The 72,089-nt window shown below is 38.9% G+C and overlaps 1 protein-coding gene across 1 annotated transcript; it reads right to left on the bottom strand.

Moving 5' to 3' along the window:
- Positions 1-12,100: 12,100 nt before the first annotated feature.
- Positions 12,101-28,653, bottom strand: LOC129872425 (uncharacterized). Its single transcript, XM_055947418.1, has 3 exons — positions 28,459-28,653; positions 28,039-28,182; positions 12,101-12,229 (listed from the first exon to the last, which is right to left on the bottom strand). The coding sequence occupies exons 1-3, from the start codon at positions 28,651-28,653 to the stop codon at positions 12,101-12,103; spliced, it is 468 nt and encodes a 155-aa protein (XP_055803393.1).
- Positions 28,654-72,089: the final 43,436 nt, after the last annotated feature.

Genomic DNA, 72,089 nt, shown 5'->3' with positions numbered 1-72,089 from the left:
TTAGTCACATTTACCAATTACTATTCATAAGACTTTAAGAATTCAATTTTTCCAATACTTGTCTACAAAAATTTCGACAGCATCTCCCCTATATATATGACACCCCGAGATTATCACTCGACCACAATATTAACAACCAAGCCAACAACAACAACACCAATTCCATCGATAATCAATTTAACACACCATAATATAAATTGGTGTAATTTTCCAATTAGTGCAACAACTTTCAACCAAACTTTGCATTTCCAAATAAATTTGAATATCTCATATCCATAATTAATTTCAACTCATTCCAACATAAATGAAAAATATTCCAAGTAAGCTATCCAATTTTTATCAATTCCATATTTCACTCAAAAATTCCATAAATACAACAAAAATATTATAATTCATTTTCTTCCTTAAACTTCATAATCAAATTCATTTCCTTCTTTCAACTTTACAACCAACAACAACACTCCATACTTTTAATAATTTACCTCCATATTCTTATAATATCATACTCAAATTACATAATTCCTACAAACTAGTTTAATACCAACTTACACCATTTAAGTTTCCTTATATTCCAAGAATTACAACAACAACTAACAAGCTATGCAACCTTAATTTTTTTCCATCTCATCACCTAACTCATATTTCCAACTTCAATTAATTTCATCCAACTTTCATTTTCAACATCAAATAATTAACATAACTACCATTCAAATACTACACAAAGATACTACAAAAAAATACTACACAAAAATTGAATCATCTTACTCATAGAAGAACATGTATACATGGCACCATATTACCATATAAACTTTCATATTTCCATAAATTCCACACACCTCCACCTACTACAACATCAAAAACTTCATAACACAAAGAAAATAGATTAATTCTTACCTTTTCCTTCACTTCTCCAACTCTCCAAACCAACTAAACAAGTCTCCAAACTTCCAAAACAATTACACCATGTTGTAGAGCACTCTTGTTTTTCCTTAAGTTTTTCTTGCTTCCAACTCTCTCAAAATGTCTAGAAATCTCTAGGAGTTAGATGACTTAAAGGCTCCCATGTGAAATTACCATTTTGCCCCTCACCTTTTCTAATATTTCTAAGTTGAAATTCCACCTTTGCCCTTAACCTTTTATAGTATTTCCATATGTAAAATTCCAATTTTACCCCTAACCTTTTATGGTATTTCCACATGTGAAATTCCAATTTTACCCCTAACCTTTTATGGTATTTCCACATGAGTAATTCCAATTTTACCCTTTAACTTTTCCAATAATTTCACCTCCCAACTTAATCAATAGAAACTTGTATATAACAAGACCAAGCATAGTCTTACCCTTGACTTGTTACAAGTATCCCCAACATGTCCTTAGGTGCAAAGTGCGGGTTATAACATTCTTTCCCCCTTTTTGAAGATTCGTCCTCGAATGTTAAATTGATCTTATAGGTTTATAAATACAGTTGTTTCACATAATTTATTATCTAACCAATATAGGTAATAAGGAACTTAAGTTACCTGTGGGTGCAGAAAACAACTGAGGATACTTTTTATTCATTTCTTCCTCAGCCTCCCAAGTCATTTCTTCTCGGTTGTTGTTGCGCCATAATACTTTGACAGATGCCACATCTTTGGTGCGTAACCTCCTTACTTGACGATCTAAAATAGCCACCGGCTGTTCCTCATAGGATAGCTCCTCAGTCACCTGAATGTCCTACACAGGAAACACTCTGGAAGGATCGCCAATGAATTTACGAAGCATAGACACGTGAAACACCAGATGTACTGCTTCTAAATCAGTTGGTAGGTCCAACTCATAAGCAACCTTGCCCACCTTACGGACAATCTGGTAAGGTCCGATGTATCTCAGACTAAGCTTCTCTTTTCTGCCGAATCTCATGATGCCCTTCATAGGTGACACTTTCAAGAATACCCAATCATCCATTTGGAACTCCAAAGGTCAACGCCGTTTGTCTGCATTTGCTTTTTGTCGACTTTGAGCTGCCAATAATTGTTCTTGAATAAGCTTCACCTTCTCAACTGCCTGCTGAACCAGATCTGGGCCAATTAACTTAGTTTCACCCACATCGAACCAGCCTATAGGTGACTTGCATTTTCTGCCATACAGTGCCTCATACGGTGCCATCTGAATACTAGAGTGATAATTATTATTATAAGCAAATTCAACAAGTGGTAGATGGTCATCCCAGCTACCCTTGAAGTCAATAACATAGGCCCGCAGTATATCTTCCAACGTCTGGATAGTGCGCTCGGCTTACCCATCGGTCTGAGGATGGAATGCTGTACTAAGGCTCACCTAGGTCCCCAATCCCGCCTAAAAAGATATCTAAAAATTTGCTGTAAACTAGGCACCTCTGTCAGTGATAATGGACACAGGAACTCCGTGGAGCTTTACTATCTCCTTAATATATAACCTGGCATAATCCTCAGCTGAATATGTGATCCGAACCGAAAGGAAATGGGCTGACTTAGTCAACCTATCAACAACAACCCATATCGAATCGTACTTCCGTAGAGTGCGAGGTAAACCTGTAATAAAATCCATATTAATCATCTCCCACTTCCACGTTGGAATTTCCATCTCCTGTAATAAACCACCTGGTTTCTGGTGTTCAATCTTGACCTGCTGACAGTTTGGACATTGGGCCACGAACTCAGCAACATCTCTTTTCATACCATCCCACCAGAATAAACATCTAAGGTCATGGTACATTTTTGTTGTACCCGGATGAATAGAATATCGGGCATGATGTGCCTCACCCATAACCTGTTGCCGTATCCCAGCAACATCAGGTACACACAACCTGTCCCTGTATAATAATACTCCATCAGATGTAATACCAAAAGGGGTCTTCTCTTTGTCCATACCTATATCTCGATACTGTGCCAAAATAGGGTCTTCATATTGATGTCGCTTTATTTCTTCTATAATGGAAGATTCAGCAACCTCTCGAACTGAAATCCTATTATCTCTCGATTCAGCCAATCGAACTCCAAGACTGTCCAATTGACCAATTTTACGAACTATTTCCTTCTTTTCTGCTGGAACATCTGTCAAGCTACCCAAGGACTTACGGCTGAGTGCATCTGCTACGACGTTGGCCTTTCCTGGATGATATAGAATATCAACATCATAGTCTTTTAAGAACTCCAGCCATCTCCTCTACCGCAAATTCAAGTCTTTCTGTTTAAAAATATACTGAAGACTCTTGTGATTTGTATAGATATCAACATGAACTCCATATAGATAGTGTCTCCATATCCTCAGAGCATGAATCACTGCTGCTAGTTCTAGATCATGAGTAGGATAATTTCTTTCATGCTTTTTAAGCTGTCGGGAAGCGTAAGCTATAACTTTCCCATATTGCATCAATACACAACCTATTCCCACACCTGAAGCATCACAATAAATAACATACCCATCTGGTCCTTCTGGAAGAGTTAGAACAGGAGTTGTAGTCAACTTCTCTTTCAATAACTGAAAGCTTCGTTCACAGGCCTCAGTCCACTGGAATTTGGCTCCCTTCTGAGTTAATCTTGTCAGTGGTGCTGACATAGAAGCAAATTTCTCTACAAATCTCCTGTAATAACCTGCTAATCCTAGGAAACTATGTACCTTAGTAGGTGTCGTCGGCCTAGGACAGTTCTTTACAGCCTCGATCTTCTGTGTATCTACCCGAATACCTTCAGCGCCGACAATATGTCCCAAAAATGCTACAGAAGTCAACCAAAATTCACATTTAGAAAATTTAGCATATAATTTCTGGTGTCGGAGTACTGTAAGTACTGCTCTCAGATGATCTGCATGCTCTTCTTTTGATCGGGAATAAATTAGAATATCATCAATAAACACAATCACGAACATATCCAGGAATGGTCTGAATACCCGATTCATCAGGTCCATAAATACCGCTGGAGCATTCGTCAACCCAAAATACATCACTCTGAACTCGTAATGGCCATATCGAGTTCGGAATGCTGTCTTTAGAATATCAAATTCTCTTACCCGTACCTGATGATAACCCGATCGCAAGTCTATTTTTGAAAACCACTTGGCACCCTGCAACTGATCAAACAAATTATCAATCCTGGGGAGGGGGTATTTATTCTTTATAGTTACCTTATTCAGCTGCCTGTAATCAATACACATCCGTAGTGACCCATCTTTCTTCTTCACAAATAATACCGGAGCTCCCCAAGGTGAAGTACTGGGTCTGATGAAGCCTTTTTCTAGCAAGTCTTTCAATTGCTCCTTCAGTTCTTTTAATTCTGCAGGTGCCATTCTGTATGGGGGAATAGATATCGGATGGATATCTGGCAGCACATCTATGGTAAAGTCTATCTCTCATTCGGGAGGAAGGCTTGGAAGATCATCTGGGAATACATCTGTAAATTCATTAACAACTGGAACTAACTGAATAGTTGGCGCTTCAGCCTGCAAATTCTGTACGCGAACCAGGTGATAAATACAGCCTTTTCTGATCATCTTCCTCGCCTTAAGGTAGGAAATAAACTTCCCTCTCGAAGATGCTGTATTACCTGCCCATTCTATCACTGGTTCTCCTGGAAATTAAAAATAAACTACCTTCCGTTGATAGTCAACATTAGCATAACAAGAAGATAGCCAATCCATTCCCATAATCACATCAAATTCAGTCATCTCCAATTCTATTAGGTCTGCTGTGGTGCAACGATCACATATAATTACTGAGCAACTTTTATATACTCGCCTTGCTATAATAAAATCTCCTACAGGAGTAACTACTTCAAATGGTTCTATCGGTTTGGGATTTACACCAATCTTATCAGCAATCATTGGGGTAATATATGATAATATAGAGCCTGGATCTATTAATGCATATACAATCTGGGAAAAGATCAATAATGTACCTGTGATCACATCTGGAGACGCCTCTTGATCCTGTCGGGTGGCCAAGGCATAGGTGCGGTTCGAAGGACCGCTAGAACAAGAAATTCCACCCCAGCCTCTACCACGGCCTGCTGGTGTAGACACACCCTGCCCTGTGGGGCGCATAGCTATCGAAGAAGATGATGACCCAGCAAATGATCCTGTAGTCCGAGCTGCTCCACCTGAATCACCCTTATTCGGGCAATCCTTCATCATATGGCCTTGACGACCACAAACAAAACAAGCTTTTGTAGCACGATAACACTCTCCCAGATGGTACCTACCACAATAAGAACACGGGGGCCTGGGTGGCCGCATCTGACCAGAACCTCTGTCTAACTGCGAACCGGAAGCCCTAGAGCTCAAACCAGCTCCCGAATATCCTGTACCACCTGATCTTCGGCCGGAGGATAGTAAAGGCATACTCCGTGCTGGCTGGGTGGGCTGTCTGCTACCCTGCTGCTGGAATGGCCTGCTTCGGAACTCTCCAAAATATCCAGCTGACCTGGCCCTCTTGGGCTGACTTCTGCCAAAATCTCGGTCGGGCTAGCGTCCTCTATGTCTGTCCTCCATGCCCTGAGCATATGCCTGAATACGGGCGATGTCCATCACTGGCTGAGAAGCCATCACTAAACAACTATCCACCAGGTAACGATCTAGGCCCATTACATATTTATGCATCCTGTCCGTCATATCAACTACCAGAGCAGGTGCATGTCGAGCCAACGAGTCGAACTCCAAACTATACTCGCAAAGACTGCGGCCTCGCTGCCTTAACTGTAAAAATCTGTCCGCTCTGGCTCTACGCATCTCAGGAGGAAGGAAATGACTGATAAATACCTCTGTAAACTCGTCCCATACCGCTGGAGAAGCTAGTCTACCCCTAGACAACTCCCAGGACTCAAACCAGTTAGCAGCTACCTCGTGCAATCTATACGAAGCCAGCTCAACTGACTCGGTTGCAGAAGCTTTAATCAGACGTAAAGTGCGCTGCATCTCCCTAACAAACTCCTGGGGGTCTTCTTCGGGCTTTGTCCCAAAGAACTTTGGAGGGTTACAAGTCAGAAACTCACGAGCCCTCGAACTATCAGACCTGTGTACCGGATCTCCGCTTAAACCGCGTCTGTGTTCCTGTTCGGCCACCAACCTGGTCAATAGCTGCACCGCATCCTGCATAGCCCTGCCTTCCGCTCCTGACTGTGGAGCTAGAGGCTCGGGTGCTGGGGCTCCAAATACTGGTGAATCCGCCCTCTGATCTTCAGCTGGGGCTGCCCTAATTTTTGGCGGTGTCGCAGAACTAGCTGTCGGGGGCATAGTCTCCATCTCAGGTTGAGGTCGGGCCCTGGTAATTCTATGGACCTAACAAACCTCGCCTGGTGCCACTGATTTACCCTTCTTGGCAGTCGTCGCTTTTCTCGGAGGCATTTCTGAAAATCATAATAATCGTTTCGTTAGGAGAGAATCATCCTAATAATATAGCTCTATCGCACGATCTAAGACAAGAAGAAAAAGTAACATCCTAAATGCCCTGTAGCCTCCTACTTTTAGATGTGGTGCACAACACACCGATAAATAAGACTCTACTAGACACAGTCTATAGACATTCTGAGGACCAAACCGCTCTGATACCACTTTTATCACGACCCAACCCCGTAGGCCGTGACCGGTGCCTGAGTTGGGCACCCAAACGTACCCTTATCCCCAAATTAGCATATTAATTGAATAAACATAGATAATGATCAGAAGGAATCTCTAAATAGATCACAAAAATAGATATAACGCACGAAGGCCAATAGGCCATCACGAAACACACCAAGCCCAAACCATATATACAACATAATTCTGTCTATAGACCTCTACAGATGATAGCACAGTCATAAGACGGGACAGGGCCCCGTCGTATACCTGACCAACATATCCAAACATACAGAGATAAAGTAAATACCGAAATACAAGCCCCGAACAAGGGAGCACTGTCAACAACGCAGTAGATGTCCTAAATAGGTGGCTCAGCAAAACGAACGTCGGTACCTGCGGGCATGTAATGCAGCCCCCGAAGAAAGGGGGTCAGTACGAAAAATATACCGAATATGTAAAACATGCACTGTAATATATAAAATCATAATCTGAATAGTATGTGCAAAACATAAAATCAACGTTTAGAATTTCAAAATGCTTATCAAAATCTCAAACCATATATGCACAGACATATGCCATATCCGGCCCCATTATGGACTCGGTGAACAAAGTGTGGTCGCCCTCCCATCATCGGCACCACGGCACAGAATAACACCAGAGTAGGGAATATCTCCGTAACAAATCATATCATATCAGATGGCCATATCAAATCATATCATATCATATCATATCATATCAAAAACATATATGTACATGGCACAGCATAACTCCGTGGCATAACATTTACCACCCCATGTACATGTCATACCTGCCCCCTCACGTCGGGACACGGCGAACAATGCAGAGAAATACGCACGAAAACATATCCTGGCCCAGGCTCAGTGAAAGAGTGGTTACCGTATACACGAATAGAGTAGTGAGAAACTAAATGCAATTTAAATTACAAAACATTTATACAGACTCGATGGCATAATTTCAATAACAAATCATAAAAGGAAACTTGAATAATAATAATAGTACAAGTACTTCCAATATCACAATAGTCTATGTAAAAATAGTATTTTCCTAATCATCTCCGTACTTCCAAATATATTATGGGAATTAATGGAATAACTATTCATATAATATTAAGAAGCATAGCAAAGAGTTTCAAGGTATTCGGAATTCATTTGTGCAAAATATAGAAGTTTAGACAATTTTTCCAAAACTATTCATAATTAACTAATTCAATTCTATTGAATAGAAAAGGGAAAATTTCTAGCGTCGATTCCGGAGAGTAGAGTGATCCCCGAGGTCCGTATTCACTCCTATTACATCTAGGACATGCCAAGAGAAGAAAATGTAAAGCTTTACATACCTTTTTGGCCTTTTACAGTTGTCCAAGTTCAATTCCCGTTTCCTCCAAAATCTACAATTAGTCACATTTACCAATTACTATTCATAAGACTTTAAGAATTCAATTTTTCCAATACTTGTCTACAAAAATTTCGGCAGCATCTCCCCTATATATATGACACCCCGAGATTATAACTCGTCCACAATATTAACAACCAAGCCAACAACAACAACACCAATTCCATCGATAATCAATTTAACACACCATAATATAAATTGGTGTAATTTTCCAATTAGTACAACAACTTTCAACCAAACTTTGCATTTCCAAATAAATATGAATATCTCATATCCATAATTAATTTCAACTCATTCCAACATAAATGAAAAATATTCCAAGTAAGCTATCCAATTTTTATCAATTCCATATTTCACTCAAAAATTCCATAAATACAACAAAAATATTATAATTCATTTTCTTCCTTCAACTTCATAATCAAATCCATTTCCTTCTTTCAACTTTACAACCAACAACAACACTCCATACTTTTAATAATTTACCTCCATATTCTTATAATAGCATACTCAAATTACATAATTCCTACAAACTAGTTTAATACCAACTTACACCATTTAAGTTTCCTTATATTTCAAGAATTACAACAACAACTAACAAGCTATGCAACCTTAATTTTTTTCCATCTCATCACCTAACTCATATTTCCAACTTCAATTAATTTCATCCAACTTTCATTTTCAACATCAAATAATTAACATTACTACCATTCAAATACTACACAAAGATACTACAAAAAAATACTACACAAAAATTGAATCAGCTTACTCATAGAAGAACATGTATACATGGCACCATATTACCATATAAACTTTTATATTTCCATAAATTCCACACACCTCCACCTACTACAATATCAAAAACTTCATAACACAAAGAAAATAGATTAATTCTTACCTTTTCCTTCACTTCTCCAACTCTCCAAATCAACTAAACAAGTCTCCAAACTTCCAAAACAATTACACCATGTTGTAGAGCACCCTTGACTTAGTAGGAATACTAGGAAATTATAATTTTTGGGATGAAATTTGAAGGGTTAATTTACTCCCTCTCTTGGACGAACTTGTCTCTTGTTTTTCCTTAAGTTTTTCTTGCTTCCAACTCTTTCAAAATGTCTAGAAATCTCTAGGAGTTAGACGACTTAAAGGCTCCCATGTGAAATTACCATTTTGCCCCTCACCTTTTCTAATATTTCTAAGTTGAAATTCCACCTTTGCCCTTAACCTTTTATAGTATTTCCATATGTAAAATTCCAATTTTACCCCTAACCTTTTATGGTATTTCCACATGTGAAATTCCAATTTTACCCCTAACCTTTTATGGTATTTCCACATGAGTAATTCCAATTTTTCCCTTTAACTTTTCCAATAATTCCACCTCCCAACTTAATCAATAGAAACTTGTATATAACAAGACCAAGCATAGTCTTACCCTTGACTTGTTACAAGTATCCCCAACATGTCCTTAGGTGCAAAGTGCGGGTTATAACAACCCGAATGTTCAAAGTGGCCAAGGCCGGGACTGGGTACCCGGATGCTTGCTATAATACATAAGGGCGGTCAAGGCCAGGACGGGATACCCGAATGCTCATCGTAATACATCAGTATGATCGAGGTCGAGATTGGGTACCCGGATGCTCGTCATACGAGCAAGTCAGTAGAGGCCAGAACTGAGTACCCGGATGCTCTCCAATAATTCAAAACGGAGGCCGAGACTTGATACTCGGATGCTCACAGATAATTTATCCCATTATGTCAAACATTCTACACCCCAAATATAATACAATAGTATAAAAAAGTCTTTTCCCAAATAAGTCAACCGATATGCCGCCAAAACTAGAACCAGAGCCAAAGTCAATGATCACGAAATCTAATATTATCGACGCATCATGAAAGTCACGATTATATCAATTTATGGATAAAGATAATTTTAAGAGCAAGGGTAACGCCTAACTAAGGCCAAACTATCAGGCACTAGCCCGCTACACCATTCTACAAGGATCTAAGTCCACCGGAGCGACGCCAGGATATCTAAAGCAAGTTTACATTACTAACGACAACATACCCCACAGTATCAACAACATGCTCATTCAACTCTTCTTATAATACTGACAAATAACGACAAGATACACATGCTTCTAAAGTATGATGTCTAACACCTAAGATATACAATCAAACTACCTAACCCAAATTCCAACTATTTCAACATATTTTCACACATTCCAACTCAATCTAAAGAAAGGTAAAACCGTAGCCTACCTGTAGGCTAAATATGCGGGGCTTTAAATCACTATGCCGGAGCTTTTTCCTTTCAAACTACCTCAGAATGTTTCCACACTGTCAAAACCAGAACCACGACGTCAATACGGTTGTTTAGACACTAATTTCATAATTTTTGGAGACGGACCAATTTTGGAGTCTAAAATGGAAAATGTGGGACCCATATACGGAATTCTGTATTTGACCTCCAAAACAGGTTCTAAATATCACCCTAAGCTCATAAATCATATTTATGATACAATTTAGGGTGGAAAAATAATGCAAGATGATCCAAAAATCAATTTTCACATTTTCAACTAAGAAAACAAACAAGGCAACCTCTTTAAAATGCATTTGATTCTGAAAATTCAACCAAATTTGATTCTGAAAAATACTAAATAAGTAAATAAAAATACATTTTTACCTCAAATGAATCTTCCCCTTGCATTTCTGAGACTGCCACGAGATTTTTCACGAAATTCTCATGAATTTAGACCTTGATTCACCCAAATCGGGTTTATATAGGCCAAGAAATAATTTCTCAAAGTTCTATAAAAACTCAATCCAAAAATGGACACTGCTGTAAATAAAATCACGATTTTTACCTTAATCGAATGCTCAAAATCAGTTTTCAATCTCTCCAATGCATTCTCCACAAAAAATCTCACAAGTTTGCCTTTTTAATCACACAATTTGGAGCCCTAATGCTCAAGTTATGGGGTTTTAAAGTTGGAGAAATCCCCTCAAAAAAAGAAATAAAAGGGCAGCATTGCTGCACTGCTGCAATTTTTGGGAAAAAAATAATTAAAATCTCCGACGAGATGCTTGAGATTCGTTCGGAATCCGATAAAAATACACCAGATATGCTACCCTAGTAAATTCGACGTTTTGGACTCAATGGCGCATTCATAATCAGATATGAGATTATTTTAATAAAAAGTGGGTCTCATACCCAAGAGCCATTTTAAGCCTCATTCCACAATGGGCCTCGATATTAGTCCAAAAGCCTCGAAAAGTGAAGGAAAGGTCGTTCTAGACCCAAATCAATATTCCGTAACTAACCGCACAGACAGAATTTTTATTCGAGCATATTTTCCAAGAATGTTGACCAAAGTCAACCATAGGCTAAGTTTCAAAGTCAAAAGCGCCAAATAGCCCCAAACTCGTATTGATTGCCTCAATAGTCATTCCAATAGTGCTACTAACATAATTTGGTCATTTTGGAGCTGATGGAACCATCAGAATTTGAATTCGAGATCTCATTGACCCAAAACTCAAAAAGTCGCAACTAAACCAACTTAGGCCTTCAAAATATCAAAACAGACTCGGGACCTCTAAAAATTCAACCAACACTTCTTCTAGACCAAAAATCATCTCCCGAATCCAACGGAGTCATCAGAATTCCATTTCGAGCATCAGAATTCCACAAGTTGATGAAAGTCAAACCTTGACTTAAAGTTCCTCAAATTCTCAACTCAAGGCCTCGAATCTTCGTTACAACTCCAAAACTGATTCTATAAATTCTCCTAGGCCAATTTCGACATTTCAGAGCTGCTAGAATCGACAGAATTCTATTTTGAGACTCATAGCTCCAGTTGATCCCAAATACCACTTTCTAGTACTTAAAGCTTATGAAAACTCAAAATTTTCAAAGACTTAACTTTTCATAGGATTTTCTAAAAATCAACACTCGATACAATTCAAAAATAACTTAGGGCAACTAAAGGGAGGGGTAAAATGGTTATTTTACAAAAATTCCAATAATAACCTTGAGGGTCATTACAATATCCACTATGAAAAGAACTTTCGTCCGCGAAAGTAGGGACAAGAGTATACCTGGATGGCCAAATAAGCTGGGGAACTACTCTTGCATCTCCTTCTCGGTCTCCAATGTAGCCTCCTCGATTGGACGATTGCGCCACTGGACCTTAATCACAAGGATGGACTTAGAATGAAGCTGGCGAACATCTTTGGCTAAAATAGCAATCGGCTCCTCAACAAAAGTCAAACGATTATCCAACTCAACAGATTCATACTGAAGCACATGAGACTCATCTGGAATGTACCATCACAGAATAGAAACATGAAAAACAGGTTGTGCAGCTGAAAATGCTGGTAGCAAAGCCAACTCATAAGCAACCTCTCCAACTCTCCTCAGAATCTCAAAGGGCCCAATATACCTGGGGCTAAGCTTACCCCGCCTGCCGAATCTTATCACGCCATTCAAGGGCAACACCCATAAGAACACCTGATCTCCTACCTCAAAGTGCAAGGGCCGACGCCTGCGATCAGCGTAACTTTGGTGCCTACTCTGAGTTGTCCTCAACCTATCCTAAATAACCTAAACTCTGGTTATGGCATCTTGAAGTAAATCGGTACTATGAGGCCTAGGCCCCTGAAGACTCAAACCAACCAATTAGAGTGCGACAACGTCTACCATATAAGGCCTCAAACAGGGCCATCTGAATACTAGAGTGGTAGTTGTTGTTGTATGCAAACTCTGCCAAAGCTAAGTACTGCTCCCAATGACCCTTGAACTCTAATACACAAGCTCGCAGCATATCCTCTAGAACCTGAATAGTACGCTGTGACTGACCATTAGTTTGTGGATGAAATGTCGTACTAAGATCAACCCAGGTGCCCAACTCTCTCTGAAAGGACCTCCAGAAACTGGAAGTAAATTGAGACCCCCTATCTAATATAATATATATCGGTACTCGTGCAGACGGACCACCTCCTAAATATAGATTTAAGCTAGAAAATCTGCAGTAAAAGTGGACCATACTGGCAAGAAATGTGCTTACTTGGTCAATCGATCAACGATGACCCAAATACATCATTACTTCTGGATGATCGAGGCAATCCCATCACTAAGTCCATGGTAATTCATTACCATTTCCACTCGGGAATGGGTAATCTCTAAAAGACTCCACTAGGCCTCTGATGCTCCACCTTAACTTGCTGGCAACTTAAACAATGGGATACATACTCAGCTATATCTCTCTTCATACCATTATACCAGTAATACTATCTCCAATCCCAATAAATCTTCGCAGTGCCCGGATGGATAGAATATCTAGAATCGTAGGCCTTGTGAAGGATCAACTAAATAAAGTCTCCAACTCTGGGAACACAAAGGCGACCATCGAACCGTAGTATGCCATCCGAATCTATAGAAGCCTGGCCACCCTCATCTCGCAATACTAACTCTTAAAGCTCTACCAATGCTCCATCCTCAAACTGTCGGCCATAAATATGGTCTAGTAGAGATGATCGAGCTCCCATAAAAGCCAAAATTGGTCCAAAATCTGAGATTTCCGACCTGACCATCTGATTAGCCAAATACTGCATGTCCAAGGCTAGGGGTCGCTCCGCAGTGGACAAGTAAGTAAACTACCCATACTCCCCGTCTTCCAGCTCAAGCCATCCGCTACTACATTCGCCTTGCCTGGGTGGTAGAGGATAGAGATGCCATAATCGGCTAGTAGCTCAATCTAACGCTGTTGTCTAGAATTAAGATCCTTCTGACTCATAATGTACTATAAGCTGCGGTGATCTATATATATTTCGCAATAGACTCCGTATAAGTAGTGCCTCCACATCTTGAGCGCAAAAACTACTGCCGCCAGTTCTAGGTCATGGGTGGGGTAGTTGCGCTCGTGCACTCTTAACTGTCTAGAAGCATAAGCAATAACTCGGCCACACTGCATCAGTACACACCCAAGACCTATACCAGAAGCATCACAATATACCGAAAAGATCTCTCCCTCAACTGGTATAGTCAGAACATGAGCGATGGTAAGCAATTCCTTAAGCTTTCGAAAGCTCAACTCACACTCTTCGGACGACACAAAGGGAATATCTTTGTAGGTCAAATAGGTCAATGGGGCTACAATGGTAGAGAAACCCTCTATGAATCATCTATAATACCAAGCCTATCTAATGAAACTCCGAATCTCTGTAATAGATATGGGCCTAGCCCAACCACGAATAGACTCAATCTTCGCCGGATCCACTCTGATACCCTCTCTGGACACCACATATCCCAGAAATGCCACAGACTCCAACTAAAACTCACACTTTAAGAATTTAGCATAAAGCTGTTGATCCCTCAAAGTCTGAAGCACAACCCTCAAGTATTGCGCGTGCTCCTCCCTACTCTATGAGTATACCAATATGTCATCGATGAATACAATCATGAAGGAGTCAAGATAAGGCCTGAATACTCGAGTCATAAGGTCCATAAAAGTTGTGAGGGCATTGGTAAGCCCAAAAGACATCACAAGGAACTCATAGTAGCTATAGAGAGTCCGAAAAGCAGTCTTAGGAATGTCGGCTACTCTAATCCGCAACTGATGGTAGCCAAACCTCAATTCAATCTTAGAAAACACGATCCCACCCTAAAGCTGATCGAATAGATCATCGATATGAGGCATGGGGTAATAGTTTTTCACTGTCACCTTGTTCAGAAGTTTGTAATCAGCATACATCCATATAGTCTCATCCTTCTTCTTAATAAACAAGATGGGCGCACCCTATGGTGAAACACTCGGGCGAATAAATCCCTTACCTATAAGATCCTTAAGCTGCACGTTGATCTCCTTGAGCTCTACAGGGTCCATACGATAAGGTGGTATAGAAATAGGCTTAGTTTCCGGCTCCAAATCTATGGCAAAGTCAATATCTCTGTCTGGGGGTAGACCAGGTAGGTTAGTAGGGAAGACATCAGTATACTCCCTAATCACAGGGACTGAATCAATAGTAAGGGCCTCGCTGGACATATCACAGACATATGCTAAGTACGCCAAACACCTAGATGCCACTAGCCGTCAGGCCCACATAAAGGATATGATCCCTGTAGGTAAGCGACTATAAACACCCTGCCACAAGACCAGGAGAATACCAGGCATGGCTAATGTAACAGTTTTGGCATAACAGTCCAAAACTGCATGATGAAGGGACAACCAATCTATGCCCACAATAATATCAAAGTTCAGCATATCAAGTAAAATAAGATCTGCCCGAGTCTTATGCCCCTGAATAGTCATCGCACAGGATCTACAAACCCGATCCACTACTAAAGAATCCCCTACCGAGGCCAAAACATGTAACGGGACCTCAAGTGACTCATAAGGAATACCCAGACAAGGAGAAAAAATATATAGACACATAGGAATACATGGAACCTGGATCAAATAAAGCTGAAGCAGTCTACTGACAAATAAGGATAGTACCGATGATAACATCATCTGATGCCTCAGCCTCTGCCCTCGCCGGAGTAGCATAGAAGTGTCCCTATCAGCATCCCCCATGAGCATTTGCCCTACTACCTGACCTGCCTCCCTGGGAACCTCCCCGAATACCCTACTGACTATCACTATGGCCATGACCCTGATCTATACCTCCTGGTGGAGGTGGTGCTACTACCAATAGTCTAGCCCAGTTGGGACACTTCCTAGCCCAGTGCTCCAGTGAGCTACAATCAAAGCATCCTAAAGTAGAGCAACCCATGATAACTCATCCGCGATAGGAAGGAAGCGGACTTGATCCCCTAGAGCTCTGCCCTATGGTGGAACCCCCCAAATGGTCTGACTACCCTCAACTGCTGGCAGGGCAGCCTGAATCGATCGGCTGGACTGACCCTACTAGTACCTATCCTGCTAGAACCGCTAGAGGGGCCTGTCATAACTAGCATAGCCTCTAGAATGGGACCTAATATAGTTATCCTAATGCCTGGGTCTCTTATCGCTACCCTTTTGGGCCTAGCGATGAATAGTATTGATCGTGCGGGTATGATCCACCACATCTAGAAAAGAGTAGCACGCACAAACAAGGTATTTGGTCCCTAACCTCAGGTAAGGTCTCAATCCGCGCACAAGACATCGTACCCGCTCCTTCTCAGTGGTAGAATCATAGTGGTATGTTGGGAAAGCTGATGAAATCTAGCCTCATACTCTACAATCGTTATGTAGCCCTTCTCCAACTGAGTAAACTGATTCCGAAGTCGGTTCTAAACACTCCGTACTCGGTTGCTCGTCATACTAGCAAGCTAGTAGAGGCCGGGACTGAGTACCCGGATGCTCCTCGATAATTCAAAATAGAGGCCAGGACTTGATACCCGGATGCTCACAGATAATTTATCCCATGATACCAAATATTCTACTCCCCAACTAAAATACAATAGTATAAAAAAAAATCTTTTCCCAAATGAGTCAACCGATATGCCGCCAAAAGTAGAACCGAAGCCAAAGTCAACGATCATAAAATCTAATATTGCTGATGCATCACGAAAGTCACGATTATATCGATTTATGGATGAAGATAATTTTAAGAGCAAGGGTAACGCCTAACTAAGGCCAAAATACCAGGCACTAGCCTGCTACACTATTCTACAAGGATCTAAGTCCACCAGAGCGATGCCGGGACTTCTAAAGCAAGTTTACATTACTAAGGAAAACATACCCCACAGTATCAACAATATGCTTATTCAACTCTCCTTATAATACTAACAAATAACGACAAGATACACATGCTTCTAAATATTCGAAAACCCGATAATAAGCATAAAGCATAATTTCTAACACCTAAGATATATAATCAAACTACCTAACCCAAATTCCAACTATTTCAATATGTTTTCACGTATTCCAACTCAATCTAAAGAAAGGTAAAACCGTAGCCTACGTATAGGCTAAATATGCGGGCTCCAAATCACTATGACAGAGCTTTTCCCTTCCAAACTACCTCAGAATGTTTCCACGCTGTCAAAAACAGAACCATGACATTAATACAATCGTTTGGACACCAATTTCATAATTTTTAGATATGGACGAATTTTAGAGTCTAAAACGGAAAATGTGGGACCCACATATAGAATTCTGGATTTAACCTCCAAAACAGGTTCTAAACGTCACCCCAAGCCCACAAATTAGATTTCTGACACAATTTGGGGTGGAAAAATAATGCAAGATGATCAAATAATCAATTCCCACATTTTCAACTAAGAAAACAAACAAGGCAGCCTCTTTACGCGTCAATTTCTCAAAAATGAAAATCTCCCAATCAAAAAAAATTACACCATGACGTTTCTTGCAAAAAAAAACCACAATCTAGCCTCAAGAATCACTCAAAACGGAGTTATATTGACAAAGATACACTCTTCCAAAATTCAACAAAATTTGATTCCAAAAAATACTAAATCAGTAAATAAAAATGCATTTTTTACTTGAACGAATCTCCCCCTCACATTTCTGAGATTACCACGAGATTCCTCACGAAATTTTCTTGAATTTAGACCCTTGAATCACAAAAATTGGATTTATATAGGCCAAGAAATAATTTTTCAAAGTTCTTCAAAAATTCAATTCGAAAATAAACACTATTGTAAATAAAATCACGATATTTACCTGAATCGAATGCTCAAAATCAGTTTTCAATCTCTCCAATGCATTCTCCATGAAAAATCTCACAAGTTTGCCTTTTTAATCACCCAATTTGGAGCTCTAATGCTCAAGTTTTGAGGTTTTAAAGTTGGAGAAACCCCCCCCCCCCCAAAAAAAAAAGAAATAAAAGGGTTGTTGGCAGCACTGCTGTACTGCTGCAATTTTTGAAAAAAAAATAATCAAAATCTCCGACGGGGTGCTCGGGATTCATTCGAAATCCGATAAAAATAAACTAGATATGCTAACCACTAAATTTGATGTTTCGGACTCAATGGCGCATTCATAATTCCCATACGAGATCATTTTAATAAAAAGTGGGTCCCACATCCAATAGCCATTTTAAGCCTCATTCCACAACAGGCCTCGATATTAGTCTAAAAGCCTCGAAAAGCAAACGAAGGGTTGTTATAGACCAAAATCAATATTTCGAAACTAACAGCACTGTCAGAATTTTCATTCGAGCGCATTTTCCAAGAATGTTGACCAAAGTCAACCATAGGTTAAGTTTCAAAGTCAAAAGCGCCAAATGGCCCCAAACTCGTATCGATTGCCTCGATAGTCATTCCAACAATGCTACTAGCCTAATTTGGTCATTCCGGAGCTGATGGAACAATTAGAATTTGAATTTGAGATCTCGTTGACCCAAAACTCGAAAAGTCGCAATTAAACCAACTTAGGGCTTCAAAATACAAAAATGGACTCGGGACCTCTAAAAACTTAACCAACACTTCTCATAGACCAAAAACTATCTCCTGAATCCAACGGAGTCGTCAAAATTCTATTCCGAGCATCGGAACTCCAAAAGTTGTCCAAAGTCAAACCTTGGCTTAAAGTTCCTCAAATTCTCAACCCAAGGCCTCAAATCTTCGTTACAACTCCAAAACTAATTCTGTATTTCTCCTAGGCCAATTTCAACATTTCGGAGCTGCTGGAATTGGCGGAATTCCATTTCGAGACTCATAGCTCCAGTTGACCCCAAATACCACTTTCTAGTACTTAAAGCTTATGAAAACTCAAAATTTCCAAAGACTTAACTTTTCATAGGATTTTCTAAAAATCAACACCCGGTACCAATCAAAAATAACTCGGGGCAACTAAAGGGAGGGGTATGACCTTAAGGGTCATTACATGTGATTAGGCAGATAGGCCGCGAATGCGAAGGCAAAAACTTATCTACACCAGCTGATGCGTATCAACTGGTTTTTTCAAGACGCAATTCTCCATTGGGGGTGCTCGGATTTGTTTGGATTTTTTTGCGCATAAACAAACTATGCTACCCCACCAAACTTGATTTTCTAGAAGCAACGACGATGTTAAAACTTCCAACAGAGTTTGTGTCAACAAAAAGTAGATCTCACGCCCAAGTACTGTTTTTAACCAATTTCAACAAGAGGCTTGGGATTCGATCGAAAGGCTTAATGTCATGATCCAATATCTCAGGTCATGATAGTGCCTACTACTACCCCCTAGTATGTAAGCTAACCCATATCGTGCAACTGCGAGTAATGGGATGCAGGATAGAAGTCTAGCAATATAATCTAATACAGTAAAGTAATAATAAGAGCATACTTGAACGCGAGAAAACAACTAAATATATACAAACAGAAAGGATTCCTCCCAGAACCTAGAAGTCACATGTACAGAGTTACTCGTAAAAAGAGTACAGGTCCCAAAAATGGACCACGGAAATAGAGTAGTCTCAAAAACCAAAAGATAGGAAAGATGTATATACATAGGGAGATGGGTAAATCTAGGATGCAATATGCTCACCCTCTCCTCCGATCACGACCACAGCTGACTTGAGTCAATGCCTGTGGCTAGTACCCGGACCTACATCACGAAAATAGATATAGAGTGTAATATGAGTACCAAAACAATAGGTACCCAGTAGGCATCATAGGCCGACTAAGCAAGATAAGCAAAAGTAAACTAAAATACGAGTAAAAGATCAAAACCAAAGACAGGGCAAGAAATAAATATAGGTAGGTAGACAAGCGTACTAAAACACAATGAGAAAGAATCTGACCAAATCCGCTGGGCTCCCATAAATCCGACAGGTACCTTCGTGCATAAGTAAAGAGTAACCACCTGCACGGACTCCCATAAGCCCGATAGATGCAAGAATAGCTTGAGGAAAATAAATAGAGCCAAAAGGATTCCAATAATATCGCTATGTCTTGGACTTGAACTGAACCATTCCTAACTCTAAAACCTTAACCCAAAGCTGAGAGTAGATGAAGACATTAAACTGAAGATTCATTGGGGAATCAGGAATTGAACCACGTGTAAACTAGACCACAGACTTCGATCTAGTAATTGTATCTAATAAGTCGACGTGAGTAAGCTAGACCATGGACATCGATCGAGTAACTGTAGCCAAGGATCAAAAACGGGTAAGTTAGACCACAGAGTTCAACTGGGTAATTGTAGATAAGAAGCCTGATCAAAAGTAAGCTAGAACACAGACTTCAACCGTGTAGCAGTAGCTAAGGAGCCGAACACAAGTAAGATGGACAACAAATTTTAACCTAGTAATTATAGCTAGGGGAGTGAGCCAAATTAGAATCAGCGACCAATCGTGCTTCATGAGGAGTACCCCCAAATCGAGTGTCATCAATGCACCACTCCATCCCGAATATAATATAACCTAAATCATCGAGAAGACTCCCAAGAATCAAGAACCAAGTGATACAGGACCGATAGGAGAATAGGACATTATGGAGGTAAGGTCACAAGTTATGTTACTGCCTAGCTAAAGCTTAGACTATTAGACTCAAGTCTGTTATATTAGTCTACAGGGAGCTAACCGTCTGAAACTACGTTGGAGAAGTTCTAAGGCCCAACGACACCAAACTCGCGCAAGTCTAAGGAAATCACTAGTCTAAGCCTAGACTAAGACCCAACATGCTTCCAACATATAACCACAGGAACGATATTCACCACAAGGCATGGATGCTCAGGATTAGCATGAGTCATGCTTACACAGTCCAACAATTTCTCAAAAATAACACCTAGGTCATGGAATCTAGGAAATTAGCATGCTCGGTACCCAAACCCCTCCAAACTCATACAATTCAACACCCAAACCATGCTCAGTCAAATGAGGGGAAAACCATAGCCTACCTATAGGCCGATCGTGCGTGCTCCAACTCACGAAATCGAAGCTTTTCCCTTTCGAGTGGCCTCCGATTGCTTTCACTCTATCAATAATAGAATCACAATGTTAATTTGGTCATTATGACACTTAAATTATCGAATTCAGAGACGGGCCAATTTCGGGGTCCAAAATGGAAAATGTGGGACTCGAATCAAAATTCTGGAATTGACCCCAAAAACTAGTCCAAAGCAGCGCCCCAATCTCACAAATCAATGTGATAAATAGTATGGAGTTGGGAAACGACATGAAATGGGCATGCAATAAAAATTCAACAATCAAGCTAAGAGAGCATCTATGGAAGCTTCTGAAAGAAGAAAAATTCTCAAAAATGAAACCCCCACGACCCAAACAAAACACACTATGATGTTCCTTGTAGAAAAACTTACAAGTTAGCCTAAAATATTACTAAAAATGGAACTCATATAATCAATATACAGTCTCCCAAATTTCAACAAAAATTTAATTCAAAAATAACTAGAACATTAGTTAATTACATAAATTTACCTCACACGCTGCTTCCCCTCTAGTTTGTGAGCTCACCACTAGATTTCCAACAAAATTCTCTTGAATTTAAACCCTTAAATCATCAATTTTGGTTGAGAAATGGAGGAGAAATAAAAGTTGAAATTTTAGAAGTGATGCTGAATTCGTCCTTTCTCTTTTATTAAAAAACCAAGATTTTGGCCTTCACGAACGCGGCCTAAGTGGCCTGCAAATGCTGAGGTCAGTGTGCTTGGCCTTCGCGAGCGTGGAGGAAAAAGACTTACACCTCTGTGAAAGTGCCGTAGTTTCCATGAACGTGGAGAACGATTTCCTAGACTTCCGCGAATGAGGCCAATGGCCCGTGATCGCTTAAATTTTTTTTGGCTACACCAGACATCAGCTAAAAAGCTGATATTTCTCAAGGTCAAATATTCTGACAGGGTGCTCAAAATTTGGTTGGAATCCCGTGCGTACAAAGGAGATATGCTACCCCACTAAATTCGATATTCCAAACTCAATGGCGCAGTCGAAATTTTCATTCGAGGTCTTTAGGATAGGTTTCATAACTAAGGGCTATTTTGAGCTAAAATCCACAACGGGCCTCGGAATTAGATAAAAAACCTCGAAAAGTGAACGAAGGGTCACTCTAGACCAACCTCAACATTCAGGAACAAATCGCGCTGTCAGAATTTTCATCCGAGCGCATTTTCCAAGATTGTTGTCCAAGTTAACTATAGGCCAAATTTCTAAGGCAAAAGTGCCAAATGGTCGAAAACTCGTACTGATTGCCTCGGTACTCATGTCGACTGCGCTACTAGCCTAATTTGGCTATTTCAAAGTTGATGGAACCATCAAAATTCCATTCGAAGGTCATTTTTCTAAAGTTATGACCGAAGTCAACTTCTCAAGTTATAAAAGCTCTAAAGCAGGGAAATGGGCCTAAAACCTAAATGAACGATCAGGCGACGGAATAGTCAGTGACAACAAGTCATAAATGACTTGGGATCGCTATAGGAACACTCTAAATGATGAAATGTATGCTTAAATTCAAAAATGACGTGTAGGGTCATTACAACATCCACCACTAAAAGAACTTTCGCCCGTGAAAGTAAGAGGCAAGAAGTACCTGAAGCCTCAAATAAGCCGAGGAGCTGTGATAACATCCAAATATACTTTTTGAAAAGAAATATAAACGGTCGTTTGCAATATATTTACCAAACTATGAGTCGGGGTCTATCCCACACAGAATATGGAAGAATATTGTCAATAGCAAAATTTAACTAGATAGTCCTTATTTTAAAAGGGGAGGATTTAAATTGAAACAAAAATAAAAAGAACAATAATAGTTTGGACTAAATATTTATTTGTATTTAGATTATTAGAAGTAACTAGGGATGTGTTCCCCGTTATTTCATAGCTCATCTACAATATTATATTAGTAATTGATTTTAGTTCTTAGCATGCAATATCGGTATGTTAAGTTCATCTAAGTCCTTGATCTGATAAATAAGTGAATTTGACCACACAACTTGATCTGTCTACGAGTGTATGCTTTACTAATCCTTACCAATGATCCCAGATTTAATTATCCCTTGATCCATCCAAACTAATTAGATGAGGATGATTAGCCCCAAATCTCATTGTTTAATTCCTTTTCCCATTCGTTACCTCTTTGATTCGGCAAATAAGAATAAGGCGAGTTCTAACATTTGCAGCCGTTAAAAAGCAATTAAAGTGAAGGGAAAAAACAATACATGCTTAAAATCATTCAAGAATCACTTTTTACATAAACTTACTTTGATAATTCATCATGGTTTCCATAAACCCAATTATGCAATTTAGCTACTCATAGTTTAAAAATCACAATTTTGAAATTATAGATAAAATCTTAATTATGAATATGCAAAATTGAATAGAATAAATTCAAAATCATGAATTCTTGAAGATATAATAAAAAACAAATAGAGAAGAAACAAATAAACCAGTTTTCTCCGATCTTCACAGTGGCTCTTCCAAAATTCCCAAGCTATAAATATCTAAGTCCTAGGTTAAAAGTTAATTGTGAGTTTTGTGTTAGTTATATGTTATTGTCTAGAAGAATTATTTTTATTGACTATTTATGGATGTAGAAAACCCCAAATAAATTAACTGAGTCCAAAACTAAATCCAAAACCAAGAGGAATAGGTTCCGTGTGAACTGTGCACCACCTCAACTTTGCTATTGTCTTTACCGATTGGCTGGCACGTTGCAGTATGTTGTTGTTTCATCAATTTGTTGCAAAGTTTGAATATATAAAAATATAATATAATATTCAATTTAATCCATTAAGCTACTTGCTTAATTTTCTTCTTTGATCTTTCCTTTTTAATTCATTTTGGCTTCAAATTTCTTCATTTTTTATATAAAATTAATCCTACAAATAAAATACACTATTTAGAATAATCCATAAAATTTATACTCAAAAAGGACAAATAAAAAAACTAAATGTGAGATAATTAATGATTAAAAATATGAATTTTTGGGCTCATATCAACACCCCACACTTAAATTTTTGCTCGTCTTCGAGCAAGAATTAAAGCTCATCTAAAAAATATCAAACGTGGAATGCCATCACTTTGGTTGATACAAATAATTAGGCCATACAAAAATTTCAAAATGTCAAGTACAAGTTTCGATCATTATGCATGATATATAATAAAACAACAAACATCTAACCTCCTAACCTCAAGGAATGACTCTAACTCATCAAATTTAAGTTTGCTCACCTACTCTATCAAAGACAGCTAATAAAATCACATATCTATCATGAAACAAGTGCTCTCACTAGAATAAATAGTCCACACATTAATTTAATAATTGAATGTAAATTAAGGACTTAGCATCAAATAATAACTCTCACCCTCACAAAAGAATTCACATGTATGCACAAAGAATCATAGGCTTGCCCATTATGTACATCTCTACTAATTTAGCATGCTCGAATAGAATTAAATAGGAATTTAACGGGTTATAATGTAGGCTAGGGGACGGGTAGGAAAACTATATAATAGTGACGTACACTTCCCTAAGTACTTTGCACTTTTAGATTTCATCACCATTATTTTTTTCTTTATTTTTAGCCCTCTCTTCCATAATTATTTCGCTAGTAATTTTATCTCATCAAGAATGTTTCAATCATTATTATTTTTTTTCAAGTAATTTTTTTTTTCATGTCACATTCTTTGCAAGAGGGCTTTTTTCATCACTTTGCAGCTATCATCGATTACCTTTTTGCACTCAACCATTCCTTTTCTTCAAATTTAACAATTATAATAAGTCTATGCTACAGTGCTCAAGGAAGCAAGGTGAAAAAATTAAGGATACAACAAAAAAAGTCGAGGCATAAATATGGCTACCATTAAAAGGCTACAACCTCAAAAGGGCTAACTAGTGATATAATATCTGAACAAGGCTAAACTTTAAAAAACAAATCAAAGAAAGTCTATTATCATCTTCTAAACAGAGCAATACTTTTTTTATTTTGCTTCAATAACATGCAGGGCAAGTTCTAGACTAAGATGCAAAACATGGAATATATGCAAACAACCTCACCACACATGGCACAAGTCTCAATCAAGATGGATCAATTTTACTTCTAAGATAGATAGGGTCATTATGAATAATAAAATAAAATAAACTATACACAGAGTCACAAGAATGAGTTTAGATGTCAAATAGCCTATTATTTAATGAGTAATCAAGAATTCACAAGAAGGTACACTCAAAATTAGACCTAAATAGTAAGTATCAAATCAAAAAGGTCTTTTCACTTCTCTTCAAAAAAAAGGAAAAAGAAAAATCTAATCTAAAAAAAGTAAAAGATACTCGACTCAAAGGGACCCCCATCAAAAAAGAACCGAAGAGAAAAACCAAGGGGTGGACAAAGTATGGTCTAAAAAAATTTAAGAACCATAAAAAAGACTATTTTAATAATAAAAGAAAACTCTTTTCGTATTTTTTTTCTTTTTTTAAAAAAAATCAACCAAAAAAACTAAAAAGAAATAAACAAACAAATAAATAAAATACTATAGAATACTTCACCCTTAAAATATTGGAAGATATTCCACCCCACACTTAAAATTATGTTTTGTCCCCAAAGCAATTTATAGAAAAGAGATGAAGCAGAATGGTAAGTGACACTATAAAAATAAAAATAAGAACCTATACTACAAATTGGGTTGCCTCCCAATAAGCGTTTGATTTAACATTGCGGCATGACGTTGGTCACTTAACTACTCAAACTTCATCAAGTTTCCACATGGGTTGCCTCCCATGAAGCGCCTGATTTAACATCGCGGCACGACACCATCAATATTACTATTTTTTCTTCCACTTTGAGGATATGAATTGCACCCCAATTTTGCATCAATTTTTCTATCTTTTTCAAGAGGTGGTGGTACAAAATAAAGGAACCAAGAAATAGAAATTTTTTGTTGCAATTCTTGACCCTTAAATGAGGAATATAATTTTTCAATTTTGAAACAACAAATTCAAGAATATAGGTCATTGTTCCTCCTCCATAAACTCTTTCACATGCTCAGATGGCTCGATTAATATCTCATCATCTAAAAAAATGTGGAAAAATGATTAGAATGAGGTTCAATGCGCCCTAACTCATGAATTGTATTGATATTGATATCCTCGTATTTACATATATTAGAGTTTTTAAAAATAATATTATCTACTTTATTACATAACTCTAGTGTACTCTTCTCAACAGTGACAACATCAATAAAAGTATGATCAAGTAATTGGCCCTCCAATATTAGCTCCTCAAGTTGGCCTATAAACATCTTTTCTTCCTCACTAATTTGTTGGGTGTCAAATGCGTCAATCTTTGCATTCAACTTAGCATTTAATGTGTAAATATCCTAGACAAACGTATTATCGTCATACATGAGCTTAATTATTGTTCTATACAGAAGTATCAACAAATATTCCATGTCCCAATATAACTTATCTTGTTGGAAAAAAACTAACCTGTAAGAATCCATAATATCAAAAGTACAAGAATTACAGGAAAACTTATCATTGTATACTTTTTCAGATGAAATCTCAAGAAGACTAAAAATTATTATTATTATTATTATTATTATTATTAATAATAATAATAATAATAATAAAGAAAAATAAAATAAAAAATAATACTAAAAAAATAAACTAGAAAAAATAAGGAGTACAAATCAAAATAATTACTAAAGACAATTTATAAGCCATATTCCCTGGCAACGGTGCCCTTTTTAATAACATCCAAATATACTTCTTGAAAAGAAATATAAATGGTCGTTTGTAATATATTTATTCAACTATGAGTCAGGGTCAATCCCATACAGAATATGAAAAAATATTGTCAATAGCAGAATTTAACTTGATAGTCCTTATTTAAAAAGGGGGAGATTTAAAATGAAACAAAAATAAAAAGAATAATAATAGCTTGGACTAAATATTTATTTGTATTTAGATTTTTATAAGTAACTAGGAATCTGTTCCCCTAATTTCATAACTCAGCTAGAATATTGTATTAGTAATTGATTTTAGTTCTTGGCATGCAATATCGGTACGTTAAGTTCACCTAAGTCTTTGATCCGGTAAATAAGTGAATTTCACTACACAACTTGATCCGTCTACGAGTGTATTCTTTACTAACTCTTACCAATGATCCCAGATTTAGCTATCCCTTTATCCATTCAAACTAATTAGATGAGGATGATTAGCCCCAAATCTCGTTGTTTAATTCCTTTTCCTATTCGTTACCTCCTTGATCTGGCAAGTAAGAATAAGGTGAGTTCTAACATTTGCAACAGTTAAAAAGCAATCAAAGAGAAAGGAAAAAAATACATGCATAAAAATCATTCAAGAATCATTTTTTACATAAATTTACTTCGATAATTCATCATGGTTCGCACAAACTCAATTATGCAATTTAGCTACTCATACTTTGAAAATCACAATTTAAAAATTATAGACAAAATCTTAATTATGAACTTGCAAGATAAATTCAAAATCTTGAATTCTTGAAAATATAATTAAAAAAAATAGAGAACAAAAGAATAAACTAATTTTCTCTAGCCTTCACGGTGGCTCTTCCAAAATTCACAACTATAAAAATCTAAGTCCTAGGTTAAAAGTTAAGTGTGAGTTGTGTGTTAGTTCTATATTAGTTGTCTAGAAGAATTATTTTTATGGACTATTTATAGATGTAGAAAATCTCAAATGAATTAACTGAGTCCAAACCTAATTACGAAACCCAAAACCTAGAGGAATAGGTTCCACGTGCACTATGCACCGCCTGAACTTTGCTATTTTCTTCAGTGATTGGCTTGCCACGTGGCAGTGTGCTTCTGTTTCATCAATTTGTTGTAAAGTTTGAATATATAAAAGTATAATATAATATTCAATTTAATCCATTAAGCTACCTGCTTGATTTTCTTCTTTGATCTTTCTTTTTTAATTCGTTTTGGCTTCAAATTTCTTCATTTTTGTGTCAAATTAATCCTACAAATAAAATACACTATTTAGCACAATTCATAAAAATTATGCTAAAAAGGAAAAAGGAAAAGACTAAATGTTAGACAATTAATGACAAAATATGAATTTTTTGCCACATATCAAACTACCCCCGCATCTCATGCTTGGGCTCCCGGGTAGCTCCTCGACTGACAATGCCTTTAATGGACCTTAAACACTGGAATGGCTCTGGAATGCAACTGCCTAACGTCTCTGGCCAAAATATCAACTAGCTCCTCAATATATCTCAAGCGATCATCCAAGTCAACCGCATCATACCGAAGCACATGGGACTCGTCTGGAATATACCGGCGCTACATCGAAACATGAAAAACTGGATAAATATCTTAAAAGGTCAGGGGAAAAGATAACTCATATGTGACCTAGGCAATTATCCTCAATATATCGGAAAGGCCAATATACCTGGGGCTAAGCTTGCCCCGCCCCCTAAATCTCATCACGCCCTTCATAAGAGATACATGGAGGAATACTCTGTCACCAATGGCAGACTTCAATGATCAACGACTATGATCCACATAGCTACGGTGTCTATTCTGAACTATCCTGAGCCTATACTGAATCAACCTCACATGATCTAAGGTCTTATGCATCAAGTTTGTACCGTGTGGCCTAGGATCCGTAGACTCAAACCATCCAACTGGAGAGAAACAACGCCTACCATATAAGGCCTCAAACTGGGCCATCTGAATACTGTAGTGGTAGTTGTTCATGTACGCAAACTCCACCAAAGGAAAGAACTGATCCCACTGACCTCCAAAATCCATGACACAAGTCTATAACATATCCTCTGACTGACCATCCCTCTGCAGGTGGAAAGTTATGCTAAGGTCGACACCGGTTCCCAGCTCCTCCTAAAAAGTCCTTCAAGTGCTAGATGTGAACTGTGAGCCCCGGTCTAAGATTATAGAAACAGGCACACCATAAAGGAGAACCACCTTCAAAATGTAGATATGGGCTAACCTCTCAGCACTATAGGAAGTATGAAAGGAAAGGAAGTGTGCTGACTTGGTCAATTGATCCACGATGACCCAAATGCTATCAAGACCACGTGAAGTGCTAGGTAACCCCACATTGAAGTCCATGGTGATTCTCTCTAATTTCCACTCAAGAATGGGTAATCTCTGAAGCTCGCCACCAGGCCTCAAATGCTCAGCCTTAACCTATTGACAACTCAAACAACGTGACATATAATCCACAATATCTCTCCTCATGTCTCCCTACCAGTAGTGTTGCTTTAATTCATCATACATCTTAGGAGTGCCCAGATGGATAGAATATTTGGAGTCATAAGCCTTGCTAAAAACCATCTGAATCAAACCCCCAACATTCATAACAAAGAGATGACCACCAAACCTCAAAACCCCATCTAAATCAAAGGTAGCCAGACCGGTGTCACCTCGCAATACCCGATCTCATAGTGCAACTAACTCCTCATCCTCAAACTGACAGCTATGAATCCGGTCCAACAGAAATGAATGAGCTCCCACATAAGTGATCTTGGGTACATTTATGTTCCCAATAGAAAATAAAATCCATAATTCATTAGTCAAGTTGAGAGCAAATTCATAGAGTTTGGTTCATATTTTTGCATATTTTTATATTGTTGTAACCAACCAATATTATTAGATACTTTCAGGGCTAATTAAGAAAGAATGGATATTCAAAATATGATCGAATTTAAAGTAGAGCTCGAAGGAGAAGTTGGGAACAAAATGTGAAGAAAATGCATCATAAAGAAGTGTGTCCGCATCGTGCATAGAGCTTCAATAATTTAATTCCAACACTTGGAATTTATTTGACTTAATAGTGTGGTGCGCACCAAGTCCGCAAATTTCCACCGACACAGATAATGAAAAATTGCACTAAACTGAACCAAGTCCATGTCGCAAACTTCAGTGAGCTTAGTTTAACTCCACATTTTTGGTACTATAAATAGTACCTTTACATACTTTATTAAAAAATAGATCACATTGTTGAATTTGGACTGAAGGAGTAAAAGGAAGAACTACTTTTGGGTGATATTTTCTTCTTTTCTTTCAATTGAATTTAAGTTTTTACGTTATTAATGATTTATGTAATTATGCTACAAATTATGAGGGGGTAAATTACCTTGTTCTTGGATTATAGCCACAAGATGAAGGTTTAAATCTTATTTGCTTTGGTTGAAAATGGGTTTTTGTATATGATTACTCCTATATTGTTGTTTTGATTATTTTAATGCTTGATCACTATTAGAACAAGTGTGTTATCCACCCGAAACTCGGAAGACGAAAAAGGGATAGAACAATAGAATATAGGGAGCATGTTTAACCTAGAATTTCCTAGAATAATTCATGTGTAGAATGACCGTGACACATATATACACACCGTGTTTGGTTACTAAAAAGGATGATATGATTAATGCATTTTTGTTGATTCATGCTTACCCCCGCTCAATGATGTAGTTAGGCTGTCAACAAAAGTAGGCAATTAGAGGTCGGAAGATCATAACTGTAAAATCAACCTTGTAAATCGGTAATCAGTAATCGAAAGACCTATTGGATATCAAAGTAAAGGATTTTAGACAAAAAATCTATAAGTGCTACAACCCTGGGACTCTTCCTTAAATGGATAAAATTTATCTAATATCTTTGAATTAGTTTCTTATTTCATTTTTGGTATAATCATTTTAGATATAAATGAACTCAACTCCTTGAAAATACACATTAATAATTTGATTCATTGAAAATCTAACCAACACCTAATTAAATTTTCTTGTGGTTTCAATATCCAGCTCTTAAGAAGGATCACTATACTATTGTTGAGACTTGGTACACTTGCATGTGCGTTTCGACGCAATAAGTTTTTGGCGCAGTTGCCAGGGATTTTTTTTTAATTTGGCAATAGTTTTCTTTTTAAAGTTCCTTTATTATTTGTGTTCGTGTTAACAACTTGATCTTACTGTTATTTCTAGCAAGAGAATTCACAAAGGCACACTGGACAGAAGTGGAAACATTGTAGAGCTTCTACCTAAGCCTAAAAGATTCCTGCATCAGCAAAGAAGGAGAGAAACTGCCCTATATCCCGTACCACAGGTAAATTAGGGTGATACTAACAAAGTGCCTGTAGAGGTCCCTGTAGAGATGGCCGCCAGGATTGTACGTGATGTGACAGTCTCACTCATAGCGAATGTCACCTCTAGCATTCATAAACCACTAGCTGGAGGAAGATTTGAAATGAAAAAGAACATCGTGCAGCTGTTGCACTTTAATGGGCAGTTTACTGATTTACCTCATGAAGATTCCCAAGTCCACATCCAGAACTTCTTGGAGATTAGCGACACTTATATGCCAAATGGGGTATCTTCTGACTATATGATGTTAACATTGTTTCCCTTTTCTTTGTTGGGGGAAGATAAGAGGTGGTTGAAGTCGGAACCACCAAATTCAATCACCTCATGAAATGATTTGGCTCGCAAGTTTCTTATCAGATTTGTTCCTTCAGGCAAGACAACTATTTTGAAGGCTGAAATTTTAAGCTTTAAACAAAAATCTGAAGAAAATTTGTACCACTATTGGGATAGGTTTAAATCTTTACTCATTAGTTGTCCTCACCATCATCAAGCTAATGAGGTATTTTTCCACACCTTCATAGAAGGGTTGGACCTAACATTAAAATTTTTCTTGACTCTGCAATAGGTGGACAGGAACTAAAGAAAAGATATGATGAACTCTATATATTGCTTAATTTCATATCTCAGGGAAATACTGAGTGAAACAGAGGAAACTCTAGACTTGTAGTTCAAAAAGAAGTAGGCATGTTAGAAGTTGATGTGGTGAATGCATTGACAGCACAGATTGTTGCAATATAAAATATGATGACAATGCATTTCAACACTTTAGCAAAAGGATAGCAGTAAGCTCTAGTGAATTTGGTTCAGCAATAACACATGTGGTGTGAGGTGTATGGCAGTAGTGAACATGTGGTGGAAAAAAATGGAGCTAATCCTGAGTCGGTGAATTTTGTGGATAATGCACCTAAGGGTGGAGGAAATCAGAACTATGGAAATAGTTACAACCTAAATTGGAGAAACCATCCTGGGGTGGAAATCAACAAAACCAACATCAAGGGAAGACATAATTCAGACCACAAGGAAGTGGGTAGTAGTACAACAATCAAGGCCATGCTCCATATAGACCACAAGGAGGAGTCCAACACTATAATCATCAAGACCATAGTAACCAATAATCAAGCAGTGCAGGAAACATGAGTGTGGAAGACATAGTTAAAAAACTCATGAATGACCAAGCTAAGTTAGCTGCAGACATTCGTCAGTGTCAAATCACTACTCAAAATTTAGAGAAGCAGGTGGGACAGCTAGCAAGTGCTCAAAATTTTCACCCGCAAGGTGGTTTACTAGGTAACACTGATCCAAACCCCAAATAGGTAAATGTTGTGAGCACACGAAGTGGACGATCATTAGTTGAGCTAGCGCCACAAAGCAAAGGCAGTGAAGGAAAAGGTAAAGTTGTAGTGATTGAAGCTAGTGATTCTATCCAACCATAGACAGAGCAAGAGCCAAAAATAAAACCACCTCCCCCATTCCCATAAAAATTTAAAAAGAATAAAAAGGAGGAATGTTTTGAAAAATTCATAGACATGCTTAAACCGGGTAAAAATTAACTTGCCTTTGTTTGATGTGTTGCAGGGCATTCCAAAATATGCCAAGTTTGTCAAAGATATTATGGCCAACAAGAGAAAGTTAGCTGAATTTGAAACAGTGGCACTCATTGAAGAGTGTAGTTCAAGAATTTTGAACAAATTTAAGCTTCCAGCTAAAAAAAAGATCCAGGTAGTTTCGCAGTACAGATAAAAATTAGTAAGTATAGTAATGCAAGAGGTCTCTGTGATCTAGGTTCTAGTATAAACTTGATGTCTAGATATATGCTTAAGAAATTAGGTCTAGGAGAACTTAAATCAACCACCATTTTCTTACAATTAGTTGATCGTTCAGTAGCTAGACCTGATGGTATTATTGAGGATGTGTTAGTTTAGTGGGATCCCTCATCTTTCCTGTTAATTTTGTTGTATTAGATTTTGAGCCTAACCCAGATGTTTTTTTTATCTTGGGGTGTCCGTTCTAAGCAATAGGAAGTGCATTTATTGATTTGTGTTACACCCCACACTTTTGAACCTTGAAACGTATCCCTAATCTTCTTGGAAGTAGCCATGAGACCCCTACTATCCACACACATTAAACAACTCAAAGGAAAGAAGAATGTGATACCTCGTGAGAGGGAAGGTTGGAAATAGAGTCAAGAGAAGTCGGAAGGAGTTGGAGGCCAAGTAACGAGTTGTAGGACTCAACTTATCTACGTAAACTACTAATTTAAAAGACTTACATACGTGAGTTACTTGATTACATACCAAGTTTACGTAGCAAGGGTTTCATAGGCTCTTAAAGTGAGACGAGATTATGAACGAGATTACGAACCCACGAGGAGGAAAATAAAATTGTGCGGGGCAGCCAATGGGAGGGTGAAACGTGGCAGTACCTAAGCAAGCAGGTGACCCACCTGCTTGGGGTCAACTAGGTGACCCACCTGCTTGGGGGAGGTGGGCCCCACTGCCACGTGGCAGCCCCTCCTTCAGCATGTAGATGTGGTGGCCCAATAGGGGCTGGACACGTGTCACCTCTTGGGGATGACATGTATCACACCCTACAGCCACATAAATGTATGTATATGAATCATATACTTCAGTTTGTTCCTCAAATATCAGCCAAAATAAGAGAAAACAAACCCTAGAGCTAAAGAGAAAATTGCGACGACTTGGGAGAAAAATAAGGTAAGTCCCGATTTTGTTCCGTAAATTAATTATATAGCATATACCACGGTGATATGGAAGTATTAGTAGAATAAAATTAGAGTTCGGTGCAGCCAAAAAATGGACAGCAAGCTGCCACGACGATTCAGCACGCTAAAAAAAATTCAGAGGCGCGATTTCAGCGAGTTCTAGCCAATTTCGGGAAAGGTAAGTTCTTACCCTCTAATTTGAAGTTTATGATGTTAAATTAGGGTATATGACACACCTTAGGGGCTTCTGTAAGTTGGTGAAAAGGTTTAAAAGTTCGGCGTTCGAAATAAACGAATTTGGAATCGCTATAGTTAAATAGTTGTCGAAGTAAGGTGTTGTGCGCGTGGGGGATGCTGATGGTTGTGTTGTTGCGTGTTGCAGGGTCTAAGAGTTCTCTAAATTAAGTGGGGGATCTTATGGTTAAAGCCACATGACCCCCCACTTCGTACGGTTAAAGGTTTCGCAAAATAGAAACTAGAAACCCTCTTTTGGTATCGTAACTTCGAGCGAGTCGTTTGGAGTTTATATTGTGTAATGTTGCCATGTTATATATATATATATGAGCTTCTGGTTGTATTTTTGGTTGGATTCAGGTGTTAAGGATATGGTTGGGAAATTCGGATAGGGCACATTATAGGGGAGGTGTTGTCCGATTTCCGTTAACACCTTAACTAGTTAAGGAACTAGTCGAGAAGGCAAGCGAGGGGATGAATGCTATGAATACTAGTGGGTAGCCTAAGTTGCTGAAAAATCTAAGCTTGTTAATACTCACCTTATTTCCATGTTAAATAGGTTTCGAGGACGACGACATAAACACGACTAAGGGAAGTCCATAAGAGGTATGTGAAGCTTCTTTTGGTATGTTTTTGGTATAGGTATGTAAAGCCTATCTTTTCTCTTTTGGCATCTCTTAGCTGTAAGCAGGACATAATATAAGCTTTGGGGGTAATTCCATTCCCAGGTTCTGAATATGACTTTAGGACCCTCACTCACTTTTGAATGATTAAACTTTAAAGTAGTAAGCTGCTATCTTCGAGTCTTCTATATGAATGTATAACAATTATTTCGACTAATCTCTTGTTTGTAAAAAAAAAGGCTCTGAGATAACCAATACTCGGACTTCTATAAGATATTTCACATTGGAATATGTCTAAGATTTCCAAAACTCCTTTTCACATAGTCCTTAGTGACAGTTGGAGAGTATACGTCAGATACTTTCTGCCCTGGTCCCCAGGTGATGGTTCACTTGATGACTTCATTGAGTCTAAGATAACGATTTAAACTGTGTTTTGTTTCTCACTACTCTACTCGTGTATACTGTAACACTTTTTCTCTGAGTCCCGAGCTGGTTATTAGATTCGTGTAATTCACAGCATTGTCTACCGAGCCCTTCATTAGAGGGTTGGGTACGTATGTATATATATGATGATGATGTGTTTTAATATGGTGGCGATGGCATGGGGCCTGATACTGATACTACATACTGATACTACATATATGATTCACCGGACCCCTGACGGGGCCGGCTATATTGAAAATTTGAGCATGCATATTTTTATGATTCACAGAGTACAGGTACATGTTCCTGATTTGATAAATTGTTCTCCTGCTTCTCTGTCTCAGATATACCTTCAGTTGTATTATGTTACGTTTTACATACTCAGTACATATGTCGTACTGACCCCATTTCTTCGGGGGGCTGCATTTCATGGCTGCAGGTACAGGTACAGGTTTTGGGAGTCCGTCAGCTTAGGATTCCGCTCAATTTAGCTAGAGGAGGCTCCATTGTATCGGAGCCTAGTTTTTCATACTGACCATTGATGTATAAGAATTTTTTTTTCTATTCAGGGGTACGGCGGGGGCCCTGTCTCGCCATATGTTGTCGTTAATATTTTTAGAGGTCTGCAGATATGTATATGTGGGTTGTGTATGTCAGTTTGATTCAGCCGGGTCTACCTAATATATGATATATAGGATTATGTTATGGCAGCCTTATCGGCTTGCGTTCCTTATCATGTTGTGATACAAACAAAAAGGGCTATAGGTTTATGAAAATGTTATCGCCCAGTAGGGCTCTGTTACATGATATCGTCTTATTTACGATTCAATGTGACTGCAGCTAATAGATATGTGTACGGGGGGTCTAGGTCGTGTCTAGTAGAGTCTTGGTTATCGATGTGTTGCGTGCTACATCTATAAATAGGAAGCTACATGACATTTAAGATGTTACCTTTCTTCTACATCTGAGATCGTGCTTTAGATCCGAGTCATAGGAAAATTCCTTATACTAACCTTGGATCTTAATAGAAGGACGACACCAACAGAAGGAAGTAATTGACGACATAGGACGTCACGAAGTATGCAGGTAAGTAAAGTAAAGGCACGAAAGATATCTATCTGTTTGAGTAAGGTATGGAAGTAATATTGGAATGTAAAGTCGAGACCTGAAAGTAAAGAAGATAGGAAGTGCAACAAATGCAGTTTGAAGTTTGACGTATGAGGTAAGTCCAGTATTTTTATATTATTATTGACATTGAAAGCCCTGTGTGGCCGCGATATGAGATGATATTGAAAGCCCTGTACGGCTGTGATTTGACCTATGTATATATATATATATATATATGTGTGTGTGTGTGTGTGTTGGCCCTGTGACGCCTTGTTGGTATTTTCTGCGTGCAGGTTGTGGGATAGTAAGAAGTATAGAGGAAACTCTGCCGAAATCTTCCCAGAACAAGGAAAAGGGAATTGAACATAGATTTTTGAGATGTCTGGAAAATTGATACCAAGTACCCCTACCGTGTTTAACTAAAGTTGTAAGAGGTACTCTTCAGGTCATCGATAAGGGGCACCCTTTTCACTTGAAGAATTTTGTTTCGGAGGAACAAAAGCTTATTTAAGTAGAAAGTTCGGACTACGGTATCTCCAGCCGTATTTGTACTGTAGGAATATAAACAGAGGGCTCAGGATGAAGGATAAGATGTCCCGCAAATGAGTTTCACTCTTTTTGAAAAAATACCAAGCCCTTCTCCTATTGTAAATTAGACGAGTTGTTCATAACTCGAAGATAAACTCAGAAGGAGACCAGGTAGGTCAAGTATTAAAAGAAGTACTGTGATGTTCAAGAGGTTTTGATTTCTTCCAACAATGGTTGAAAAATGATTTATGATAACAATTTATAGTTCTCCACCGACTAATTGGGAAAAGAACTCCTAACGGGAGCATCTCAAGGAGATGTCAGGGACTGAATACGAATACGAATTAAAAGGGGGATATGTAAGTATGAATTGAACAGGGTGATATGAGTATGCAGGGATAAAGTGAAACCACTAGTAAGACGCACTTAGTACGCGTTGACTAAGTGAAAGGCCTGAGTTGAGAATGCAGTAAGAGCATGGGGCTTAAGATACAAACAAAATGACGCGTGTACACAATGTCGCCCCAGAAATAGTGGAACCCTTACGGGACGAGGATGATAAACTTAAGGAATAATTGGTGTAACCTACATTCACCCCAAGGAATAAGGGATATAGGTTGGGGTAAAGCTACTATTTCAAAAAAACCTTGAACAGTTATCGTCGGAATACTAGCACCGCCTAATTGAGATTGGAACGACTACAAGTACTAGTTAAATTTTGATGAAGATAAGTAGAAGGTGGCCTTGGACGAGTTATTCCATGAGCCCCACTACTCAAGTACAAATTAATAAAGGAGATGTTGCACTATGTATGGAAAAGTTCTCGTCGCTTCGTGATTTTGCCAAGGCTCCGTACGCAGATAGTCTGATTATAAAATATGAAGATAGATGGAGACATGATGCAGTACCAAGTAGATTGGAGGAAGAGATTGGGCAAAATTGAGATTGGAAAAAGAGACATAAAGCAAGGTACAAGCAGATAAAAGTACGAGTACCCTCTAAAGAGGGGAAGTCAACGAGAAATTGGTAAAAGTAGGAGGAGGCAATTAATATGGCAATATATTTGAGATAGACGTCTAAACTCCAATAAGATATCTTGCTGAACCAAGTTGGAAAGGTATGGAAGCTACCAATAATTGGATAGAAGCCAGAATGCTACATAAGGTAGCGTTAAGAAGTTTATGATGAGACCCTGAACGATATAACACTAGAAGGCGGCTGTGTATAAAAACAGAAGAGTGTAACCATGAAAGGATATCAACCGACTTAAGAGACATTACGAAGGATGGTGACAGCATGCTAGACCAAAAGCCAAACGTTGGTTATAGAATTAGTCGCAAATGATGTTGCGATAGATAAATAACCAAAGAAAAAGGAATAGAAAGCCTCCTGTGGTAGAAAATGAGGAGAACACAAAGGGAATAGAGGATAGTGGGGCTAAAGGTCTATGCTGATACTAGTTGCAAGATAATAGAGGAAAGGACAAGGCGAAACATAAAGACTTGTGAGACAACGCTAAGGTAAATTTGGAGCTAAATTGAGTGCCCCACATATTATGGCAAGGATTACAATGAAACGCAATACGAAGACTTCCCAGGGAGGTCACCCATCCCAGTATTACTCTCGCCCCAGCATGCTTAACCTCGAAATTCTGATGGAAATTAATAAGTTAGTGCTGGTATGATCACGCGAGATGGAAGAATATGAACTGGAAATGGAGAAACGATATGAGATTATGTACCCAGAGTATTATAAGATACCTTAAGGCAGTTGTAACAAGGACTTAAGCAAAACAAGAAGGATTAGCTAACTGCTAACTAACGACGCACTCAAATGCCACGACTCTTCAACATAGAACCAGTTAATGAGAGGAAAACCGCAGAATGACTATATGGGCCAGTTAGCGAGGGAATTTCGACACCACTTGGCAGCCAACTCTGAGGGCGAAAAAAAAAGCAAAACCTAAAAGATAAGGGTACCAGCTGATGTAATTTATGAATGACAGGAAGTAATACCGAAGGTCGAAAATTCCACAATATGACCAGGACTACAAGACTCACTTCACACTCCAGCGTCAGATGAATCTGGAGGGAATATTGCTTATGGATTAACGATATTAAGCCCTGCTCCTTTGATCAAAGTCTACCTACTCAGCCGAAAAGGTATAAAATTGTAGGGTGAAGAAATGGTAAGACCTTACGAAGTCCCCATAGCTATTATTCCAGGCAAAGAAGCCCAAGTTATAATTAACTACTGAGAGATGCAAGGATAGGTTAAGCCAAACTATCGAGATGGAATTGGTACTACGGGTGACATAATACATGGCCATGATTGGGCCAAAGATCTCCCCCGACATCAAATGTAGGATAAGGGAGAAAAAGGCAAGGTAAAACATAAGGACTAGCGAGATAACGCTAAGATACTTCTTGTACCCTCTCGTCAATTTGTAAGGAAGAAAATGACATAGGATAATGTGGCTAGGAGGTTACAAGTGGGGGTCAGGAAAGTGGTGAAAGAGTTTAAAAGAAACTGGCAGAACTAGCTGGTTACTACAAGATGGTGAGTATATACGCCAAAATTCTGTCAGAATTATACCAGATCATTTTAAATAAAGCACAGAATGACTATGAGAGCCATTACACGAGGGGGCTGCAACATTATTCAGTAGCCAACCCTAAGGATTGAAAAGCAGGACCCAAAATATAGAATGCCAATTACAGTTTTGAAAAAAGTCGAGAAAGACTATACGAGGCTAACGAATTAGCCTATTTGCTTTCAAATAAGAGAACCTATGCAGCTGAAACTAGGTGGAATTATAGGACATGAAAATAGTAAGGTTCCGGGATGTTTCCCCAGCTAGTATCTTAGATAGAAGGACTTCAATTACGATTAACGTTTAGACCTCAGTCCAAGAAAAAGTCGGGAGCACAGACGGGCCTTCGTACCGCATTTTCCTCAGGTTGCTGAACAGACTGAGCATACTATCAACTGCTAGAAAATATATTGCGAGCTTATGAAGTTGGATTTAAGCGTAGCTAGGACTATCATCCACCACTTATTAAGTTTGCCTACGAGAAAGGCTACCGTTCTAGTATCCAGATGACCCTCTACAAGATATTGTAAGGCAAAGTGTATGATTCCCCCTATTGGGGAAAAAGACTAAGTTGGTAGGCCAAACAGGATGAAACAAACTATTGACTAACAACCCAGAGTTGGCAGAAATAAGATACAGATAATCGATATCGACATTCAGAGTTAAAATGAATGATTGGATGCTCATAACAGAGTCACCTAGAAAAGGAAACTTAACCCAGAATATGTTAGACTGTATCAATTTGCTCATAAGGTGGGAAACATGAATGGTAAGTTGAGCTTACCACCTCATTTGGAAACCATACGCCCAATCCATCAGATAGGAATGCCTCGCAAGGGTACTGACGAGTCACCTAGGGTATATTCCATAGCTGATGTCAAGGAGATGGAATCCTGTGAAAACAAAACCTATCGCCATCTTAGATCGGCAAACTAGAAGATTGTAGACTAAAGATGTGCCTTCCGTCAAGATATTGTGGCAAAATCAAAACCAGAAAAGGGGATGACCTGAGAAATTGAAGAGGACAGGAAACACAAGTATTCGTACCTACTTCCCAATGTCTACAGGTAACCCCAACTTCTGAAATATGTATATTAATCACTCAGGTGGGAGTATGTATTATAACAACAACAAAGAACCTCCCAATACTCTATATAAAGTTCGAAGGGAGATTTTGTTTAACATTCGGGGATGAATGTTCTAAAGGGGGGAAGGATGTTACACCCCACACTTTTGAACCTTGAAACGTATCCCTAATCTTCTTGGAAGTAGCCATGAGACCCCTACTATCCACACACATTAAACAACTCAAAGGAAAGAAGAATGTGATACCTCGTGAGAGGGAAGGTTGGAAATAGAGTCAAGAGAAGTCGGAAGGAGTTGGAGGCCAAGTAACGAGTTGTAGGACTCGACTTATCTACGTAAACTACTAATTTAAAAGACTTACATACGTGAGTTACTTGATTACATACCAAGTTTACGTAGCAAGGGTTTCATAGGCTCTTAAAGTGAGACGAGATTATGAACGAGATTACGAACCCACGAGGAGGAAAATAAAATTGTGCGGGGCAGCCAATGGGAGGGTGAAACGTGGCAGTACCTAAGCAAGCAGGTGACCCACCTGCTTGGGGTCAACTAGGTGACCCACCTGCTTGGGGGAGGTGGGCCCCACTGCCACGTGGCAGCCCCTCCTTCAGCATGTAGATGTGGTGGCCCAATAGGGGCTGGACACGTGTCACCTCTTGGGGATGACATGTATCACACCCTACAGCCACATAAATGTATGTATATGAATCATATACTTCAGTTTGTTCCTCAAATATCAGCCAAAATAAGAGAAAACAAACACTAGAGCAAAGGAGAAAATTGCGACGGCTTGGGAGAAAAATAAGGTAAGTCCCGATTTCGTTCCATAAATTAATTATATAGAGTATACCATGGTGATATGGAAGTATTATTAGAATAAAATTAGAGTTCGTTGCAGCCAAAAAATGGACAACAAGCTGCCACGAGGATTCAGCACGCTAAAAAAAATCCGAGGCGCGATTTCGGCGAGTTCTAGCCAATTTCGGGAAAGGTAAGTTCTTCGCCTCTAATTTTAAGTTTATGATGTTAATTTAGGGTGTATTACACACCTTAGGATATTCTGGAAGTTGGGGAAAAGGTTTGAAAAGTTCGGCCTTCGAAATAAACGAATTTTGAATCGCTATAGTTAAATAGTTGTCGAAGTAAGGTGTTGTGCGCGTGGGGGATGCTAATGGTTGTGTTGTGGAATGTTTAAGGGTCTAAGAGTGCTCTAAATTAGGTGGGGGATCTTCTTCTTACAGCCATATGACCCCCCCTCCCGCTTCGTACGGTTAAAGGTTTCGCAAAATAGAAACTAGAAACCCTCTTTTGGTATCGTAACTTCGGGCGAGTCGTTTGGAGTTTATATTGTGTAATGTTGCCATGTTATATATATATGATCTGCTGGTTGTATTGTTGGTTTGATTCAGGTGTTACGGACATGGTTGGGAAATTCGGATAGGGCACATTATAGGGGAGGTGTTGTCCGATTTCCGTTAACACCTTAACTAGTTAAGGAACTAGTCGAGAAGGCAAGCGAGGGGATGAATGCTATGAATACTAGTGGATAGCCTAAGTTGCTGAAAAATCTAAGGTTGTTAATACTCTCCTTATTTCCGTGTTAAATAGGTTTCGAGGACGACGACGTAAACACGACTAAGGGAAGTCCATAAGAGGTATGTGAAGCTTCTCTTGGTATGTTTTTGGTATAGGTATGTAAAGCCTATCTTTTCTCTTTTGGCATGTCTTAGCTGTAAGCAGGATATAATATAAGCTTTAGGGGTAATTCCATTCCCAGGTTCTGAATATGACTTTAGGACCCTCACTCACTTTTGAATGATTAAACTTTAAAGTAGTAAGCTACTATCTTCGAGTCTTCTATATGAATGTATAACAATTGTTTCGACTAAGCTCTTGTTTGTAAAAAAGAAAGGCTCTGAGATAACCAATACTCGGACTTCTATAAGATATTTCACATTGGAATATGTCTAAGATTTCCAAAAACTCCTTTTCACATAGTCCTTAGTGACAGTTGGAGAGTATACGTTAGATACTTTCTACCCTGGTCCCCAGGTGATGGTTCACTTGATGACTTCATTGAGTCTAAGATAACGATTTAAACTGTGTTTTGTTTCTCACTACTCTACTCGTGTATACTGTAACACTTTTTCTCTGAGTCCCGGGCCGGTTATTAGATTCGTGCAATTCACAGCATTATCCACCGAGCCCTTCATTAGAGGGCTGGGTACGTATGTATATATATGATGATGATGTGTAGTAATACGGTGGCGATGGCAGGGGCCTGATACTTATACTATATATATGATTCACCGGACCCCTGACGGGGCCGGCTATATTGAAAATTTGAGCATGCATGTTTTTATGATTCACAGAGTACAGGTACATGTTCCTAATTTGATAAATTGTTCTCCTGCTTCTCTGTCTCGGATATACCTCCAGTTGTATTATGTTACGTTTTACATACTCAGTGCATATGTCATACTGACCCCCTTTCTTTGGGGGCTGCGTTTCATGACTGCAGGTATAGGTACAGGTTTTGGGAGTTCGTCAGCTTAGGATTCCGCTCAGTTCATCTGGAGGAGGCTCCATTATATCGGAGCCTAGTTTTTGATACTGACCATTAATGTATAAGAATTATTTTGTCTATTTAGGGGTAGGGCGGGGCCCTGTCCCGCCATATATTGTCGTTAATATTTTTAGAGGTCTGCAGACATGTATATGTGGGTTGTGTATGTCAGTTTGATTCAGCTGGGTCTACCATGTATATGATATATGCGATTATGTTATGGCAGCCTTATCGGCTTGCGTGCCTTGTCATGTTGTGATACAAATAAAAAGGGCTACAGGTTTATGAAAATGTTACCGCCCAGTGGGGTTCTGTTACATGATATCGTCTTATTTATAATTCAATATGACCGCAGCTAATATATATGTGTACGGGGGGTCTAGGTCGGACCTCAATCGCAGCCTACGGGGTTGGGTCGTGACAATGTGGTTGCAAGTAGATTGACTATGAGAGTACATGAAAAAGTAGAGGTGTTTGATGTATATCAGGCACTGTAGTTTCCTGTAGTCTATGAAGAGTTATCTGCTATAACTTTCATCGATGAGGAAGTCTCAGCTCAATGCATTTTAGCAAAAGATCCTTTAGAAAGAGTCGTGATGAGTCAAGATATTGAAGAGGACATAAGCTAAAGAGTTAGCTAGTGTGCTTGACATGCCAAATGTCAGCATGTGGAGAAAGAATGTTGAACCTTTGAACAGCGAATTGGTCCTTCACCCAAGCCATATCTGGAAGAAGCTCCAAACTTGGAGTTAAAGAAACTGCCAGCACATCTTAGGTATGCTTTTCTTGGAGTGAATAATACCTTACCTGTAATTCTCTCATCGACTTTGTCTGTGATGCAGGTCACAGCAGCACTTGAGGTATTAAAAAGGAACAAGAAGGCAATTGGATGGAAAATGACTGATCTTCATGGTATCATCCCCTCTTTGTGCATGCATAGTATTTTCATGGAAGATGGACATAAGGCTAGTGCACAACCATAATGCCGGTTGAACCCTATCATAAAAGATATTATGAAGAAAGGGATAATTAAGTGGCTACATGCAAGTATAATATACCCAATCTCTAACAGTAAATGGGTAAGACCAGTTTAGTGTGTACCAATAAAATGGGGAATTACCGTAGTAATTGGTTAGTGTATATGATAAATCTTTGCAGGCTTCTAAACTATTGCAGAAGAAGTTGATTGAAGCTCCCATATTGATAGCTCCTAACTAGGAGCTACCTCTTATGCTGATATGCGATGCAAGTTACACAGCAGTGGGAGCAGTGCTCGGATAAAGGAAGGAGAAATTTTTTTGCTACATCTATTATGCCGGCAAGACTCTTGACTCGGCTCAGGCCAACTACACTATCGTAGAGAAGGAGATGCTGGCATTGGTTTATGTATTTGATATATTTCGGTCTTACTTTGTAGGTACAAAAGTGATTGTTTATACTGACCATGCAACCCTCAGGTACTTGTTCAACAAGAAGGATGCTAAACCTATATTAATCAGATGGATCTTACTACTTTAAGAATTCAATGTTGAAATCAAAGATAAAAAGGGATGCGAAAATCAAATAGCAGACCACCTATCAAGATTAGAGGATTCATCCCATGTAGGTGAGCAAAAGTTGATAGAGAAAGAGTTTTTGGATGAACATCTATTGACAATGACGGTACAAGAACTCCCAGGGTATGCAGATATTATGAACTACATAGTGAGTGGAGTGTTCCCCCTGAAGAAAACTCCCAACAAAAAAAAGTCTAATGTATGAAACAAAGTTCTATATATGGTATGAACCTTATTTGTTCAAAAGAGGTGTTGATCATATGTTGTTACACCCCGTACTTTGGTACCTTAGAATGCTTCTTAAGCTTCTCAAGTTTCTGGGAAGGCTCTTAAGTTTCTCAAAAGTCGTTATGTGAGTCGGATAGTTTATAATGCTATCAAATAACTCCAAGGAAAGGAGAACGAAATGCTTCATAATAAGGAAGTTTGGAAATAAGGTTATAAAAATTCTAAAGGAGTTGGAGGCCGAGAAATGAGTCATAGCACTCGATTGACTCGCGTAAACTACCAACTTGGAGGTCTTACGGACTTAAGCTACTCGAGTGCATGTTGATACTAAGTATCAAGGAATACATAGGCTCTGAAAGTGCGACGAAATTACGAATCCACTGAAGAGAAATAAGGAAACGACACACTTACTTGACGCAAGTAGGTGACTCACCTACTTGACATATGGCAGCACGTGATAGGTACACATGGCATCACATGAAAGTGACATGTGGCATCAGGTGACACACCATGGGGTGGACCCCTCACCTACTACGTGGCAACCATGGATTGGTTGCATAATTGAGGTGGATGCCTAAGGGTGTGACACGTGTCACCCTTAGGGGATGACATGTGTCACTCTCCAAAAACATATATATCTATGTATGGATGACTATTAAGTCATTTTTAGCCAAAAACATGAACAAAAATAGAGAGAAAAACATGGAGAAGAAAGCAAAGGCAGCCATGGTTTGGAGAAACACCAAGTTGGTAATACGAGTATAACTCCTTGTGTAAGGCTTTTTTTTTAGTGATTCAAGATTTTTTGGAAATCTATTTAATAGGGATACAACTTTTTATTTATACTCTACAACCCAGTTTTTCTTTTCTCTACTCGAAAAATGGTGCTGAAGCATGGGGGAGCTGCTGCCCAAATTTTATTTTGGAAATCCTACACGGAGAGCTGTGAGTATTTTGGGCATATATTTTCGTACAAAATTTCTGTAGGGGTAATTCAAAATTTTTTGCGACCTTGATACACATGTCTATAACTTTCATTGAGGCCAGAAATCCTGTTTCCCTCAATTACCCCTCCGAAACTAAGCGACAATATAAGACAGTGGGTTGTCCAGATTTCGCGTTTTGATAGTTTTGGCGAGTTTGACAAGTTTAACGTAAGGTAAGGCGTTTCCTTTTAAATTGGAGTTTATGGTATTGTTATAGAGGGTATTGTACGTTGTGTAAGTGGCTGGAAATGTGAAAATATGATAAATATGCTTGACGTCCGAAATAAACCAAATTGGAATCGCTATAGTTAAATTGTAGTCAAAATAAGGCGTTGTGTGTGTGGGGCCTGTTTCAGGTGTGTGATGGTGTGTTGAAGGTCCTAAAGTTATTCTAAAATAGGTGTGGGAGCTTCTGGTTTTAGCCACATGGTCCTCCGCTTCGTACGGTTAAAGGTTTTGCAAAATGGAAACTAGAAACCTTATTTTGGTATCATGGTTTCGAGCGAGTCGTTTGGAGTTTATGTGGTATAAGATTTATGTGAATTGTATATATATATGCTGCAGGTTATTTTTGTTGGTTGGATGTAGCTATTAGGAGTATAATTGGAAATTCGGATAGGGCACATTATAGGGGAGATGCTGCCCGATTTTCGTTAACTCTTTAACTAACTAAGGAACTAGTCGAGAAGGCGAGCAAGGAGATGAGTTCTATAAATACTAAGATGTAACCTAGGGTGCTGGAAAGTAAAAGGGGTTGATATTCATACTAATTTCATGTTGAATAGGTTCAAAGGACAGCGAGGCAAGCAGGATATGGAATAATTCAGACAAGGTATGTAAAGTTATTCCTTCTTTTGGCATGTTTTGGTATAAGTATGTAAAGCCTATCTGTTCTTTCTTTTGGGCATGTCTTATATTTGGCATGGGAATGAAGTTATGATGCCATGGTTGTTCACTGAGCCCCATGATGGGCCGAGTACGAAATGTGACTATGATGACCACATAAAGAAAAGTACAGACTGTGTAGAGTTCATTGTCTTTCTTCTTTTGGCATACCTTAGCTATAAGTTAAACATGATACGATCTCTGAGGTAATGATCTAGCTTGCATATGGTTACTTACTACTCTGCTTGAGCATATGGTTTACATATCTTTACCGAGTCCCATAGAGGGCTGGGTACACGACCAAAGTCCCAAAAAGGGGCCTGGTACGATACAAGATGATATAAATATTCACCGAGTCCCAAAAAGGACCGGGTATGACCGAGCCCCACCAAGGGCCGGGTATGCTATGTAAATGCAATGATAAGACAATATGATTGTATACCGAGTCTCATTAAAGGGATGATTATGGTATATTTATGCATATGATGACATAAGAATAAATTTGTAACACCGAGTCCCATAACGGGCCAGGTATGGAATATCATACTGAGATACATAACCTCATTTTAGAAGGTGCAGGTAATGTGATTTAGTGATTGTTGTACTTATTCTCTGTATCCCTGTGTCAACTATACTTTCCTTGTGGTATTTTATGCTTTACATACTCAGTACACATATCATACTAACCCCCTCTTCTTGGGGGGATGCGTTTATGCCCGCAGGTACAGACGCGCGCCTTGAGGATCCGCCAGCCTAGAGTTCTACATAGCAAGTTCGGGAAAAGCTCCATTGTGTTGGAGCCTAGTTTTTGGTAGTAAACCTCTGCTGTATGTTTTCGTTTATGCAAGGGTACGGCGGGGGCCCTGTCCCGCCACATGTTGTCATTCCTATTCTTAGAGGTCTGTAGACATATGTGTGTGGGTTGTTTTGGAGTTTATTTTGGTTATGCCTATGCGATATGTTGTAAAAGCTATTATATTGTGGCAGCCTTCTCGGCTGGCTTTCCCTTTTCATGACATGATGCAAATGAAAGAGGCCACATGTGTATGAATATTTTATCACCCACTGGGTTCATGTGTTTGGTTCCTATATCTAGGGGCTATATGAACATGAAGAAGTTTTAACCCATTGAGATTTTTGTGAGCAGTATCACGTTATACATAGTTCAATTTGATTGTAGTCGACAGTTATGTAAATAGGGGTCTAGGTCGGACCCCAGTCGTGGCCCACGGGGTTGGGTCGTGACATATACTAAGGAGATGTGTGCCAGAATCTGAAGTTCAACAAATTCTACACACTTGTCATTCATCTACATACGGTGGACATCATGGAGGCGAATGAACAGCGCACAAGGTATTGCAGTCATGGTTTTTTTTTTCCTAATTTATTTAAAGATGCTATAGGATTTGTGAAGATTTGTGATCAATGCCCAAGGTTGGGCACAATATCAAGAAGGCACGAGATTCCATTGAATAACATCATGGAGGTGGAGATCTTTGATGTGTGGGGAATTAACTTTATGGGTCCCTTCCCATCGTCATATGGAAATAAGTATATACTAGTGGCAGTTGATTACGTTTCTAAATAGGTAGATCCCATTGCTTTTCCAATCAATGACTCTAAAATGGTAAGTTGCTTTCTCAAAAAGCACATTTTCACAAGGTTTGGCACTCTAAGGCTATCATCAGCAATGGAGGTAAGCATTTAATAAACCAAATGATAAAGAATCTTTTAGATAAATTTGGTGTCAGGCACAAGGTCACCATAGCATATCACCCCCAAACAAGCGGATAGGTTGAGGTATCAAATTATGAGCTGAGGCAAATCCTTTAGAAAACCGTCAATGCTACAAGAAAGGACTGGGCTATCAAACTAGATGAAGCGCTCTGATCCTATCGGACTGCATACAAAACACAAATTGGTACTTCACCGTACCATATGGTATTCGGAAAAGCATGTGAACTGCCGGTGGAGCTAGAGCACCAAGCATATTGGGCCATCAAAAAATTGAACCTAGACCCTGAGTTGGCAGGTAGAAAGCATATGGATCAGATCCATGAATTGGAGGAATTCAGACTCCACGCTTATGAAAATGTAAAGTTGTATAAAGAGAACATGAAGCAATGCCATGACAAGCATATAGTTGCTCGAACATTTGATCCAGGCCAAAAAGTCTTGATTTTTAACTCGCGTTTGCATCTTTTTTCAGGTAAGCTTTGATCAAAATGGAGTGGACCATTTGAGATGGTGCGAATGTCGGCACATTAAGCCGTAGAACTATAGAATCATGCTAAATCGACAATATTCGTGGTGAGTGGCCAATTTGTTAAGCAGTATTTTGGGTCAGACGTCGATCGTAAGGAAGAAAAATTTGATCTAAAGAATGAATGAAGCTACAACTGAGTCGTGTCGCGACTTTAAATTAGACGCTACACAGGAGGCAACCCATGAGGTAGTGTAAAATATTTTTAATTAGAGGTTATAATGGATTTTTTTAGCTTGTTAAAATTTCATTTTGTTTTAGTATATAATTAGGATAGTATAAGTTATTCAGGAAAACAAAATCAAAAAAATATAAATAATAAAAAGAGAGTTTGGACGAGTCCTAAAAAATAAGGTCCGCAACGTCTACGCATCGTGAACTTGCTCCATCCTAGTTCAATTTTTGCCCAGGTATGTTTTCGAATATGTTTTGGTGAAAATAAGTCCCAAGTAAAGTGTGCGCCATATCTGCATCGCGGATTACCTAGTTTCTGTACAAATTGAATTTTATAATTTTGGCACGCTAAAAGTGAGGTCCGCGACAAGACTGCGTCGCAGACCTGGAATGTTTTTCTGGAACTTTCATTTAAAAAGACAGGTTTAACCCATTCTAATGGTTTTTACCCGACCCATTTAGTTTTTAACACCTAAATAGACCATATTAACTCCCCAGTTTCATCAAATTAAGTCGCACTTCATTCTTCTACTCTCAAAAACTCCTCTCTTCCAAAGAAAATCTATGATGCACTTATCAAATTCAAGCAATATTTTGTGAGTTTCTAATTCACACCAATAAGGTATGTGTTCTTGAACTACTTGTATGATATAAATGGTTGAAGTTTACATAAGTAAGTTCTTGGGCTTAGGTTTTGACTCACTGTAATTGATTTTCATTGTTCTTAGATTGAAAGGCTTATGGGTGTGTAAAATTTCTAAGAAATTTATTGTTGTGGTTAATTGATTATGGGTTAAGTTCTTGAACTCTAACCCTAATTGTGATGTTAGAGAAAATGGATGTTTGTGGTTGTTATGGATAATATATGTTGAATTCTTGAGTAAGCATACATAAAGTATTGTGTTGAAGTTGGTTTGATTTGTGAAAATAGTGTGGGGTGAGTTTATATTTCTCTAAATTTTGGGTTGAAAACATTCTTGGAGTTAGGGGATCTAATTTTAGAGGATGTTTTATTGCTTGAATCATGTATACTTCTTTTAGAGGGGAATGCTAGACTACAAAAGGCCTCTAGGAATTAGTAAAGTATTAAATTTACTATGATGATTAATTGAAAAATGTGTTGGTTTGTTAGCATGTATAAACATATTAATAAAATGAAGGGAAGCCTGAGTATCTTCATATCACTTATATGCTAATGAAAGTATGAGGTGCTAGCCTAAAGTTCGAATGCACGTCTAGGCTCTTATATGTTTTGTTTTTGGGTGGCTTTTTTGCAAAAGAAAAATGTCATCTAGCTGAAGGATCAGAAAAGAACTAGTAGGCCCTAGTAGCAGGAAAAGAGAGAGGGGAACCTCTATACCACCTGCCTCACCTATGCCTCAAGGTCAATCTCGTCGATTTGGCTTGAAAGAGGTATATCTAACGGGAACGAATTGGTACAAGAAACACAACGAGTCGCGCTATCTCTCTAATATGCCAATTGATGAAGAAAAATTGGCCAGAGACTACCCACAAATCATGAGGAGAATAGAGGAGCTTAATATGCATTTTTTGTTCGCTGACCCGAAGCCGTGCAATTTGCACGTGGTACAGGAATTTTATGCAAATTATCAACCTAATTAGCGCACTCATTACATTACAGTGCGAGAGATTGATATTCCTCTATCTCTAATGGCCCTCAATGAGATCTTGGGAACTCCATAATTGCCTATCATTGCCCTAACAGCGTTGAATATTCAACCACCATATAAGGATGTCCATCATACTTTATGTGGGCCTAATTCAACCACAAAGTGTGTATGTCACGGGCTGCGAGGCCACCACAGCACATTCCCATATACTCATTTTAATAAAAAGGCATGTGTGTGGGTGAAAATTGGCATGCACAACCTTATTCCAAGCCTCCACTACACTAAAATAACCCGAGACAGAGTGTGCTTGGCCTATGACCTTATGAAAGGAATGGATGTAAATATTAGTGCTGTTATCAAAACAACTATCCAAAAGTGCAGATTCCATTGAGGTAGAGGGTACACATTCGGAGGCCTCATCACGGAGATATGCTAATGGGTCGGGGTCCCCGAGGACCAACATGACTATATGGCCCCCATTACCTCAGAGTCTTACGATGTCACCAATATTAAGGGGCCAGACTACACTTATGGCCCAGTCCTTACTACACAGGAAGGCGCAAGTCATGATGATATGATAACAGCCTGCATGTTTGGACTGGAGATGCTTCGACACCGCACCGGCCAGAGCATATCAACTCAAGAAAAACTCTGTGATATAGAAAGACAATATCCACTGAACGAGTATGCTATGGCTGTCCTAGGACTTGGGCTTGATTTTTATGAGTCTACTGAAGATGACATCCCTACGGATGAGGATAGAAAGAGGACATGCTCAAAGTGGAGTCAAATTTGGAGACCACAAAGTTTGACCCTTTGGCGGTTGAAGATCCAGTTGTTGGAGGAGTGATGGACGGGTAGACAGGGAAGTATACTACTTTGTACTCTTAAAGACAGTGCCCAACACTAAGTATGGGGTGGAATGTATTTTTAATTTAAACTATATCTTTTTATTTTTGTTAGTTTGATATTTTGCTTTATCCGGATTGCTATATCTGTTTAGTTTTGTAAGATTGATGTTTTCTTTATCTGGATTGGTTAATCTATTTATTTTTGTCAGTATTAATGTTTTGGTTTATATTATTTAATTTTTTTTACTTATTAACTGACTTGGGGTTTCATGGCATTTTTTCGGTTCTTTGGTCATGGATAGTCCCTTTGAACTGTATAAAAAAAATTAAATTTTTTTTGTTAGATCTTTGTAATATATATAAAGTATTTTTCCAAACTATCCGCTTGCATAGGTAGTAGATGAAATGGTTGAAAAATAAAAACTGACTAAATTGAGATACCAAAGAATCTGTTGTTAGATTTTAAATAATGTTGAATTTATGTGATTGTGGTTGAAATTTCTGAAGAATTATCGTTCTGAATTAAACATATATAGTTTGAGTAAGGCTAATTGTATAATCCTTGTTTCTCTTGATTGCTAGAACTTGCCCCGTGTGTATGAGTAGTGAAAACAAAGAAAGTTTAGAATAAAGGGAAAAGATCTAGGCAATTCTTTGGTGACTTCATTTTAAAACCACTTATTGTACCCATCTTAATGTAAATCCATAGTTATCCTTTTTGAGCCTTAGACTTAATTCTTTGGTAGCCTAGTTTGAAGTCTATTCCCATTTTTTTCAGAGACTATAATTTTGATCCAAGAAGCCAAGCACTTTGGAAAAGAATAAGCAGAGAAATGGGTGGGTTACAATCTTGTGTTACTAATAGTAAAACCATTGGTACAATTAATTGAAATAAAATCTTGTGTTAGGGAAGACAAGCATGTGGAAAATGAAAAGAACGCCAACCACATTATGGTTAAAGAGAGTAAAGAAAAGAAGAAATCCCCTACATAGATAAATGAATTGAAAGGGTAAGCTAACAAAATAACAAAGTGGTGAGAATAAGGTTATGAAGTACTTGCATGGAATTAATGAATGTAGTGTATTAAAAGCGCTTGGGAACTAAGTCACTATAGATGGCTAGATTTCTACCTACCCGTCCCCTAGCCCACATTACAATCTTAAAAAGTCCTAAGTGATCCTTAATTCTTAGCTATTTTATTAGAAATATTTAATACACTAAGGGCAAACCTATTGTTAATCTTGAGCAACTTGTGACTTCATTTGAGAGAGTGGGCGATTTTTTTTAAATACCCATTGTTGTTGACAAGGAATGTAACTGCAATAGTATGGATAATTCTTTCTTGGTGAGAGCACATGTTTAATGATGAAATGATAATTCTGCATGAATTTTAATTAAACAATCCATATGAGTTTGTTTCATTACAGAGAAAACTCTTGAGTTTATATGGTGTTGAGTTAGTTAGTCGTGTGAACAAAATTAGACATGTGTGTGTAATGTAAGCTAATTTTGCAATCACTGTGGTTTCGTAGAATTGCTTTATATATCATGTATTTGGTAGTTTAAGAATAAGACTGAGAGTCTGTTCGAGGACGCAGAAAGCTATAAGTGTGGGGTGGTGATCTTAGGTACATTTATGTGCCTAATAGCAAATAAAACCCATAATTCATTAGTCAATTTGAGAGCAAATTCCTAGAGTTTAGTTAATATTTTTTCATATTTGTGTATTGTTGTAACCAACCAAAATGATTAGACACTTTCAAGGCTAATTGAGAAAGAATGGACATTCAAAATATAATCGGATTGAAAGTGGAGCTCGAAGGAGAAGTTGGGAACAAAATGTGAAGAAAATGCATCATAAAGAAGTGTGCCCGCATCGCACACTGAGCTTCAGTAATTTAATTCCATCACTTGGAATTTATTTGACTCAGCAGTGTGGTGTGTGCTAGGTCCACGTCGCGGACTTGATTTTGGATAGAACAAATTTCCACTGACACAGAAAATGAAAAATTGCACTAAACTGAACCAAGTCTGCATCACAGACTTCAGTGCACTTATTTTAACTCCATATTTTTGGTGCTATAAATAGCACCTTTACACACTTTATTAAAAAGTAGATCAGATAATCGAATTTGGACTGAAAGAGAGCAAGGAAGAACTACTTATGGGTGATATTTTCTTTTTTTTCTTTCAATTAAATTCAAGTTTTTATGTCATTAATGATTTATGTAATTAGTTACAAATTATGAGTGGCTAAATCACCTTGTTCTTAGATTATATCCACAAGATGAAGGTTTAAATCTTATTTTTTATGGTTGAAAATGGGTTTTTGTAAGTGATTACTCTTATATTCTTTTTCTGATTATTTTAATGCTTGATCACCATTAGAAAAAATTTATTGTCCACCTGGAAATCGAAAGACAAAAAGTGGATAGAACACTAGAATATAGGGAGCATATTTGTCCTAGAATTTCCTAGAATAATTTATGTGTAGAATGACCATGACACATATCTATACACCATATTTGATTACTAAATAGGATGACATGATTAATGCATTTTTGTTGGTTCATGCTTACCTCCGCTCAACGATGTTGTTAGGTTGTCAACAAAAGTAGGTAATTAGAGGTCGGAAGATCATAATTGTAAAATTAACCCTGTAAATCAGTAATCGAAAGACCCATTGGATACCAAAGTAAAGGATGTTAGACCGAAAATCTATAAGTGCTACAACCCTGGGATTCTTCCTTAAATTGATAAATTTTTCTAATATCTTTGAATCATTTTCTTATATTGGTTTTAGTTATATCCCATAATTTTGTACATTGGAACATTTTTAAGATTCTCTAAAGCTACCACGTGATCCATGTTATCCATGACATTATCTAAAGATCCTAAGGAATGGAAGATGTAATTCCCCATATCTTGCATAGAATAGTTCTATATGAAGTAGTGATGGTTTGAAATAGGTTTGGAAGGATTTAAAATAAGGGTTCGAGGCCAAATAATTTGTCACGGTAATCGACCTACTTGCTTAAGCTACTGGTTTGTATGTCTTACATAATTAAGCTACTTGAGCACACGTCTATCTTAAGTAGCAAGGGTCACACAGGTTCTTAAGGTAAGACTAATTGCTAACCTACTAAAAAGAACAAGTAGGTGATGCACCTACTTAGAATGTGTGGACTGCATTTAAATAAAAAAAGGCAAGTAGGTGATGCAGCTACTTACGAACTTATGGAAGGAATTAAGGAGGTTATGCACCTACTTTCTTAAAGTAATGGACAAGACTATTTTGGGATGCGAGATAGAGATTTTTATTCTCAATTTTAATTAATACACGAATTAGTTATAGATTTTATTTGGTCTAGATTATTAAGTAGGGATTAGGGATTAATTGAGATTAATTAAGTTAATTAGACTTCTAAGTGAGACCCACTAAGACATGTGGTAGAATGTGATTGAAGGGTGGATGATAGTAGGATATATGTCCACAATGGACACATGTCAAAGCTGGACACGTGTCACTCTTAGGGGCAGCCATGGATGACCATGGGACACATGTTAAGGCTGGACATGTGTCACTCTTAGGGACTGTATATATAATGAAAAATTAATGGCTGAAAGCTTATTTTAGCTCATTCTTCTTTGAGGAAAATATAGAGAAAAAGAAAGAGAGTTCAAGCCATGGCAACTCACGGCCATGGCTGAGCAAAGCAAGCTCCAAAATTCCGATCCCCACACTAATTTTATAAGGTATTTTCAACCAATTGGAGGTGATTAACAACGTGAATTAATCATTGGAGTAGCAAGAAGACCTAACGTGCAATCCACACATTTCGGCCAAGTTGAGAATCCAAGTTGTTAAGGTAAGAATTAATCATTTTCTATACATTTTAGGATGAATTTCGACATGTTGTAAATGTGTAAATGTGAATTGGAGGTATGAAATTATGTATGTTAGCATTGGAAGGTTGTTAAAGCCGTGTAGGGGCTGTTTCATTTGGAAATGGTGAATCAATTTTAATTAATGTTTTGGTTTTTGTTGTCATGAGTTATATAATGAAAATGGAAGAATTTGATATTTCAAGTTGGAGTTGTAATTGTAACGTATGGCTATTTGTGTTGAATTGAAAAATTAAGTGTGGTTACGATTATACATTATATGGTTATAATTGTTGGTGTTGTTCTAATCTAAAGATAATGGATTAATCTTGATTAATGTTGTAGTTGTTATTGCCATTGGTTATATGATGAAAGTGAAGGAATTTGATATTTAAAATTACAATTGTATTATATTGAGAATGATCTGGGTTGGTTGTGTTGTTGTTCTTGCTGAATTGAAGGACTAAGAATAGTTAAAGCTATAGTGTTGTTGTAATTGTTGGACTGTTGTAAGGTCATCCGATGAAGTGTTGTGGCTATAGATTATTAAGAGTAAATTGATTACGTCATAGTCGTTATGTTAAAGATTATAGAACATCGTAATGTGTGGGCTGATTTGGAATAGTGTGTGGCTGTTTTGAAATATTCTTGAATCTTGCCTTGGCTAACTTTAATATAGAACTTGAACGTGTGGTTGTTGATATTGACTGGGTTGTTATGTAGTTGGTTTGAATATAAGGGAAATGTCGCCTAATTTTCTAGAAATGAGCTGCTAATGTTGGAGTGCGTTTTGAAACCTTTCTGTAGCTTAACCATAGTTCTTGACGTCTTAATATAGGTTGAGACACTATTGGGCAGCATATGCATGTTGTGTGGCGAATAAGCACCGAAGGTATGCAAATCCTATCCCTTCTTTATTTTGGCATATCTCAGACGTAAGTTATGAATGATATGAGCTTTGGGGTAATTCCATTCATAAGTTCTAAACATGATTCATGATCCTTATTCACTTCTAGATGTTAAAACTCTTAAAGTAGTTGAGCTACTTCCCTCGAGCCTTCTATATGTTGAATAGTAGTTAGATGTATAAGCTCATATTCCTAAGGACTCTACAATGACAAATGTCTCTGATTCCATAAGTTGTTTCGGATTATCTTAATACATGCCTATGATTCCTGAGGCTCCATTTGATATGGTCCATAGTGATATTCAAAAGGTACTTGAGATTACTACTGTCTTAATTTTCAAATGATGGTTCATTTTGATTATTCAGTTGAGTCTCAGGCAATGATCTTATTGTATATGGTTGCTCATGATATTCTACTCGTGCATACTATTATTATCTCTTTCACCAATTCTGGGGCTGGGTATGTTATCGTGCACATCTTTGTTACATCTTCACCGAGTACCTCACTAGAGGGCCGGGTATGCTATATGATGATATAATGATGCAATGATATGGTTATGGCATCGAGTCCCATGATGGGCCGGGTATGGTATACATGTACACGACTTTATTCATCGAGTCACTTATTAGAGGGCTGGGTACGGTATAGTATATGTATATGATGATACGATTATGGCACCAAGTCCCATAATGGTCCGGCTTCGGTATATGATAATGATATGCATGATTTGCTTCGTAAGGCACATGTACAGTGAGTTCTTGATTATAATAATTGTCTCCTGGGCTCTCTACTTCAGTTATGATCTTTCCTATTGTATTTCATGCTTTACATACTCAGTACATATCTTGTACTGACCCCTTTCCTTGGGGGGGAGGGGAGGGGGCTGCATTTCATGCCCACATGTACAGGTACTAGCTTCGATGATCCACCAACCTAGGATTCCTATTCAGCTATCTTGGAGTGCTTCTTTGTATCGGAGCCTAGACTTTTGGTATAGATCCCTTTTTGATGTGTATATATGTTTAATTCAGGGGTATAGCGGGGCCCCCTGTCCCACCATATGATGTTGCTGATATTCTTAGAGGGTGTAGACATATGTGTGGGTTGTGTGTATATGTGTTCGGTTATGCATATATGACTTGTATTTTGGGATGTTGTATGTAGTGACAGCCTTGTTGGCTCATGTATTATAACGTTTTAATTGATTGTGATTCCTCAAGAGACAAGTTGCCCTGATACATGTATGTAACGCTTGAGATGACATCCTATTTTCACAAAGCCTCCATATTGTATTTGGTTTCAGTTTGACGATGTCTATTAGATATGCACACGAGTGCCCAACTCAAGTACTAGTCACGGCCTAAGGGGTTGGGTCGTGACATTTTTTGTATAATCATTTTAGATATAAATGAACTCAAATCCTCGAAAACATGCATGAATAATTTGATTCATTGAAAATCTAACCAACGCCTAATTAAATTTTCCTATGGGTTCGATATCCGGCTCTTAAAAAGGGTCACTATATTACTATTGAGACCGCGTACACTTGCGTGTGTATTTGGACATAACAATAAGCTAACACACACCGAGAATCAGAGATGTCAAGTCGAATCATCCGGTTAGCTAAGGACCAGATGTCCAAAGCTAATGGTCGCTCCACGGTAGAAAGGCAGGCTAGAAAACCCATACTCACTGCCCTTCGGCTCAAGGCATCCGCTACTACATTCACCTTGCCCGGATAGTAGAGAATAGAGAGATCATAGTCCTTCAGGAACTCAATCTAGCGGCGCTGCCTTGAATTAAGATCCCTCTGGCTCATAATGTACTAAAGGCTCCTGTGATCAGTGTAAATCTTGCATCGATTTCCATACACGTAGTGCCTCCAAATCTTAAGCGCAAAAACTACCGCCTTTAATTCCAAATCATTAGTAGGGTAGTCGAGCTCATGCACCATAAGGTTCCTCGATGCATAAGCAATAACTACGCGCTGCTGCATCAGTACACAACCCAAACCAACATCGGATGCATCACAATAAGCAGTGAATCCCTCTCCCTCAACTAGAAGAGTCAATATAGGAGCGGTGGTAAGCAACTCCTTAAACCTTAGAAAGCTCCTCTCACACTCCTCCGACCACACATACGGGACATCCTGGCGAGTCAACCAAGTCAGAGGTGTCGCTATAGTAGAAAACCCCTCAATAAAGCATTTGTGGTACCTTGCCAATTTGACAAAGCTACGAATCTCAATCACAAAGATGGGCTTGGCCCAATCACAAACAGCCTCAATCTTCGTCGGATCTACCATGATGCCATCCTTGGACACCACATGCCCCAAGAATGCTATGGACTCAAGCCAAAACTCGCACGTGGAGAACTTGGCATAAAGTTGCTGATCTCTCAATTTTCTAGAGCACTACTCTCAAATGTTGCTCATGCTCATCCCGACTTTATGAGTATGGTGGGGAAGAAGGCCCTCCCTACTTCAAGCTCTCTTTCAAGTACTCATCGGTCGAGTCAAGAATGTCATCGATGAAGACTATGATGAATGAGTCCAAGTATGGCCTAAACACTAGGGTCATTAAGTCCATGAATGCGACAGGAGCATTAGTCAACCCAAAAGACATCACTAGGAACTCATAGTGGCCGTAAGGAGTCCTAAATGCGGTCTTAGGGACGTCCGCTTCCCTAATCCTCAACTAGTAGTAGCTGGATCTCAAATTGATCTTAGAAAACACCACGACATCTTGAAGCTGGTCGAATATGTCATAAATCCTAGGCAAAAGGTAACGGTTCCTCACCATCACCTTGTTCAACTGCCTGTAATTGATGCATATCCACATAGTACTATCCTTCTTCTTAACGAACAGGATTGGGGCACCCCAAGGTGATACATTAGGACAAATGAATCCTTTATCCAAGAGATCCTGAAGCTGAACACTTAGCTCCTTGAGCTCTGTGGGGACAATATGGTACGGTGGGATGGAAATAGGATGAGTACCCGAATCTACTTCAATAGAAAAGTCAATATCACGGTCAGGAGGGAGGCCAAGTAGATCGGCAAGAAACACATCTACAAACTCTCAGACTATAGGTACTGAATCAACTGTAGGGCCCTCCCTACTCATATCTCTAACACAAGCTAAGTATGCCAAACACCTGCTAGCCACTGGCCTCCAAGCCCGAACAAAGGAAACCACACCAACTGGCTTGCAACTGCAAGAGCCCTGCCACACCACCAGCGGAATACCAAGCATGCTAAGGTAACAATATTGGCATAGAAATCCAAGACCACATAGTGAGGGGATAATCATTCCATGCCTAAAATCAAACCAAAATCCCCCATATCCAGCGAAATGAGATCAACCCTCCTATCATGCTCTTGAATGGTCACTACATAGGATCTAAGGACATAATCTACAACTAAAGAATCGCCTACCGGGGGTGAAACACGCAACGAATCAACTAAGGGCTCCAGGCTCATACTCAGTCGAGGGGAACAGTATATAGATATATCAGAATAAATGGAACCGGGATCAAATAAAGCGGATGCAAGATGATGGCATAATAAAATCCTACCTGTGATTATATCATTTGAGGCCTCAGCCTCTACTCTAGCTAAAGCTGCATAGAAGTGGTCCTGGGCTCCTCTACCCTACGCATCAACTCTGCCTCTTGACCTGCCTTCTCAGAGACCTCTCTGTGCACCCTGATGACAACCCCTACGGTCGTGGCCCTAGTATCTACCTGGAATTAGAGGTGCTGGCACTAGTGAAGGTCTATTTGCCTATTGAGATAGTAAGTCTAGCCTAAGGTAAGGGTTCTTACGGGACCAATGATCTAGCTCCCCGCAATTATAGCACCCCATGAGTGTCTGCTGAAAGTGGGAGGTTAACTACCTCAGTCAAAAGAACCCATCTGCGAACCACCTTGGTCCTGACTCAGACTAGCACTAGAGACAACATGATGGTGTTGATCACCCTCTAAAATCTTAAGAGAGGCCTGGAAGGGGCGACTGGATTGACCCGACTAAAATCTCTAAAGAGATCTGTCATAAGACTCCTAGAGTCTAAAGCAATGCCCGTCATGGCTATCCTCCTACCTAACTCTTTTGTCTTTTACCCCTTGGGCCTCGAGATAGAGCTATTCAAGTATGTGGGCATGGTTTACCACCTCTACAAATGAGTAGCCCACTGAGACTAAAGACTGAGTCTCAATCCTCAACTAGAGCCTCAATCCTCCAATGATGCACCAAACACTGTCCTCCTCTATAGGTAAGATCATGGTGGCATGTCTGGAGAGCTCAAGGAATTGGGCCTCGTACTCTGATATGGTCATAGATCCCTGCTCCAATCATTAAAAATGATCTCGGAGATGATCTATGATGCTCCTGGATAAACCTAGCCAAAAAGGTCTTTAAAAACTCAACCCACATCACCAGTAGGGACCCAGCTAGCCTGGTCCCTAAGTATGTATTCCACCACTGTCGGTCGGGACCGTCTAGGTCATAAACAGTGAAGTCCACTCCTCTTGACTCTGCTAGACCCAAGGTCTGCAGCCAAAAAACCTTGGCGGTGATAGTCTAAGGAACACTCTGAGCATCTTTTGCTCCCTAAGAGGTATGACACCCTCAAAATCATCTGGCTGAGCGGCAGGTGTTGGTGTCTACTGGTCGACTGGTGCCTCTAGTGCAATCTGGTCTTGCAAAACTGGAGCAACTAGAGCTGAGGCCTGCCACATACCCCTAATAGCAGCAAATATTTAGGTGAACATCGCTTGTAAGTTTAGATCTGCAGCTGGCTCGAGGTGTGGCTGAGCTAGTCTCGGGCCCACCAGCTACTGATGTAATAGAGCTACTGGTGGCTCCACCTCTAGCTCTAGAGTCTACTCTCGATCCCAACCTAGTGCTACAGCCCTAGCATGACCTCGAAGTTGGCCCTTACCTCCAGAACATGTATGAGCCATCTTGTAAAAAAGTGGAGCAAGTGAGATTTCTAGAAACCAATAAGACACACACTGTACGACAGTGATACAAAAGAGACACATTCTTAAAGACATCATGTAGCCTTTCGAAGATAAGTCACGGTCATCTCCATACTGATATGCAGTACTCTACTAGATGTTAGCTCTGTACAAGTGAGACCGGTGAACCTGGGGATCTGATATCAACTTGTCACAGCCTGATTTCTCATGTCATGACGGCGCCTACTATGACCCACTAGTAGGCGAGCCAACCCATATCTCAAAACTGTGAGTAATGGTATGTCAATACAATCTAAAATAGTAAAGTAATAATAAGAGCATACATGAACAGGCAGAAGCAACTAAATATATATAAACAAAAAGGATCCCTCCCAGAACCTGAAAGTCACATGTACAGAGCTACTAGTAAAAAGAGTACAAGTCCAAAAAGTGGACCACGGGAACAAAGGTATCTCAAAAAGTAAAAAAAAAAGAAAATGTACATACAGAGGGAGACGGGTAAATCTAAGATGCAATGTGCTTACCCTTTTCTCAAATAACAACCATAGCTAGCTCGAATCAACACTAGTAGTTAGTACTTAAACCTGCATCACGAAAATAGATGCAGAGTATAGTATGAGTACCAACACAATAGGTACCCATTAGGCGTCATAGGCTGACTGAGAAAGATAAGCAAAAGTAAACTGAAATGCGAGTAAAAGATCACAACCAAAGACAGAGAATAAAGTAAATGCATGTATGTATACGAGCGTACTAACAAGCAAATAGAAAGAATCTAACTAAATATGCCGAGCTCCCATAAACCCAACAGGTACACTCGTGTACAAGTATAGAGTAACCACCTGCATGGACTCCCATAATCCCAACAAATGAAAGAATAGCTGCAGGAAAATAAACAGAGCCAAAAGGATTTGAATAATATCTCCATCTCCTGGACTTGAATCGTACCATTCCCAACTCAAATACCTTAATTCAAAACTGAGAGTAGATGAAGACATTGAACTGAAGATTCGACCGGGTAACTGTATCTAATGAGTTGATATGGGTCAGCTAGACCACGAACTTCGACCGGTACTTGTAGACAAGGGTCAAACACGAGTAAGCTAGACTACATACTTTAATCGGGTAACTATAGCTAAGGAGCCGAATACAAGTAAGCTGGACCACAGACTTTAACCTGGTAACTGTAGCTAGGGGAATGAACCGAATTAGAATCAGTGACCAACTATGCATCATGGGGATACCCCAAAATCGAGTGTCACCAATGCACCACTCCATCCTAAAGCAAATATAACACGAATCATTGAGAAGACTCCCAAGAATCAAGAACCAAGCAATATAGGACCAATAGGAGAATAGGGCATTATGGAGGTAAGGTCACAAGCTGTGTTACCACCTAGCTAAATCTCATAATATCAGACTCAAGTCTGCTATATCAGTCTATCTGGAATTAACCATCCAAAACTACATTGGAGAAGTTCGCCCAATGGAACCAAACTCGCACAAATCTAAGTCAATCACTAATCTAAGCCTAGACTAACGCCCAAAATGCTTCCAACATATAACCACAGGCATAGCATTCACCACAAGGAATGGATGATCAACATTAATAGGAGTCATGCTTAAACTGTCCAATAATTTTTTCCTGAAAAAAACACCTAGGGCATGGAATCTAGGAATTTAGCTGCTCGACACCCAAACCCCTCCAAACTCATACAATTCAATATACAATTGCCTAAACATGTTCAGTCTCATGAGGGGAAAATCCTAGCCTACTTATAGGCCTATCGCGCACGTTCCAACTTACGAAACTAGAGCTTCTTCGTTCGGCCTCCGAATGCTATCACACTATCAACAATAGAATCACAACGTTAATATGGTCATTATGAAAATAAAATTATCAAATTCAGAGACGGCCTAATTTTGGGGTCCAAAATGGGAAATATGGGGTCCACATCCAAAATTCTAGAATTGACCCCAAAAACTAGTCTAAAGCATCACCCCAAACCTCATAAATCAATTTGATAAATAGTTCAGGGTTGTTAAATGACACGAAACGGGCATGTAATGAAAATCCCACAGTCAAGCTAAAAAAACATCTATGGCAGCTTATAAAAGCAGAAAAATTCTCAAAAATAGAATACCCACAACCCAAATCAAACACACTACGATGTTCTCTTGCGGAAAAACTCACAAGTTAGCCTCATAAATTACAAAAAATAAAGCTCATATAATCAATATACAAACTTTGAAAGTTCAACAAAAATTCAATTCGTAGATCACTAAAATAGTAGCTAATTATGTGAATTTACCTCACATGCAGCTTCCCCTCAAGTGTTTGAGCTCACCAGCGGATTTCCCATGAAATTCTCTTAAATTTAGACCCTTAAATAGTTAATTTTAGTTGATAAATGGAGGAGAAATCAAAGTTGGAATTTTAGAAGTGATGTTGAAATCATCCTTGGTCTTTTATTAAAAGACTAGGACTTTAGTTAGCATGCTTAGCCTTCGCAAATACCGTCAAAGGCCCGCGAACACGGAGGAAAAGACTTACACCTCTGTGAAGGCGACTAAGGCTTCACGTACATGGAGACCAATTTCCTGGACATTAGTGAATGCGGCTAAGGGCCTATGATCGCGGAAAACAATTTTGGATGCACCAGATATCTGCTAAAAAACTGATATTTCTCAAGTTCAAATATTTTGATGGGGTGCTCGGAATTCATTTAGAATCCCGTGCGTCTAAATGAGATATGCTACCCCATAAAATTCAATATTATGAACTCAATGGAGCTGTCAAAATTTCTATACAGGGTCATTACAACTGAAAGTGGGTCTCACACTCAAGAGCCATTTTGAGCCAAAATTCACAAGGGGCCTCGGGATTACATTGGAAGCCACAAGAAGAGAACAAAGGGTCGTTCTAGACCAAATGTGATATTCCGAAACTAAACACACTGTCAGAATTTTTATCCAAGTGCATATTCCAAAAATATTGATCAAAGTCAACTACAGGCCAAATTTCAAAGGCAAGAAAGCTAATAATGGTCCTAAACTCATATCGATTGCTAGGTACTCATGCCAACTATGATACTAGCCTAATTTAGCCATTCTAGAGCTAATGGAATCATTAGAATTCCATTCTGAAGTCATTTTCCTAAAGTTTATACTGAAGTCAACTTTTCAAGTTATAAAAGCTCTAAAATAGGGAAATGGGCCTAAAACTTAAACAAAAGATCAAGCGACCAAACATTCAGTGCTAGTAAATCATAAATGCCTTGGGGTCGCTATAGAAAGGGTTTAAATGATGGAGTGAATGCTTAAATTCAAAAAATGACCTGGAGGGTTATTACACTCAAAAAGTGCAAGAAAGGTCGTTCTATACATAATTTGATATTCCAAAGCTAACCATGCTGACGTAATTCTCATTCCAGCATGTTTACCAAGAATATAGTCCAAGATCAAACTTAGGACAAAACTTAAAAGCTAAAATGCCTAATGGCACAAACTCCTACCAGAAGTCTAAGGATTCGAGTTGATTATGCTATTAGCCTAAAATGACCATTCCAGAGTTGATGGAACCGTCAAAATTCCATTCAAATGTCAGTTACCTGAAGTTTTGATCGAACTCAACTATTCATGTTTTAAAAGCTTCAAATCATAGAAACAGGCAAAAATACCAAATGAACAACTAGAGAACCAAAAAGTAAGTGCCAATATGTCATAAATGACTTGGGGTCTCTATATGAATGCTCTAAATAACAAAAATGAGGTGCATTCACATAAATTACCTAGAGTGTCATTATAACACCTACTACTAAAAAGGACTTTCATCCGCGAAAGTAAAAGTGTAGAAGTACCTGAAGGCTCAAATAAGTTGGGAAATTGCTTCTGCATCTCTTGCTCGGTCTTCCAAGTAGCCTCCTCTATTGGATGGTGCCTCCAATGAACCTTAACCATAGGAATGGCTATCTAATGCAACTATTAAGGTGTTAATGATGTAAATTTACTGTTCGGAGTTTCACCAATAGGGTAACAAGCAGCCACTACATTTTTAGCCGCGTCAAGGAACTTCTGAGGCGAGTTTTGGCGAGTTTTGGCAAGGTATGGTTCTCCCTTTTGGGTTGAAGTTAATGATGTTGTTATGGAGTATATTACATGTGTTAAATGAATCTGGAAGTAGGAAAATTTCATAAGTATACTTGATGTGAGAAATAAACTAAATTGAAGTCGTTCTAGTTAAATCGAAGTCGAGTAATGTGTTGTGGTTGTGGTGCTGCAGTTGGAGATGGTTTGGTTACGTGCTAAAGGACTGTAAATAGTTTTAAAATGGGTGTGGGTGCTTCTGATTTTAGTCACATAGCCCTCTGGTTCGTGTGGTTAAAGGTTTTATGAAATGGAGATAGAAAACCTTATTTTGGTATCGTGGTTTTGGGCGAGTTGTGTAGAACTTGTATTGCGTCGTATTTGAGTGATTTTATTGTATATAGCTGCTGGATGTTGTTGTTAATATGGATTCTAAGATTAGAATTTGTATAGGGAAAGTTATACGGGAGATGCTGCCCGATTTCCGCTAACTTCGGAATGAGTAATAAACTAGTCGAAGGAAATGGATAAGGAAATGATTCCTATGGATACTTGGTTGTAGATTTGGAAATTAGAAAGTGAAAGGTTATTAATCTTAGTATTACTTTCATGTTAATAGGTTAAGGAGATAACGAGGCAAGCTGGATTACAGTTAATCCATAAAAAGGTATGTAAAGCTACCCTTCTTTTCTCTTGATATGTTTGACATAAGTTATGATGTTATGATGAGATATTTATGGTACCGAGTCCCTTGATGGGCCAGGTATGATATATGTGTATAATTATCGAGCCAAAAATTCCTTATCATATGTTACTATCTAAGGATCGGGTCGTACATTCCTCGGCACATATTTATATGACGACTACATGAAGGAAAGTAGAGACTATGTAAAGCTTATCCTCTCTCTTCTTTTAGCATGTCTTAGATGTAAGTAAAATATGATACAAACTATGGGATAACTCCATTCCTAAGTTTTGAATGTAGTTTATGTCTCTTATTTACTTTTGGATGTCAAACTCTTGAAATAGTTAAGCTACGTTCCTTGCACCTTCTATATGTTAAGAAGTAATGGAGGTAAAAGCTCATAGCCTTAAGGACTACATGGTAACGGGTGTTTTTGATTCCATAAGTGGTTAGCATTAACTTAATACATGTCTATGGTCTCTGAGATCCCAATTTATAGGGCCCCTAATGGCATTAAGAGGGCACCTAAGATGATAACATTACTACTCTGGTCCTCAGACGATAGCTCACTCTTCTTATCCTATTGAGTCTTAAACGATGATTTAAATTATGTATGGTTTCTCACTACTCTGCTCATGCATACTGTAATACTTCTATCACCGAGTCCCAGGATGGATACATAATCGTGCATAGTTTAGTGCATTGTCTACCAATTCCCTTGTTAAAGGGTCGGGTACACTACATAATAATATGATTGTTCACTACGCCCCTCACTAGAGGGCTGGGTATGTATGTATATATATGATGATGTGATGTGATAAGGTGATGATGGTCCTACAAGTATTTGTTTCACCGAGTCCCTAAGGTGGGAGAGGCTATAATATGTGATATGAGTATGCATGATTTTATGATTCACAAGGTACCAGTGGTTCCTTGGATACCATATTTGACTCCTGAGTCTCTACTCCAACTGTGTTCTCATTTATGATATGTTATGATTTATATACTCAGTACATATATTGTACTGACCCTCTCTTTCCTCGTGGGGGCTACATTTCATGCCTGTAGGTACAAACGCACGTTTTAGAGACCCACCAGCTTAGGACTCCAATCAGCAAGTTGGGAGAAGCTCCATTGTATCGGAGCCTAATTTTGGTACTGGTCCCTTGATGTATATACTTGTTTTATTATTTAAATTTACGGTGGGGTTCATGTTCCGCCATATGTTATCGTTCATACTCTTAGAGGTTTGTAGATATGTGTGTGGGTTATTTACCAGTTCGTTTCAGTTGTGTCTATATGACGTATTATTAATATTGGTACATTATAGCAGCCTTGTCGGTTTGCATGCTCTTTCATGGTATGATGCAAATAAAAGAGGCCATGTGTATAAGAAAATACGATCACAACTGGAGTTCTTGTATACTGTACTCATATCTCATAGTTAGGTATATGGGGGTCCAAGTCAGACCCCAGCCTGTGGTATTAGAGTAGTTCTTCCTTGGAATGTCTACAGACCATGTCTAGTAGAGTCTTGTTTATTGGTGTGTTGTACACCATATCTATAGATAGGAGGCTACAGGGAATTTAGGATGTTACCATGTTTTATATCTAAGATCGTGCAATAGAGCTATGTTATCAGGACAATCCCCCCACTAACATACCACTATGTTTACAGTGATGCCTCCAAGGAAAGCAACAACTGCCCAGAAGGGAAAGTCTGTAGAAGGAGAAACTAGTCATACCCCGAGTTACTAGGGCCCATGCCCAGTCTATTCTAGGAATTGTGCTCCATTCTGCGAGCTCTACTACACTGCCGCCTCTAAAGGATATTGGGGTAGCAGCAGCTACAAATCCTGAAAATCCAGTACCTGAGCCTCCAGTCCCATAGCCAGGGGCAGAAGATAGGGCGATGAAAGATACAGTGTAGTTGCTAACCGAACTAATGGCAGGGCAGGCCCATAGGCACCGACTAGATGATATAAATAGATAAGACAATTTAAGGGTTCGCGACATTCTATCCTGTAACCCCCCAGAGTTTTATGGGTCAAGGCCTGCAGATGACCCACATGAGTTCACTCGGCAAATGCAATGTACATTGTGAATCATTAGGGCCTCGGAGACTGAGTTAGTTGAACTGGCTTCATATCGGCTGCATGATATAGCTACTAACTGGTATGAGTCTTAGGAGTTATTGAGGGGCGATAATGCTCCTCTGGCAGAATGGGATGAGTTTTTAGAAGCCTTTCTTGGCCATTTTCTACCTCTAGAAATAAGACTAGCCAGAGTTGATAAATTCCTACAATTGAGGTAGAATGGTAGGAGTGTTCGATATTACAGCCTCGAGTTTGACTCATTGGCACGATACGCACCCACAATTGTAGTTGATATAGAAGATAGAGCGCATTGTTATGTGATGGGATTGTATCTCTATTTGGTTAATAGTTGTATAGCTGTGGCTTCTCAGCCAGGCATGAATATTGCCTGGGTATAGGCATATGCCCAAGGGGTAGAAGAGCGGCATAGAGGGCGTCAGTTCGATAGAAGTTATGATAAAGGCCAACAAAATAGGGTACTAGGTTGGTTAGTTATCCGGGGGAACTTCGCAGCGGGCAGCCCCAACAGCATGGTAGATATCTTTCGCAGCCAGTGCAGAGTGTGCCCCTACAATTTCTAGGTGATATATTTAGGAGCATTAGGTATTTGGGGGCCGGTCAAGGCTCCAGGGTGTTAGGTACACAGGCAAATCGGGGTTCCAATCAATTAAGACCACCATTGCCCTAGTGTCCCCATTGTGGTAAACCTTATTTTGAAGACTGTCATTGGACTACAGGTGGTTGTTTTAGTTGTGGCCGTCAAGGCCATGTTATAAGAGAGTGTCCATTCAGGGGTACTCCAAGTAGCACAGCTTAGCCTAATGGATCGATTGTTGGTTCTTCTTCTTCGATAGCTATGCACCCTATGGGGCGGGGTATGCAGACACCAGCAGGCCATGGTAGAGACCGTGGTAGAGCTTCCAGTTTAGCAGCCCTTCTAATTGCATATATGCCTTGGCCAGTAGACAAGACCAGGAGGCATCTCTAAATGTGGTCACAGGTATATTATCAATCTTCTCTTAGGACGTACATGCATTGGTGGATCCAGGCTCTACCTTATCATATATATCTCTTTTTGTTGCTAGTAGAATTGAGATAAAACCTGAGTTAATAGAATCATTTGAGGTAGCTACACCAATAGAGGACTTTGTTGTAGTAAAGCAGGTATACAGAGACTGGCCGGTAGAGGTATACAGACGTCATACCCTAGCTAATTTAATAGAGTTAGATATGATGTAGTTTGATGTAATTATAGGTATGGACTAGTTAGCTTCTTGTCATGACAACGTAGATTGTAGAAATAAAGTGGTTCAGTTCTAGTTCCTAGATGAGCCAATTATCAAGTGGGTAGGAAACACAGCATCGCCGAGGGGTAAATTCATTTCATACCTTAAGGCAAGAAAGATGGTTAGAAAAGGGTACATTTATCATTTCGTTCATGTACAGAACCTGGAAACAGAGGTACCAACTCTCCAGTCAGTGCCAGTAGTCAATAAGTACCCAGATATGTTTCCCGATGAACTCCCAGGTCTTCCTCCTAAACGGGAGATACAGTTCACAGTGGATGTATTACCAGATACTCAGCCCATCTATATACCTCTGTATAGAATGGTACCTGCAGAATTGAAAGAACTAAAGGAGCAGCTGAAAGACTTGTTGGAAAAAGGCTTCATTAGGCCCAGCACATCACCATAGGGAGAACCGGTACTATTTGTGAGGAAGAAGGATGGGACGCTGCGAATGTACATTGATTATAGGCAGCTGAACAAGGTAACAATAAAGAACAAATATCCCCTCCCCAGGATTGATGACTTATTTAACCAGTTGCAGGGTGCCAAGTGGTTCTCAAAGATAGATCTAAGGTCAGGCTATCACCAGGTACAGGTAAGGGAAGTAGACATTCCAAAGAATGCATTTAGAACCCGATATGGCCATTATGAGTTTAGGGTAATGTCATTTGGGCTAACAAATGCTCCAGTAATATTTATGGACTTAATGAATTGGGAGTTCAAGTCATTCCTTGACTTATTCGTGATTGTCTTTATGGATGATATTCTGGTCTATTCACGATCAAAGGAGGAATATATGGACCATTTATGGATGGTACTTGGGGTCCTTCGACACCAGAAATTGTATGCTAAGTTCTCTAAATGTGAGTTTTGGTTGACTTTAGTAGCATTTCTGGGGCATGTCATTGGAACCGATGGTATTCAAGTAGATACGCAAAAGATTGAGGCCATGAAAGCTTGGCCGAGACCTACAACACCTACGGAGGTGCATAATTTTCTAGGGCTAGCAGGGTACTACAGGAGATTCATAGAAAAGTTTGCTTCTATTTTAGTGCCTTTAACAAGGCTAACCAAAAGGCGGCTAAGTTCCAATGGACCGAAGCTTGTGAATGCAGCTTTCAATTATTGAAAGATAAGTTGACCACAACCTCTGTCCTAACCCTTCCTGAGGGGCCAAATAGCTACGTTATTTATTGTGATACTTCCGGGGTTGGCTTAGGTTGTGTACTGATATATTATGATAAAGTCATAGCCTATGCCTCCTGGCAGCTCAAGAAGCACGAGAAGAATTACCCTACCCATGACTTGAAGTTAGCAGCAGTAATCCATGCATTAAAAATATAGAGACATTACTTATATGGCGTGTTTGTCGATATTTACATGGACTTTAGAAGCCTCTAAAATATCTTCAAGCAAAAGGATTTGAACCTACGGCAAAGAAGGTGGTTAAAGTTGCTAAAGGATTATGATGTTGATATCTTATACCACCCAAGAAAAGCAAATGTGGTAGAAGATGTACTCAGCCATAGATCAATGGGTAGCTTGCCAGATGTACAACCAGAACGGAAAGAGATGGTCTGCGAGATTTTCTAGTTAGCTAGCCTCAGAGTTCGTTTAGCTGATTCGGATGAATGTGGGGTTTTTATTCAATAAGTTGTGGGGTCCTCGATCATAGAAGAGGTAAAATAATGCCAATATGAGGACCCTGCCCTAGTATAGTACAGGGATGCAGCTCTTCAAAAGGGAAAGACTCCATTCAAGATCACACTTGACAGAGTGTTGAGGTATGAGGACAGAATATGCATGCCTGACATTGTGGGGCTGCGGCAAAAGGTGAGGTGATGGGAGAAGCACATTGTGCTCGCTATGCTATTCACCTAGGGTCGACAAAGCTTTACCATAACCTTAGATATATATATTGGTGGGATGGCATAAAGAAATACAGCCGAATTCGTAGCCCAATGCCTAATTTACAAACAAGTTAAAATCGAGCATTAGAAGCCTAATGGACTACTACAGGAGATGGAGATCCCGATGTGGAAATATGAAGTGATTAATATGGATTTAATTACAGGCTTACCTCTCACTCTCCGAAAGCATGATTCCATATGGGTTATTGTGAATAGGCTGACAAAATCAGCTCACTTCCTCCCAGTCAGGACTACATACTCAGCTGAGGATTACACGAAATTATACATCAAAGAAGTAGTAAGATTTCATGGGGTCCCACATCTATTATCTCCGACAGAAGAGCTCAGTTTACTGCTCACTTTTGGAGATCATTCTAAGAAGGTTTAGGAACACAGGTGAGTCTTAGTACAGTATTTCATCCTCAGACTAATGGACAGGCCGAGTGTACTATTTATACATTAGAGGAAATGTTATGGTCCTTTGTTATTGATTTCAGAGGTAGCTGGGATGACCATTTGCCACTGGTTGAATTTCCCTATAATAATAGCTACCACTCTAGCATCCAAATGGCCCCATATGAGGCCTTGTATGTAGAAAGTGTAGGTCACCTATTGGTTGGTTTGATATTAGTGAAACACAACTAATAGGACCAGACATGATTAAATAGGCGGTGGAGAAAGTAAAGCTTATTTAGGAAAGGTTATTAGCAGCCTAGAGTCGACAGAAGTCATATACAGATAATCGATGTTGGCTTTTGGAGTTTCAAGTGAATGATTGGGTGTTCTTGAAGG

Source organism: Solanum dulcamara, chromosome 11, assembly GCF_947179165.1.
Source record: "Solanum dulcamara chromosome 11, daSolDulc1.2, whole genome shotgun sequence".
NCBI lineage: Eukaryota > Viridiplantae > Streptophyta > Magnoliopsida > Solanales > Solanaceae > Solanum > Solanum dulcamara.
The sequence above is the reverse complement of the archived record's forward strand: the minus strand, read 5'-3'. Positions and strand labels throughout refer to the sequence as shown.

Excerpts from the sequence above, each read along its gene's own strand:
- LOC129872425 (XM_055947418.1), bottom strand. The coding sequence starts at position 28,653 with ATGGATTTTGGAGGTCAGTGGGATCAGTTCTTTCCTTTGGTGGAGTTT. Across the intron at positions 28,183-28,458 it reads TGCATAAGACCTTAGATCAT|CGCCGGTATATTCCAGACGA; the intron begins GTGAGGTTGATT and ends GTTTCGATGTAG. Across the intron at positions 12,230-28,038 it reads GAGCCATTCCAGTGTTTAAG|CCGATTGCTATTTTAGCCAA; the intron begins GTCCATTAAAGG and ends TTTGTTGAGGAG.